Genomic DNA, 72,089 nt, shown 5'->3' on the forward strand with positions numbered 1-72,089 from the left:
ACTGTGGTATTGGAGAAAACTCTTGAGAGTCTTGAGAGTCCCTTGGACTGCAAGGAGATCCAACCAGTCCATCCTAAAGGAGATCAGTCCTGGGTGTTCATTGGAAGGACTGATGCTGAGGCTGAAACTCCAATACTTTGGCCGCCTCATGCGAAGAGTTGATGCATTGGAAAAGACCCTGATGCTGGGAGGGATTGGGGACAGGAGGAGAAGGGGACGAAAGAGGATAAGATGGCTGGATAGCATCACTGACTCGATGGACGTGAGTTTGGGTGAACTCCGGGAGTTGGTGATGGACAGGGAGGCCTGGCGTGCTGGGATTCATGGGGTGGCAAAGAGTCGGACATGACTGAGCGACTGAACTGAACTGATATACTAAATCACATGGGAAGCATTGTCAAATAAGAAGTAATACAAAGCCTTCTTTATGTTGTGTTTTGTAGGTATATGTATTAAATGTTTCAGGAATTATGTGAAATTCCTAGAAATCAGTATATCCTAATATAATGTTATCAGCCATAATTCCATTTATTACCTTAAAATGTTATCACAATAACCAAATTTTCTTGTCAATCCCAGTATAATGAATAACAATAACCATTTTTTAATGTCTTTTGTCATTTAGAGACAGTTATGATTTTACAAAAGTGTTTCTACAAAAATGCTTTACCTTCAAGAAGATTCTCAGCAAAGACTCTAGGAAACAGGTTTCTGATAAATTTAAGATTATAAAACTGAAAGAGGTAAAAACTTCCAAAACTAATGTGGAAAACAGCTAGATTCAAGGGGAACAAGTATTAATTACATGGGACTGAATGAACAGAAGAGAATGATTATAATTTTTATGACTTTTTAAGGAACTAAGATTGACTTTAAGGAGCCGATAAAGTCCCTTGGAAGAACAGCCTGGCACCTAACTTTCAGGGTTCCATGCAGCCTTACCAGGTGAAAAAGGAAGTTACTTCCTGGCATGTACAGGAATCTCACAGTACTTGGGGGACCTTGAGAAGGAGTTCACCCAAATCTATAGATACTGCAGGTGAGTGTGATGGCACATAGTTGGTTTGGCTTGGCTTCCTTTCCTTGAGAGGCATTTAAAAGTTCAATCTGAAATACCTTATGGAAAGTTCCTGAAAAGCCAATTTAAAAGAGTCTGTATGATCAATCACTATTCTTGCTGCACTTATGTAAATAACCAGGCCACATTTAAGGAAACAGAACTCATTTTACAAACAAATTAGTCTTACTTTGGTTATCTCTGATAGAAATTTGGGCAACTGTAGAAAGAAAAATTCTGTCTCATTAGAAACTATAATACACCTTTGTGCATATAAAAATCTAGTGCTGTTAATTGTCTCTGAGTTTCCACCTCCAAACCAGACTAGATCCTGAACTATTCTACTTTCCTCCAATATTTGACTACAACTCTCCATACTAACATTTCCAATTTTTCTCCCATGCTCCTGTGTTGGAATCATTGAGAACTAAAATAGCCCTTTTTCTGAAGCCATGCAAGCTGAAAGTTGGAAACTTTATATAAACTTCAAAGAAATCAAATACAATAGCCCATGTATGGACAATTTTGTGCCTATTGCTGTGTGGACCAATCAGAAAGATCACCAGAGACACTTAAATTACAAACCATGAAAATCTATCAAATTGTCATGGCCTGCCCTCACTTCATCTACAAATGCTTCAGCCAGACATCTAAAAATCTTCTTAATTGGCTGCCATCAGAACTTATAAACTGTGATTATGGTTTGCTCCAATCATTAATCATTTTCTTCTGTTTCCATAGAAATGCCTCTTATTAAATGCTGGCATACTTCCACCACATAGGTCTACCTTTGAGAGCCCACCTGCATCCTGACTCCTGAAATGAGATACAGCCTTTAACTGAACTAACCTAGTCTGATCCTGGGAGGGATTGGGGGCAGGAAGAAAAGGGGACGACAGAGGATGAGATGGCTGGATGGCATCACCGACTCGATGGATATGAGTTTGAGTGAACTCTGGGAGTTGCTGATGGACAGGGAGGCCTGGCGTGCTGCGGTTCATGGGGTTGCAAAGAGTCGGACACGACTGAGCGACTGAACTGAACTAACTGAACCTAGTCTTAGGACTAAGAGACTGGTTCGAGATGTATGAAGCAATCCGCCAACACAAAACAGGTTCAAACCTACTTAGTTCCCAGATGGCCCACGATGATAAATTTTTCCACAGTATTACCTAAATCTTTGAACAGACTCCTAGGTTGCTGTTATTGCTGTTCAGTCGCTCAGTCGTGCCCAACTCTTTTGGACCCCATGGATTGTAGCATGCCAGGCTTCCTGTCCTTCACTATCTCCCAGAGTTTGCTCAAACTCATGTCCATGGAGTCAATGATCCCATTCAACCATCTCATTCTCTGTCGACCCCTTCTCCTCCTGCCTTCAATCTTTCCCAGCATCAGGGTCTTTTCACATGAGTCGGCTTTTCGCATTAGGTGGCCAAAGTATTGGAGCTTCAGCTTCAGCATCAATCCTTCCAGTGACTATTTAGGGTTGCTTTCCTTTAGGATTGACTCATTTGATCTCCTTGCTGTCCAAAGGGCTCTCAAGAATCTTCTCCAGCACCACAGTTCAAAAGCATCATTTCTTTGGCGCTCACCCTTTTCTATTGTCCAGTTCTCATATCCATATATGACTACTGGAAAAACCATAGCTTTGACTAGATGGATCTTTGTCTGCAAATTAATGTCTCTGCTTTTTAATATGCTGTCTAGGTTTGTCATAGCTTTTCTTCCAAGGAGCAAGCATCTTGTAATTTCATGGCTGCAGTCACCACCTGCAGCAATTTTGAAGCCCAAGAAAATAAAGTCTGTCACTGTTTCCATTGTTTCCCCATCTATTTACCATGAAGTGGGACCAGATGCCATGATCTTAGTTTTCTGAATGTTGAGTTTTAAGCCAGCTTTTTCACTCTCCTCTTGTACCTTCATCAAGAGGCTCTTTAGTTTCTCTTCACTTTCTGCCATTAGGGTAGTGTCATCTTCATATCTGAGGTTATTGATATTTCTCTCAGCAATTTTGATTTCAGTTCCTGAGTCATCCAGCCCAGCATTTTGCATGATGTACTCTGCATATAAGTTAAAAAGCAGGGTGACAATATACAGTCTTGACGTACTCCTTTCCCAGTTTCAACTAGTCCATTGTTCCACGTCCACTTCTAACTGTTGCTTCTTGATCTGCATACAGATTTCTCAGGAGGCAGGTAAGATGATCTGGTATTCCCATCTCTTTGAGAATTTTCCACAGTTTGTTGTGATCTACACAGTCAAAGGGTTTAGTGTAGTCAATGAAGCAGAAGAAGATGTTTATTTGGAATTCACTTGCTTTTTCTATGGTCCAGTTGATGTTGTCAATTTGATCTCTGGTTCCTCTGCCTTTTCTAAATCCAGCTTGTACATCTGGAAGTTTCAGTTCACATACTGCAGTCTAGATTGGAGGATTTTGAGCATTACCTTGCTAGCATGTGAGATGAGTGAAATTGTGCGGTAGTTTGAACATTCTTTAGCATTGCCCTTCTTTTAGATTAGAATGAAAACTGACCTTTTCCAGTTCTAGGTACCTGAGATGACTGACTTAAGTTTCAGGGCTGGACCTTTTCAAGTTTGTGACAATGGGTACAAACTAGATTTCAAACTAAAAGTGAAAATCTCTCAGTTGTGTCTGACTCTTTGCAACCCCATAGACTATACAGTTCATGGGAATTCTCCAGATCAGAATACTGGAGTGGGTAGCCGTTCCTTTCTCCAGGGGATCTTCCCAACCAAGAGATTGAACCCAGGTCTCTCACATTGCAGGCCAATTCTTCACCAGCTAAGCCACCAGGGAAGCCCAAGGATTCTAGAGTGGGTAGCCTATCCCTTCTCCAGCGGATCTTCCCGACCCAGGAATCGAACCAGAATCTCCTGCATTGCCAGCGGATTCTTTACCAGCTGAACTACCATGGAATTCCAGATTTCAAACTATTGCTGGTATAATTATTATAGAATTTGCAAGTATACTCTTATGTAGATGTGTACTTTCAGGCTTACAACATGCCCTACTCCTGACTTTCAGCATATCAGCTACCCAGGTATTTCATGTCCTCATCATTGACTCTGATGCCTCAGCACCACAGGGTGGATTGTAGTGTAAATCCTGATTTTTTTTTTGGTAATTTAAACACCTGATAAATTTTGATTGCCAAGACATCCATTTCAAAGAGGCATCCACTTCAAAGACAGCTATCTCAAATAAATACACTGCTAGCCACAGGACAGATGAAGATCCTCCCTGTACTTAAGAGATCTCACCTTCTTTGTCTTAGAGATCTCTATTGCTTTCGTTAACAGACCATTTAGGCTACTGTTTCTTTTTTTTTCTTTCTCTCTTCCCATGCTTTAAATTTCTACTCTTTATGTTTTAAATTCACAAAAAGAGTGAGCCTGAGAAACCCTAGGCCCCCGTCTTTGACGCCAATAAAAGCAGAACCAAGGCCCAGGCACTCTCCCTCTGCCCATAACCACACTGTGTGGCCCCAGGTACACGTGTAATTTCCAGGTCTTGTAAGTAATAAACCTCTATTTTTTTTTTTTCAATGCTCCCTGATGGTTATAGCTGAAGGGCATCTTGCAATCATAGTAAGAACCACAAGCGCTGATCCAAACACAACATTGGTTATTGATAGGCTGAGACCAGTATAAAACAAGGCTCATACTTAAAAGGATTCTTATTTCTAAGAAGCTTTGCCTTCACATTCTAAATACAGAAAAACAACCTGAAGTGATGATCTTCCATTTCCTAACTCTCATCCTTAATGCGAAATAAAACATCCTTTTTGCAAGATAGAGATCCCTGCTAATCATGCTGTGTTTTGCTCTGATTAACCTTTGAAATAAGCATTTCTTTTCTTTTCCTTTTTTCGTTTTTCTTATCTTTTGGTTGGTTGTTTGAAGTCAAGCCCTTCCTTAAAGGTCAGTGAGCATCAAACCTAATCTGACTTCTAATTACTTTTGTAAACATTTCAGAATGAATAAATGTCAATGTAATTAACCACCTAGCATATTATCTTCTACTCCCTTTACTAATAGGGCAAATAGCCAGCAAAGCAGCTCTCCAGGTTCCTCTTAACACTTGTATTTGTGATGTGGGAATTATTTAATTGGATTCTATTCAAATCAGAGTTTCCCAAGCTTGATTGTCTAGCCACTCCCAGAATCACACTTGAGTATTATAATTAAAATACAGATCTTGAAACCCTGGTCCTAGCAGTCTTTTCTTTTTTGCAGTGAAGCCTAGAATCTGCATTTGTTTTTCTTTTTATAACTTTTCCAAGTAATTCTGATGTAAAGCTCACTGATTTTGATCATTTTTCCCTTTGCATACAGTCATCACAGTGAGTTATCTCTACGCTCCTCCCTTAGTGAAAGGGAAAGAGTAAAGGGACAAAGTAGGTAATTAAATAATTAATTTCAGTAGGGGATTTTAAGTAGAGAAAAAAGCACAGGTTAATAATTACTCACAAAAGTAGGTTTACTTAACCACAAAACCAAGCAAGCTTGCTTAGCAACAAGACCATGCAACAGAAGCATGAGACATGCTCCCAAACAAGAAAACAACAGCGGAATGAAACAAACAGCCTGCCCGGTGAACTCAGTAAGTTAGTGATTCCTAAGACACACTCCTCTGCACATACTAACAAGAAAAATATAAAGAAAAGGCAACATTAACCTGAAACCTGAGATGATTACCATTTTTAGCATATGTTACTGCCTTTTTGCCTATTTCCGCTGTGCCATGACAGTCCAGCTTGACGATGTAGGGACAAAAAAACTTCCCTGCCCAACATGGAGCAGGAACTGATGATGGAAGATATCTGATTAAGAATGAGGAAGAAGATGGTCTTTTTCCCCTCCCCACTTTTCTCTTGATTATAAAATGGCAGCCCACTAAGTTCTCGGGGCAAGGCACCCTCTCCCATATGCCTGTAAGCCTCCCAAACGTCCTATTCTAATAAATCACTTCTTACATATTGCTTTGCCTCTCAGTGAATTCTTTCTGCACTGAGACATAAAGAACCAGAGCTCCTCAGAGTTCCCCTGAAAAACACCTCATGGTTTCACTAGTCCAACACCCCTTATCAGCATTAACATTTCTTCCTTTCGCAATATTGCTTCTTGCATCAAACTGATGCACACAGTCATCTCTCAGTATACACAGGGACTGGTTTCAGAATCACTACTAAAATTCACAGATGCTTAAGTCCTTATGTAAAATGGCATATTATTTACATATAACCTACATGTGAATGTGTGTGTGTCCAATTATTTGCTACCTTATGGACTATAAGCTACCAGGCTCCTCTGTCCATGGGATTTCCCAAGCAAGAATACTGGAGTGGTTGCCATTTCCTCCTCCAAAGGATCTTCCAGATCCAGGGATTGAACCTGCATCTCTTGCATCTCCTGAATTAGCAGGCAGATTCTTTACCACTTAGCCAGCTGGGAAGCCCTTAACTTACACACATCCTCCCATATACTTTTAAATCATCTTCAAATTACTTATATCTAATACAATGCAAATGCTATGGAAATCATTACCAGTGCTTCTTGGAACGTTCTGAAATCTTTTTCTCAAATATTTACAATCTGGAGTTGGTTAAGTATGATGTGGAATCCAAGGTTATGGACAAAGGTCTAGATGACTGTTTTTAAGTCCCTTCCAGCTTTGACTTCCTAGAAGTTTATGATTCACTGACAGAAACAGCAGAGTGAAAATTCAAGCTTTGAGTAAATTTGTCCTCAGCCTGGTTGGCAGTTCCATCCGGCTGTGTCAATGCTCTTCCATGTTCCATTGGTCAACAGTCACTGGGCTAGCACTTGCACTCCTACGACTGGAGGCTTCTGCAGACCTGGGGCCAATGTGGAAGGCTGGAGGGAGAAGCTGAAGCAAGGATGCAGGCGAGCTTGCAGGACCCAGACTAGAGGCTGTGGACCACAGGGCAGGCCAGTCAGCTTTTCAGACACTTCACTATCTCTCTGGGAGTAAGGAAGTAGGTGCAGAGAGAGAAGGAAACCCTCAGTGCAGTGACTCTACCTCTGCTGTTTCTCACATTGTTCCCAAAGCCTGTGCCAATCCTCAAAGTCCTGCTCAGAAGCCCCTTCCTCTCCTCCTTCCTTAGGCTTCCAACTCCCTTCATTTGCTACAGTTTCCATCTAAGCTACAGCCTCTCCCACAGGGCACTTAGAAAAGCGAAGGGGTGGGCGTTTTTGGTCGTTACAGTGGGAACGTACTTGAACTTGGCTGGAGGGAGCAGGGAGGGAGGAGAAATGCCAAAAATCACACAGTGGGCAAGACAGTTCTTCACGGCAAAAAGACCGTCCCACCCAAAATGCCATTAGCACACACACTGTGAAATGAGAATCACTTACAGTCTGAACCACATAATTTAGCCCTTAATTATGGCTCTTTGTCAGGAGAATTTATTGCAGCATTGTTCAGGTAGCAAAAGCCTGGAAACAACCTAAAAGACCATTGATAAGGGGCTATTAAATAAAATGTGGTACATTCATACAAAGGAATTCCATTAGAGAGAATGAGGGAGATCAATATGTACTGATACAGCACAGTATCTGAGATCTATTATGAATTTTAAAAAGCAAACTGCATAACAGCATTATAGTAGGTCTCATTTGATAAAAGGGAAGCTGCTGCATGTACCTATATGTTTGTGTACAGAAAAAAAAAAAAAATCTCTCCAGAAAGTATGAAGAAACTGATTACAGGGAAAGACAACCACAGTGAGAAAGGCATGAGTGGAAGGCGCACTTACTTTTCACTATACATCCTTCAGCAAATTTTCACTGTGTGAGGGAGTTATTTCTGTTCATCAATGCCATCTAGTTTAGTACCATTGTGCACATACATTTTCTTTGCCTCTGCAACTACATTTTAAATTCCTTAGAGACAGAGATAATCCCCAGAGCACCTAGCATAGGTTGTTGTTCTTATTGTTTAGTCACTCAGTCATGTCCAACTCTTGCAATCCCAAAGACTGTATCCTGCCAGGCTCCTCTGCCCATGAGATTCCCCAGGCAAGAATACTGGAGTGGGTTACCATTTCCTTCTCCAGGGGATCTTCCTGACCCAGGGATCAAACCCACGTCTTCTGCATTAGCAGGCAGATTCTTAACCACTGAGCCATCAGGGAAGCCCATGCAGATACTTAATATATTCTTCTTGGTTTATAGACTAATGGATTTCTGAAAGAACTCAAGGAAGGAAATAATTCCCTTAACAACCAAAACAGCTAATCAGAAGAAAGAACCCACTGGGAGCCTTCTCCAACCTAGGCTTTCAGGCCTGACCCTGGTGCAAATGGTTTTCAAGGATGGTGGACAGAGTGAGGCTGGGGGTTTTACCACCACAGGTCACCTCTTTTACGTGAGCTACTCCACAACTTAGAAACTCAGAGTCTCAGGAATGACAACTGAAATGTCCCACCTAAGCTGTGCCAAGCAAGATGCTGAGTACTTCAGTACAGTAACTCATTTGCCTCTTAACAATCCCCCTAGGTAAATGCTCTCACCTTCAGTTTTAGCTCAGGAAACTGAGACTCAAAGGTTGTGACTTGCCCAAGACCATACAGAATTTTAAAGTGGGTCTTCTAATGTTCAGCACTCTTTCCTACACAAAGCTGTCAAATAGAAACCATCTGGCCTTTCTTTAAAATGACAGGCTGGCAGAGGTACATGTGGCTGGGTCAGGACCTCCACTCACAAACTTGGGGCCTGGAGCTAAATACGTGGCCTCCCTGAACTCCCTTCCCTACCAAAAAAAAAAGCTTACCTGAAAAGACAACTGGGGATAGAATGAAATGATATACTATATATAAGGCATAATGATTCATGTCAGACTCATGGTAGCTCAAGAAATGTTATTTTCCTTTATCTCTTCCTCCTTCCACACTACTAGAGTTACCCTTTCAAAATCTAATTTAACAGAATGACATGCTCTATTCTAATGTGTTTATTTTGAAAGTGTCCAATACTATTTCTTGCACTGCAAAATTTAAGATATCAATGGACCCTCTTCGTTCTTTAAAAGGTTATTGCAATTCAAACAGATTCTGTTCAGCTCTCATAAGGATTTTGACAGGGACATTCATCTGCACCAGTGGTTGGCCTAACAAGACAGGTCTGACTTGCCCCCTCCAGGGTGGAAAACAAATAGACAATTAACTGCTTTTGATCATGATACTGATAATGATGACAACAGTAATGAAAAAAAGTTTCTTCCTAGACCTTAACCATTTTAATTTTTCTAAGTGGGAAGTACAATTTTGGCATGAAATGTTCATGTTATTACTCGTGTCATTACCTCTGTTTACTAAATTTAAATGAACAGAATGTTTCTAGTTGTACTAAAGCTCCAGACATTACTAGAACAAATGCGTGTCTCTTTTTATCACATCCACAACAGATGAATTTCATCACAAAATCCTAAAATGGGAATGATTCTAATAAGGACATGTAGTTCAGCCATTCTTCAGCTTTCAAGAAAAACTAAACAGAAATTATTTCAGGCCCACGGATTTTTAAAAACAACAACAACAAAATTGAGTACTTTGCCCATAGAAGGTCCTTTAGAAGTAGAAAAGTCAAAATCTACTCCCTCAATCATTCAGTTCAAAAATTCTCAGTTCAGGCTTCTCAAATGCCCAGGGCCATGTCCTGTCTCTCAGATATCCTGATTTAATTGGTTGTAGGTAGGACACTGAGAATCTGTATTTTTTAGCCTCAAGTGATTGTAACAGGCAGCCAGAGTCAAGAATCACTGATCTATCCCTAATAGTTTTAATATCTTTATTGAGATAAAATCCACACACCATAAAATGCACGCATTTAACATGAATGCTTTAAAGTGAATGCCGCAATGGTATTCAGTGTATTCACAGTTGAAAAACAATCACCACAATCTAATTTTAGAATATGTTCACAAACTGGGAAAAAAAAAAAAAAGAGAATATGTTCACCACTCACAAAAGACAACCGTATCCATCAGCAGTCACTCCCAATTCCCCACGCCCAGCCATAGGCAACCATTGTCCTATTTTCTGTCTCTATAAGTTTGACTATTCTAAGTACATCATATAAGTGGAATCATCCAATATTTGTCCTTCTGTATCTGGTTTATTTCCCTTAGAATAATATTTTCAAGCTTCATTCAGTTACATACAGCATGTGTCAGTATTTCATTCTTTTTATGACAGAATAATATCCCATTATGTGGCTACACCAGATTTTGTTTACCCATTCATTAGCTGATAGACACTTGGATTATTTCTACTTCTTAGCTATTATGAGTATCCCTAATATTTAAAAACACTTGTAAAATATCTATGTTTAAAGTAATATAAAGCATGTATGCAGCAGTTTGAATGCATTTCTTGGGAAGAGGACACCATTCCCATCCGGGGCTTATTTTAACCACACCAGTCTTCTTTTTCAGATAGCAGCACCAAACATTTACTAGACTTGTTGGAACTTAAATTTTTGATTATTTTCCTCAGCCTTCCATTCATGACACTTATATCAACGAACCAAACACATTCTTTTTTTAAACTAGAGTATGGCTTCACCTAGTTGGCTGATTATTTTCTCCTGACTCTAAGCAGAATTTTTCCATTCAACACTTTAGCACACATTTTAACAGTTTTAGGACTTCCAAGTTGTTCATTTCAGCAGCACCACCACCACTTCCAAGAACTCTCCAACTGCGTTGTGAATCCAAATCCATGTTGTCTCCCCCCAGCAAATTGCATATGAAGATTTCTCCATAAAAGTGAAAAGAACTGTCACATTTGAGTGCTTAGTTTTAAGCTCTGCACTTTAGGCTTCCCTGGTAACTGTCGGTAAAGAGTCTGCCTGCAATGCAGGAGACCTGGGTTCAATTCCTGGGTCAGGAAGATCCCCTGGAGAAGGAAATGGCAACCCACTTCAGTATTCTTGCCTGGAGAATTCCCTTGACAGAGGAGCCTGGTGGGCTACAGTCCATGGGGTCAAAAAGAGTTGGATACCACTGAGTGATTAACTTTCACTTCCTTTCACACTTTACATAGATGACCACCTTGTGAAATAGGCATTATTTTCATTGCTTTACAGATGAGAAAACTGGAATTTGGAGAGCTTACGCAATGTATTCAAGCACACACAGTAGGTAAATGACAAACACAAGGTGGGTGGTGGTAGTGGTCCAGTTGCTAAGTCTTGTCTGACTCTCAGGAGCCCATGAACTGTGGCCTATCAGGTTCCTCTGTCCATGAGATTTCCCAGGCAAGAATCCTGGAGTGGGTGGCCATTTCCTTCTCCAAGGGGATCTTCCCAACCCAGAGATGGAGCCCCAGTCTCCTCATTGCAGGTAGATTCTTTACCAATGGAGTTTCCAGGGAAGCCCTTGACAGACACAGGTTTCCACCAAAACCAATCTCCATCTTTTTATTATACTTCCTCTTCTGTTTATATAATCATGAATTAATAAATAATTGTGCCATAGCTGTGGTAGGAGCTAACCTAGGCCTGTAGAAAAGAGAATGAGGCAAAACAAGACTATGCCTGCCTTCATAAGATTTACCATCTAGTAGAGGATGTTGCTGTGCTTCAGTCGCTGAGTCATGTCTGACTCTTGGCGACCCCATGGACTGCAGCACGCCAGGCTTCCCAGGCTAGAGGAGAGAGATGCTAACACAGTTATATAATTATTTATTGTGAAAAGCACCAAGAAATAAGGCTGCACTGTGGGAGAAGGGGGAGAGGGAGAGTGCTGGGGAAATGACCTCCACAAGGAAGCAACAGTTGCATTTTGTGAAAAGTTTTGTCTTCCATAGCAGAACTCTGGAGCAGTAGGGGAGGAGTATTCTCTGAGGAAGAGGTTTACCTGGCTGAGGTGCACCTCGGCAAGCATGCTGGGCGGGTGGGCATCCACTCTGTCACCCTGCCTTCTCTGCCTCTCTTTTGCCCCGCTTGCCTGCCTACCCAGTGTCTCCTGCTCTCGTCCCATTTCACCTCATGCCATGTGCTTGGCTATTTCTTCAACTTACCAGACCAGGTCCAGACCATCTTCTCAATGATCCGCCGCAGCAGAAACCCGCTGAAACCAACACCCGTTCCAAAGGGAGGTTCAAATGATTGGGAAACACGTTATACTCTATTTGGCAGATTTGGTTCCAAAAGGCTTAGAGAATATTATTTCCGGTGGGGCTGGCGGGTGTTAAAAACAAGGCTGCTATAATGCAGGCACCAAATTTCTGCAATATTAGAGCTGCTCTGAAGTGAAGGTGAAAAACTGGGCGGCTTCCACTCAACGAACCTTGGTTTTGCTACCACCTGCAGGTCTTTTGCAGGAAGTGCACTTAGACAAACCAAGGCCTCTTTACAGACCCTGAGGCAAGAGCGAAGCGTGGTTCAGTTTCAGTTCATACGGGTACCTATATATAGGATAGCGTCAGTCCCGGTCTGAGCCGGCTGTTCCCTCTGGGAGGTGATTGGGCAGCTGGAACTGGGGTCCGCTTACTTTGAGAAGCCAGAGTCCTTGTTTTAGAGAGAGGGAAGATGCACTGATTGAGTGACAGAAGAGAACTGCTGGATCGGATCGGGTGTTTTTACTCATCTTGGAGACCTACCTAAATGCTCTCTTCTGAAGTAAACACATCCACTCTACCCTGGGATCAAATCCACTCCTGCCTTAAGCTGACCCTGGCTTGGAACGTCTCCAACGCATCTCCAGTACTCCATTCCAACCACACTGTGAATCGTATCATTGTCCCACCCACTTCTTCCTAGCCCGCCCCCGCCAGCCTTTGCACAAGATGTTCCCAAGGCCTGAAATGACTTATAATGCCTGCTCATCCTCAGGACTTGCTTGGTGGTCCAGTAGCCAAGACTCCTTGCTCCCAATGCAGGGGGCCTGGGTTCAATGCTTAGTCAGGGAACTAGATTCCAACATGCCTCAACTAAGATCCTGCATGCACAACTACGCAGTGAAGATCCTGCAGAGGGTACCTAAGACCCAGTGCAGCCAAATAAGTACATTTTAGATAAAAATGCTTGCCCATCCTCTTCTCCTGACTCACTCTTAGTCTATATGGACTTCAGTTTAAAGGTTATATGCCCTGGATAGCCTCCAACCCCTCCTGCCCATTCTATGTACAATAGAAACCAAGACCCATATAAACATGGCAAGTTGATTTTTAACAAAAAGCAAAGGCAATTTAATGAAGAGAGGACAGTTTCTTCAACAAATGATGCTGAAACAACTGGATATCCACATGGCCAAAAAAAGGGGGCTTCCCTGGTAGGTCAGATGGTAAAGAATCTGCCTGCAATGCAGGAGACCCGAGTTCAATTCCTGGGTCAGAAAGATAACCTGGATAAGGGATAGCTACCCATTCCAGTATTCATGGGCTTCCCTGGTGGCACAGATGGTAAAGAATCCACCTGCAGTGCAGGAGACCTGGGTTCGATCCCTGGATTGGGAAGATCCCCTGGAGGAGGGCATGACCACCCACTCCAATACTCTTGCCTGAGAAATTCCATGGACTGAAAAAAAAAAAAAGGAGAGAGAGAGAGAGTTTCAACCCATACCATGAACTATAGACAAGAAGTAACTCAAAATGGATAACAGACCTAAATATAAAACCTAAAACTATAAAACTTATAGAAGAAAATATAGGGGGAAAAAAACTTCATAATCTTAAGTTAGACAGTGAGTTGTTAGATATGACAGTTGATAAAAGTGCAATCAATAAAAGAAAAATTGATAAATTAGAGTTTATCAAAATTTTACATGTTTACTCTGAGATGGACACAGAAAAAGAAAAGATAAGCCATAAACTGGGGAGAAAATAAGTATGAATTATGTATCAAACAAAGGACTTGTATGCAGAATATGTAAACAACCATCAAAACTCAACAACAAGTAAGAAGTCCAGAATTTTTTAATGGTGAAGATTTCAAAAGATATCTCACCAAGCAAAAACATATGTGGCAAATAAGCTGATGAAAAGATGTTCACATGATTAATCATTAGCGGAATGCAAGTTAAAACCACAATATGACACCACTACACAACTATTAAAACAGCTAAATTAAAAAAAAAAAAGCTAACAATGCCATATGCTGACAAGGATGCAGAGTAATGGAACTCTCACACATCGCTAGTAGGGATGCAAACTGATACAGTCATGAAGCTTTCACCTTAGTTTCATCCCTAACTAGTTTCTTATGAAGCTAAATATATACCTAACATGAAACCCAGCAATCCTATTTCTAGCTAATTACTGAAAGGAAATAGAAGCCTATGTTCACACAAAAAAAACAATATGCAAATGTTTATAACAGCTTTATGCATAACAGCCAAAAACTGGAAACAACAGAATACCCCTCAGCATAGGAGTGGATAAGCAAACTGTGGCATACCCATTCACTGAAATATTACTTAGCAATAAAAAGGAACAATCAATACATGCAACAACACAGATAATTCTCAAACGCATTGTGCTGAGTGAAAGAAGCCAGGATGAAAAGGTTACATTCTGTATGATTTCCATTCTGGAAAAGACAAACTATAGGACCAGAGAACACGTCAGTGGTTGCTAGTGGCTGCGGATGAGACAACTCTCATCTCCAGTCCCTGGAAACCACTGATCTGTTGAGGGAATTTTTTTAGAGGTATTATGGAACTGTTGGGTACCATGATTGTGGAGGCGGTTATAAGACTCCATGAATTTTCCAAAACTCATAAAACTGTATACCAAAAGGATTTAATTGTATGTGAATCTTAAAATAAGTTTAAAAGTAGAAAAAAAATTTTAATTACACTCAAGACAGCAGACACTGGCCACGTGGCACCTTGGAAGGATTTGCAAAAAGGCAGTGCAAATTTCCATGGTTTATTCACATTTCCAAGCACTCCTTGAGCAGAGACTAGAGGCTGGACTTTAGCTCCACTCGCCTCCATTTTCTCCCCTGCAGCTCACACAGTGCACACACTGCTCAGACTTTCCTAGTCACCTGCACCTTTCTCAGTCACTTCAGTTGTGTCCAACTCTTTGCAACCCCATGGAGTGTAGCCTGCCAGGCTCCTCTGTCTATGGTATTCTCCACGCAAGAACACTGGAGTAGGTTGCCATGCCCTCCTTCCGGGGATTTTCCCCACCCAGGGATCAAACCCACGTCTCCTGTGTCTCCTGCATTGCAGGCAGACTTTTTTTTTTTAACTGCTGAGGCACCAGGGAAGCCCTCCCAGTCACCTAGGCTTGGATTATAATGGGCTGTTTATTTATCTGCTGTGAGTTTTTTCAAAGAGCTTTTCTAACCCATCACCTTAGCCACAGCAAGCTGCTCAAAAGCTGGCAACAAATATTTGTTGAATGGATAAATGAATGATTCCCTGCCCCCTCTCCCAGAGCCCATCTCTGAACAGCCAATTCATGGAGCTTTTTCCTTTCTATGAAGTTCTAAAGGACTCATCTGTCTCTCTCATTTGTCACAGCTAACAATAGAAGCAATGACTATTGACATAGCCATGGATAGGCAGGTTTCTTCTCAGATAAATTGTAAGCTCTTTTATAGAGGGGAAAATATTCACAAACCTGTATTCCCCTGCAGAGCCTTCACTAGAGCCACACACATAAAAAGACTTTAATAAATTCAACTCGAAGAAGCACAAATTTTTCTTAAAAATATATGGAGAGGAAAAATCAGGCTAAGATACGGATAAAGACATTTAGTTAAAAACATTTAGACAACCAACTCATTTTTATAACTGAAAAGGTTTTAATTTTCTTTCTTTAGCTAACGTGGGTATGCAGTTTTCAGTAAAGAATCTAAATGAACCCAAGGATTCATGTGAAGTAGAAAAACGCAGTGCTGATAAAAGTGGATATTCAAAATGTTTTCTTCTGTGTTTCCATAAATATGGCTTCTGTATTTCTATATATTCTTATATCTCTGGAGAGAAACATGAACTATGAAAGGAGGCTGTTGCATGGAGGCACGGTTCAGCTCCCTCTGTGTTCCTAAGGTCATTCATCTCATAAATGGGGATCAACTATAACACCAAGCTTGTATCTTTCAGAGGGAGGAACACATGCAAAGTATTTCAGGATCCTCAGGGAAAGGGGGAAATAGCTATTGACAGCATTTTTAGGATGGATGTTGGTAATACATGTAGAGCCTTCTAATTGTTCGAGACAGGTGAGCCGAACGTGACTGCAGCCTCCATCACCACACCAATCACCAGAACTGGGCCATCCACTGCAACCCTGTGCTGCAATCAAGGTGTCACAGGCTTTATGGTTGCTATTAAATACATGTAGTTGAATAAAGTACAGTTAGCAACAGCCATATGGCCAAGCAAAGGACTAGAAGCAGGGGGCTGACTTCAGGATTTCATTCCAAAACTGCAGGGCCTGCTTCCCACCCACATAACTCTCCCCCACAGACACAGCCAGGGAGCAGAAATGCTGTCATTCCTTTAGGTCTGGGAGACTTAGGGCTTTGTGAAGCTCCCTTCAAATTTCCCTTGTAGTCTGAATCTCGTCAGCTCTGGAGAGAGATGCACAGGAGCCTGCGATTTTGGAGTCTTAGCTAAGGCTACGCACCCGTCCCCACACCTCTACCTCTGCCTCCAAGAATGATCACTCTGATGCTCAGCCCTCTGATGTTCCCATGTACACTGACGAAGGAGGAGTCTGCCCAAGAGAGTGGGTGAGAGCAAAGGGCCAAATGTAGTAATACAGACCAGACCTCTGTCACTTACTTTCTGTGTGATCATGGGGAAGTTACTTAACCGCTCTGAGTCTCAGTTTCTTCATCTGCAAAAGAGAAATAATAATACTTACCTCACCATGTTGTGTGAGAACTAAATGAAACAGTGTACAAAAACAGCTCACTACAGGGCCATATACACAGTAAACATATAACCCATAAACAACAATGTTTTTAACATTCTTAATCTTCCTAAAGGCAACCTGGGGAAAGGAGAGAGAATACGACCTCAATTCTGCTATCTGTGTTCTCCAAAGGAAAACTTGAGCCTTCACCCTGGTGACTCCCTGTAAGAAATTCACAGTAGAGACATCTGCACCAAGCCTGACTCCAAGGTCTCCCAGCTCATGTGTCATGTATGACCTTCCTCTGACGTCAGCTGGAAACCAAAGCTGCCCTCACTCAAAGACACAATAGGCCAGCAATTGCCAATTCTGTCCCTAGAGCCGATCTGCATGTGCTTACTGCTTTGAACAGGCCACTAGGTTGACTGCTTTCCAAGAAAGTTACTATTAAACAAAAAGTCTGAATGCATGCAGTGGTGTCACAGGTACGTGTATGCGTGCGTGCTAAGTCACTTCTGTCGTGTCCAACTCTTTGCTGACCCCATGGACCACAGCCCGCCAGGCTCCTTTGTCCACGGATTCTCCAGGCTAGAATACTGGACTTGGTGTCCTTGCCCTCCTCCAAGGGATCTTCCCAACCCAGGAATCAAACCTATGTCTCCTTTATCTCCTGCATTGAGAGGTGGGTTCTTTACCACTAGTGCCACCTGGGAACCCTGATGGTGTCATATGCTGCTCCTGCTGCTGCTGCTAAGTCCTTTAGTCGTGTCTAACTCTGTGCAACCCCATAGACAGCAGCCCACCAGGCTCCCCCATCCCTGGGATTCTCCAGGCAAGAACACTGGAGTGGGTTGCCATTTCCTTCTCCAATGCGTGAAAGTGAAAAGTGAAAGTGAAGTTGCTCAGTCCTGTCCGATTCTTCGAGACCCCATGGACTGCAGCCTACCAGGCTGCTCCATCCATGGAATTTTCCAGGCAAGAGTACTGGAGTGGGGTGCCATTGCCTTCTCCATGGTGTCATATACCCACTGTTAAACCGAGTCCCAGGTCACAGGTGAAGCTGGCCCCTAATAGCAGTAGTCAGGGGCCACTGTGCTTGCTTCCCACACACACCTTGATTCTCTTCAGAACTCTTTGACCCTCTCCAGGACAGCTGGAGAGCCTTAGAAACCCTTCAGACAGCCTAAGGCTCATGGCCTTAGCAACACTCCCCAGAGACACAGATTCTCTGACCCACCTCAGGGCTCCTACCAGAGAGTTTTGCAGGTGTTTTTCAACCTAGTCCTTGAGGCAATATTAAAAATTCAAGCTCTGCACTTCATAGTAAGACTATTTACAATAGCCAGGACATGGAAGCAACCTAAATGTCCACTGACAGAGGAATGGATAAAGAAGATATGGTACATTTATACAATGGAATATTACTCAGCCATAAAAAGAATGAAATAATGTCATTTGCAATGACGTGGATGGACCTGGAGATTGTCACACTGAGTGAAGTAAGTCAGACAGAGAAATACAAATATCATATGATATTGCTTATGTGTGGAATCTTAAAAATGGTACGAATGAACTTATTTATGAAATAGAAATAAAGTCACAGATGTTGAAAACAAACTTACGGTTACCCAGGGAGAAAGGGATAAATTGGGAGATTGGGATTGATGCATATACACTACCATATATTAAATAGACAACTAATAAAGACCTATTGCATAATACAGGGAACTCGGCTCAATACTTTGTAATGGCCTATATGGGAAAGGAATCTAAAACAGAGTGGAAAAAAAAAATAATAAGAAAAAAAAAATAAAACAGAGTGGATATATATATACATATAACTGAATCACTTTCTGGTACAGCCGAAAATAACACGACATTGTAAATCAACTATACTCCAATAAAAATTAATTTAAAAAATAATTCAAGCTCTAATCTGACTGATACAGGTCAAGTAGTTCACTATTTAAATAACAGAATAACAGAACCTAGCTGGGAGAGTTGAATGAGACTTCTAAAACCCTTGAATTTGATGGCATATGGCAGGTAAGTGCCGAAAACAGAAAGGTTGGCTCATGAGGTGGAATGAATGCCATGACCCTGTTACGAAGGGTAAGAGCTATTCAGGCACGGGGCACAAGGGGAAAGACGGTTTCCCAAGGAGCAAGGTTGCTGCCCTGGGAGCTCTTTATTCCCTAACAACAAATCCTAGCTCCAGGGTAGTTATAAATGCAGCAGCTCCTTCCTCGCTAAGATATCAATATTCCAAACACTGGACTCTTGCCAGTGTTGCAAAGGCCTTTTAAGAACTAAGAGGCAAGGAAGAGCTTTCTCAGCAGCTTCCAGTCAATTCTGAAGAAATGTCTCTCATTTTTTTTCTACCAGAAAGCAATTTTCAAAGGACCTGAAGCCAGGAGGGGAACTCAAAGGTGGAGGTTTATTGCCATCTAGAGGACAAAGCATCACAGTGCAAGACGAGTGTGACCCAGGAGATGTTCTGAAGGGAGTTTTTCTCTCTAGGACACCACAGCCTCCTATGGGACAGGAAGACAGGGACTGACAGCCTGTGAGCCATCCAAGGAGGAAAGAGGTATTATGTAGACAACTTTCACTTTAAAAAGCAAAATACCATCCCAATCTTTGCATCCACTGTTTCGAAATGCTTGGTTATTTTTTTTTTCTTTTTCCAAGTTTTTTTCCCCTCTTAGTTTCTTGGAGATTTTTCTCTACCACAGATTCTCACAGATCCTTCTCTAAGGGAGGCTCAGCCACAGTCTCCCTGGTGCTGAAGGGCTGTGCTAAACCCAGGGTTATATAGAGGCTTACCATCACAGATGCTTTCCCATGGTGGGTATGATGTGGAGGGAGGCAGGGTTTGATATGTGAGCCATTTGAAAGTGACAGAATGCACTCTGTGCTTCTTCCTCTTCGATCCACACTTTCATCCACTGTGTCCTGACACCCACCCCCATTATTTCCCTGAAACTGATCCTACCAGTATCCCCACCCCATGTTCTTGTTCAACCTTCCCTTAACGGGCCTATACACTTGCGTGCGACTTCCTCCCCTAACTTTCTGACTGCTGCTTCTTACCTTCCTTTCAGGGCTCATCTTTCTCTGCCTGTGTCTTATGTGTTAATGCATCCTCTGACTTCTGTCCCTGTTTTTTTTTATGTTTGTTTTGTCCCACTTCTAAACAGAGGTCCTCAAACTTTCTTGGACATAGCATCAACAGGAGAATTTTCAAAACTACATACGGCCAGACCCCTACAGACTCTCCTTTAGGGACAACAGTGTTTTTTAAGTTCCTCGTGTGATTCTGATGTGCACCAAAAGTTGAGAAATACTGCATTGCTCCCAGAAAATGTCACTCATCATCATTGGTTGCCGACTCTAGAATCATACACATTGTGAAGTTCCAAATCTTCCCATAACCAGTGTCCCACTGGCTCTTACCCATTCCTGAAAATGCATATTTGAAGCCTCCAGCAAAAGTGTCACCAAGTACTTTTGGAGTTCCCCAGGGTGACTCACATGTTCACAGACACACCCAGCCCATAGTTTCTATCTTAATTTCTATCTTAATTTCCACTGTCACCTCCTGATCCTCTACCCTCTTGGCTGGGTGTTACTCCATCCATTAGGCACCCTGCTGTTTCTGCTGGGCACCACAGTCTCTTCCCTCAGTCAAGGCTGGTGGGAGGCAACCAAGCTGACAATGTTCTGCGGAACAGTAGGCATAGCAGGTCATCTTGGGCGGGTGCGGGGGAGGGGGGGATGTTCCCCCAGAAGCAGAGCCTGAGGCAAGGATTTGGGTGCAGGTGATTTATCTGGGAGGTGTTCCTGGAATCGAGAGTGAAAGAATGCAAGGGTGAGATGGAAGGAAGAAAAGATAGTTCAAGGATAAGCTATTCAGGTCACCAATGTGAGAAACAGGGTCTGGTTCAATCATAGAGGATGTCTCCAAAGCCGTCCTCCTGAAGGAGGGATGGCTGTTCCCAGTGCCCCTTGAGTGAGAGAAAACAATGACTCCCCTGCATTTCTAGGCAATTGCATGCAGGCCAAGAGGACTCCGGCAGAATCGGAGAAGGCCCCCCCAGAGCAGATGTCAGAAAATGACGAAGTACATCTGAGTTCCCCAGGAGGGTTCACCACAGCTACAACGGAAAGTAGGGGTAGGCAGGAGGGAGGGGATGTGGGGCCAAGGCCTCTGCCATACTCTCCTCCTTTTATGCCACGCTCTGTAGGAAGGGCCTCAAAGACCCAGTATGGTTTTCAGACAGTCAGTCTTTACAGTTTTTCTTTATAGCCTCCAATACACATTAACCCCTGGTTAGAGGTTGAATTCAGGGCATCACCCCACCCCTCCTTGTGAGCCAAAGCCTGAGCATCTGAGCCACAGGGCCCTGCTCACGCATCTGCTGCACTCAAGAGTCTATACAAGCTCCTAGAAGGCAAGAGCAGATAAAAAGCCTTATTCTCCTCTACAGAGATCCTCCAGCCCCAGCAAGCTTCCCCATATGTCCACATATGTCTGAACACCTGTGTGCTACTGGCTTTCTATGTATGTCCACACCAGATCTTCCCTGAGCACCTTAAATCCAAATGCCTACCAGCTGCCTCTCCCAGGCAACTCAAACTCAACACAAACAAACCTCAGTTCACCATCTGCCTTCCATCCCCACCGTGAATCCTCCTTCCATTTCTTAATTTCCATTGTCATGAATGACACCTCTAATGCCTGGTAGCCCACAATAGAAATCTGAAAATCAGTCCAGACTTGACCTCTTCTTTTTCCATCTATATCCAATTAATAACAAATCCCTTTCCATGAACAGTGAAATTTGCCTGAAGTGAATTTGCCCAAAATGTGTTAACTTGAAACCTACTTGCCTAATGATTAACTTCCTAATTTTTTTTTTTTTGCCAAAATTCTGAATTAGGGTTTATAAATTAAGATTTTTATAACCAATTTGTCCAAAGATATTTTGAACCTAATTTTGTATTTTTACATTAATTATACCTTAGTTTTGTAGCATAGCTTTACCACTAGTATGATTATTTTGGATACTTTTGAATGCCCTTTTTGTGTTTTGGGGCTTCCCTGGTAGCTCAGATGGTAAAGAGGCTGCCTGCAATGCAGGAGACCCAGATTAAATCCATGGGTCAGGAAGAGTCCCTGGAGAAAGGATTTTGGACATTTTTAAATGCCCTTTTTCTATTTTACATACTTTTCTACATTTCAAGTATTTTTTGAAATGTGCTATTTCTGGCAATAAATACTTGTAAAATCTGCAGTATTTCAAAAAGAATTTATCAAATTCATCCATTTATATTTTTTCTTTCATCTTTTGTGTGTTTTAAGATGTAGTTTATGTATGCATTAACCAAATAGCATATTTGACATCCACTGGCATCTGGTAGCAAAAAATCAAAAACTATGTAAAGCTGTTTGGAAAGACATGTCCACAGAAAGACCAGAACCCAAATGTTCATTGCAGCATTATTCATAATGCTGTCTGGCACCAAACTGTAAATAACCCAAATGCCCATCAGTTAATAAGTGGAATACAACTTAGCAATAAAAAAGAATGAAATACTAATATAGACAATAATATAGATGAATTTCAAAAACATGAGCAAAAGCAGTCAAAACAAAAGACTATGCATTACGATTCTATATATATAAAATTCTAGGAGACTATAATGAGAGAAAACAGATCAGTGGTTGCCTGGGGCCAGGGGTCAAAAGAGGGATCAATGGCAAAGGGTCACCATGGAGAAACTGAGGTGCCAGGAGCTTAAGTTGCTTGTCATTCCCACCAGAAAGTAAGCTGGTTCAAACTCAGGTTCTGTTTTCACAACTCATGCTGCATCATTGATCACATGTTTCCTAACATCTGTCTCATTCTGGTTCATGTCCTAAGACACATCAACTTTCTTGGATCCAGAACAGTGTTTCTAGTTTTTTGTTTTTTGTTTTTTTAATTACTATTATTGTTCCCATAAGGACCCTTTTTAGATTCTTTTTTCCTAATTGCCTCCCCCATGATATTATGTACCTGTTTATATACTGCAGCCTTTTGGAAGGCCACAGAACTTTGTAATAGCTAAAGGTTTTGCCTCCTCAAATCAATCTGTACCCCCTCAAAGGCAGGCAGTATTTTCTAAATTATACCTTCTCAGTAAATAAGGAAACCTTAGTGACCTCCTATTTGTATGGCAGAGGTGGTAACAGCCAATCAGTAAAGAACAGTGCTAAAAAGGGCCAATCACATACTACCATAGCTTCATAGAGACTTAAAAGCCTTTAGCTCCTCAAGCCCTGATGTAGCTATTCTGCCTGTAACTATGGGTCTGTTTTGGTACCTGACACTGACTGAAGGATGCTTCCCAAATCTCCAGAGATAGGCAACCTGAGTTCATAACAGGTGTGTAGCTGATTCAGTTAAGTGCAATCAAATAGACAAATCTCCTTGGCAACAGAGCACCTGGCTTTATATTACCACCTGAAATATATGTGCATGACACAGTCACGCTTTCAATGCATGCCCATGTTAGTTGAAATCCAATCAGTTTCTATCTTTCAGCTTTAGAAATTTAGCTAAGATTATATACTGACACATGGATCTAATGTGAATGAAAATAGAATTCTAAAAATAGGTGATATAATCTGCCCTATTTCAAGCTACTCAATCAACAAATATTTATTCAGAGCTATATAACACAAAGAAATATCAGCTACTAACTCTGCCCTTAAGAGAATGTCCATCTAGCTGTGGAAATAAGACGTATGTACAATTAATGTGGGCTTTCCAGGTGGCACAGTGATGAAGAATCCTCCTGCCAATGCAGAAGACATGGGTTTCATCTCTGGGTTGGGAAGATCCCCTGAAGAAGGAAATGGCAATCCACTCCAGTATTATTGCCTGGGAAATCCCATGGACAGAGGAACCTAGAGGGCTACAGTCACTGGGTCTCAAGAGTCAGACACAACTTAGCGACTAAGCAACAATAACAGTTAATGGGGCTGTTTTCTGTTGAACATGAAATTAGTGGGCTAACCTCAGAGAAGATGAGGGTAACAATAATGGCTACTACTTGCTGAGTACATTTAGGCAAAAAAGAGCACTGATTATTTCACACACATTATCCCACTGAATCTTCATCACATCATTAACAGGTTGGTACTATCTCCTACTTATTAATGAACTCATCTCCATTCCCCCAAAACAGTTTCTTTCTTATTATTCTGAGAATCCTCTGAAGGCAGCTCAAGTGTGTTCTCTTAACTAGTTCTATTAACTATTCCATGGGGTTTGATATTTTCCTCCTTTTCTATTCCAGCTTTAGGGCACTATCTCTTGCAATGCAAATAGCCACTGTGCCTTCATCTGTTGCTGTATAACAAACCACCCAAATTTTCATGGCTTAAAACATCAAGAATATATTACTTCCATTGAATCCATGGGTTGATCAAGTTGTTTTTTGCTTCACTGGTGTCATTTGGGACTCTGGGATGGCCTGATCCAAAATGACTTCATCATGGCTGGGAAGTGGTGCTGGTTGTCAGCCAGGAGCCTCACCCTTCTTGTCATGTGGCTGCTTGGGCTTTCTCACAGCATGGGGAGTGAATTCCCAGATGGAGTATTCCAAGCAGCACAATTAGATGTTGAAGATATCTGGAAGCCCACCCTCTGAAGTTACAAAGCCACGTTAGCAAGTGAAGAGGAACTAAAGAGCCTCTTGATAAATGTGAAAGAGGAGAGTGAACAAGCTGGCTTAAAACTCAACATTCAAAATCTAACATCATGGCATCTGGTCCCATTACTTCATGGCAAATAGATAGGGAAAAGGGGGGAAACAGACAAACAGTTTATTTTCTTGGGCTCCAAAATCACTGCAGATGGTGACTGCAGCAATGAAATTAAAAGACACTTGCTCCTTGGAAGAAAAGTTATGACAACTCTAGACAGCATAATAAAAAGAAGGGACATTATTTTGCCAACAAAAATCAATATACTCAGAGCTATGGTTTTTCCAGTAGTCACGTATGGATGTGAGAGTTGGACCATAAAGAAGGCTGACCACTAAAGAATAGATGCTTTTGAAATGTGGTGCTGGAGAAGACTCTTGAGAGTCCCTTGGACTGCAAGGAAATCAAATCAGTCAATCCTAAAGGAAATCAACCCTGAATATTCATTGGAAGGACTGATGCGGAAGGTGAAGCTCCAATACTTTGGCCACCTGATGCAAAATGCCAACTCATTGGAGAAGACCCTGATGATGGGAAAGATTCAGAGCAGGAGGAGAAAGGGGTGACAGAGGATAAGACGGTTGGATGGCATAACCAACTCAATGGACAGGAGTTTGAGCAAACTCCAGGAGATAGTGAAGGACAAGAAAGCCTGTTGTGCTGCAGTCCATGGGGTCACAAAGAGTAAGACACAATTTAGCAACTGAACAGTAACACATTGGTCAAGGCAAGTCACAGGACCAATGCAGACCAATGTAGATTCAAGGGAAAGAGAAGTAAATTTCACCTCTTAATGAGATGGGTGGCATAAGTTCGAGGTTATATTTAATGCCCTGTTGCCACCAAAACCACCACTACCAAAGCTTAACAAAAGACACCACTACTGCTGCAGTTGCGTAGTGTCATTTGGTCCAAAGCACACAATGCCGTGTGTCAACAGTGCCAATGTCTGCATGCTAATACCAACAATGTTATTACTCATTACTAGAAAATTACCAGTCCAGTACTCTTGCCTGGAAAATCCCATGGACAGAGGAGCCTGGTAGGCTGCAGTCCATGGGGTCGCAAAGAGTCGGACACAACTGAGCGACTTCACTTTCACTTTTCACTTTCATGCATTGGAGAAGGAAATGGCAACCCACTCCAGTATTCTTGCCTAGAGAATCCCAAGGATGGGGGAGCCTGGTGGGCTGCTGTCTATGGGGTCACACAGAGTCGGACACAACTGAAGCGACTTAGCAGCAGCAGCAGCAGCAGCACAAAATTACCATAAAGTTACAGGAGCCATTCCTCATTACTGTCAATATTACAAAAATCAGTGGTACCCAAAACCTGTTTCCTCATTATCCAAACAAGATTTTAATGAAACTGCTTTGGGAATTTTACACTGGGTTGCCCAAAAGTTTTGTTCAGGTATTTCTGTAACATCTTGCATCCAAACAAACGTTTTGGCCAATCCAATGTGTAGACCCCAGCGATAGTGATCTCAGGCCTCAGGTCTGTAGGCAGTGAACCAGGATCGGAGGGTGTTACATAGCACAGCATCAGGCCTGGGGCTACCATCTCATTTCCTAGAAATGACTGATTGTAACATATACTGTATCTAAACCCAAGTTCAGACCCTTGCTTCATACAGAGGTAGAGGGAGGTCAGTGACTTGAAACTATACTGAAATGTCAATAACAATTCAAAATCCTTTACCAGAGAAATGAACACCAGATATTTTTCATTGTCATTAACAAATGGAACCAGAAAGGAAAGTCCATTAGGAGGGCTGCCTGAGAAGGGTGAGCTCATGCCATATGCCAGGCCTTGATGTTGCCAAATATTTGGAACATGCCACCTAATGTAATCCTAAACTACAAGTTATATGATGATGCTCCCATTTCACAGGTGAGCTCTTTTTTTTTTAGCTGCACCGAGTCTTAGTTGCAGCATGTAAGACCTTCATTGCCGCATGCAGGATCTTTTAGTTGCAACATGTGGGATCTAGTTCCCCGACCAGGGATGAAAGCCAGGCCCCCTGCTTTGGGAGCATGGAGTCTTAACCACTGGACCTCAAGGGGAGTCCCAGCTGAGCTCAACGAGACTTAACAGCTTAAGCCAGCCGCCTGAAGCTGCACATGCATTGAACGCTGAGCCAGGATTCCCTTCCAGGTCTCCCTGACTCCCAAGCAAAGTCTCTTTCCTGTAGCGCTACACTGTCTCCCTAGGATGCCTTGAACATTTTGCATCCCTATCATCTGGCTCCACAACCTTCACCTCATCCACACAGACTTGATATTTGCTGGTAAGAGAAGAAGAATTTCCCCATTACACTGAAGACAGCCTGGATAACAGTCCATTACAATCACATCCTCTACAGACGCAGCCAGTACCAACAGTGAACCTCCCTGGCTTTTAAAAGGCTTTTTTTCATTGAGAGAAATTGAATCTTGCTGCTTTTTCTTTTTAGCTGGAAACTTTAGGAAAGCTAAAAAGACATCATGTTAACTGACAAAATTCCGACTCCCTATGGTGGTAAACATACACAGTATTCTTTAGCTGGAACGTCATTGTCAATTTATCTATCCATTTGTCAGCCAAAATTATGAACCCACCAAGTAAAATTGCTTTCTCAAAAAGTCAGATTTCCCCCTTGCTCACAGAAATGATCAAAGAGAGAAAAGAACAACACTAATGTCTGATTCCCATGACCGAACTTGGTTCATGGCTTACCCTGAACTCATGCTTCAAGTTGTTTCCAGCATCTAATTGGTTCTAACAGGCACAGAGAATAAAGGATTTTCTGGGGGAAAATTATGTGCTCTCTAAATGACTATAATTTGGCAAAAAAAAAAAAAAAAAAAAGGGCTTCCCTGGTGGCTCAGACAGTAAAGGGTCTGGCTGCAATGCAGGAGACCAGAGTTCGATTCCTGGGTCAGGAAGATCCCTAGAGAAGGAAATGGCAACCCACTCCAGTATTCTTGCCTGGAGAATCCCATGGACAAAGGAGCCTGGTGGGCTACACCCCATGGGGTCGCAGAGTCAGACACAATGGAGTGACTAACACACAATCCTTGAAATAAGAATCCTTGAAATATTTCAGTGAGAACTACAAGAAGATATGTGGGGCTTCTCTGGTGGCTCAGTGGTAAAGACTCTGTTTGCCAATGCAGAAGACTCAGTTCCATCCCTGACCTGGGCAGATCCCATGTGCTGCAGAGCAACTAAGCCTGAGAGCTACAACTACTGAGCCCACGCTCTAGAGCCTGTACTCCGCAGCAAGAGAAGCCACCACCACAACAGAAACCTGTGCACCACAGCAAGAGAACAGCCCTGCTTGCCACAACTAGAGAAAAGCCTACTCAACAACTAAGACCCAGCACAGCCAAACATAAATAATTAAAAAAAAAAAAAGATATGTATGAGAGAAATGCCATGAATCACATTTTACAGGCAGTAAACAAGATCCAGAGAGAAACTGAGTGATTTATGTAATATCATAAAGAGAACCTGAAATTTAAACTCAAACGTGTCACCCTCCAACTTTGTGATTACTTCTTTGAAAATTATGCTTCTCACAAACCAGCATCCTACCAGGATCCTAAATTCAGTGTTGCCAGGATGTCTGAATAGAATGAACCATTTATATCCATTCAGAAGTTTAAATGCAAGTGTTCTGCTGTCAGAATATTAACCCTAACATGATTCATCTACTCTCTATCAAGTGTAGTACCAATTTCTGTCTTGTTTCCAGCTTTAATCCATCACGACTGTCACCTAAAGCATTTTTTTTTTTAAGCACAGGTACTTCAAGTTGAAGAGTTTCACTAACGAATATAACCCTTTATCTAATATTTTAGCTAAGCTTGCAGACATAGACCAGAAAAACCATTTAATTCTCAGGAGAGATGGAATCTAATCTTAATTCCATTAAGATAAGGACAAATGAGCTAGCTATTTTGCCCTGTCAATGAGCTATTTTGCTTGAAAATTCTACAGGAGTAAGCTGTCATGCCAGAAGGCCACAGTAGATGGATGAACTTCCTGAGCACTTTTTTCGGTGATCCAGACTCTGCTAAAATTTCACCTTATCAGCAAACAGCATGTAAAAGAAAACCTGTGCAACCACGTGGCATGCAATTGTTTTCTCCTTTCCAGCAGCACACTAAACACAGAGGCAAGAATCTACACTTTTTTCAGGCACCATGGAGGTATCACACAGACAATGACTAGGTCTCCCTCGTGTCCAGATGCCATTCAGGCACCACATGGTCAGTCGCCAAGCAGCTATCAGGGTGAGAGACCCCACTCCCTTGTCTCCACTTAGCACATGAGATCAATGTCCTGCCCAAATTCAATGCTTGAAACAGATCTAGTAGGGAGCAATGGGAATGTAGCCACTGTAAGGAAAGAACAATATTGACAGTCCCAAATGGTGAATTGTTACAAATCCAAATCTCTAATTTTCAATGTAGGGGGAAGATGAGACAGAGAGAGGGAAAATAACTTGAAAATATAGGAAGATGTAATGAATACTCTCCTAACATCTGATTTAGCAGCTCTAGTTTCTCTGTCATTCTCTCAACAGAGCAATCAAAATGTGATTTGAAAAAGATGTTTCCTTTTATGCATGAGCACTCACTACGTGCCTGATGTTACATAAACACTTTATAAATACAATTTCTTTGTCATCTTCATAGTCCAGTAGATTCTAGGGTTATGCCCCATTTTACTGGTGGGAAAAACAGAAGTTCAGGGAAGTTAACTGACTTATCCAAAGTCACACAGGTGGTAAGCTGCAAGCTAAATTACACAATAAAAGAAACAGTTTTTTTTTACCATCCAAGATAATGGTTCCTGACCCTAGTCACTTTCAAAATAACTGGGTAGTCTTTAGCCTAAGATACCAGTGCCTGGGTCTCCCTCTACAAATTTTTATTTAATTAATCTAGGTGGGGTCCAGGAAATGTTGTTTTAGTTTGTTTTAGGTTTCCTTAGGGGATTTTAACATGTAGCCATGGGAGAAGGGGATAACAGAGCATAAGATAGTTGGATGGCATCACCAACTCGATGGACATGAGTTTGAGCAAGCTCCAGGAGTTGGTGATAGACGGGGAAGCCTGGCGTGCTGCAGTCCACAGGGTCGCAAAGAGTCGGACACAACTGAGCGACTGAACTGAACCGAGGGTTAAGAACCACTGGAATATGTCTAATAGAATGTGTTAGTGGTTCTCAAACTTTAGCATGCATCAAACTCAAGAATCATCCAGAGTTTCTGATTCTGTAGGTCTGGGGGCGACCTAAGAATCTGCACTTCTAACAAGTCTTCAAGTGCTGCTGCTGCTGTGTTGACACTTTGAAAATTGCTATCATATAGAAAGATTAAATATGGCTGAAACTGGCTAGATGTTCACCACACCTGTTTTCTCTTCTTGGATACACAGGTAAACTACATTTCCCAGCCTCCTTAGCATCTAGATGGGATCACATGACTAATTCTCACCAATGGCATATGAGTGGAAATGATTTATCACTTTGGGTCTGAGGCACTTGAGAGAAAGTGAACCTTTTTCATGCTGTCTCTCTCTTTTCTTGTTTGTTAGCCGAGATGCAGAGGAGCCAGTTTCTGAGACCCTATAAGATAGAAACACTGAGTCTCTAAATGACTGCATGGAACACACAAATCCCATTCCTAAGGACCCACATAGACTATCATATAATTAAACAATAAACCTTATTGTTTCTTATAAACCACTAAGATTTATAAGGTTTTTTTTTTTCAGCAGTTAGCCCTGACCAGATGAAAACACTGCACTAGTAAAACTATGACTTTGCCTGCAAGCCATGAGACTGACTGCTCTGAGCCTCAGTTTAATCATATATGGATGAGAAATTGACTAAAATAAGCTCAAAGATCTCTTTCATCCCCAACACTTTATGACTCTATGAAAATAGTAATAATTCCTAAGCGGAAACACTATTAAACACAAAAAGAAATAAGAATTTCTGCTTTATTCAGCATTGTTTAAGGTACCACAGGGATACAGAAGAGCATAGGAGACTTCCCTGGTGGCACACTGGGTAAGAATCCACCTGCCAATACAGGAGACACGGGTTCGATTTTTGGTCTGAGAAGATTTCACATGCCGTGGAGCAAGTAAGCTTATGTGCCACAACTACTGAAGCCCACGTGCCTAGAGAAGCCCACAACAACCGAAGCCACAGCAATAAGAAGCCCAGACACCACAACCAGAGAAAGCCCAAGCAAAGCAATGAAGACCCAGCACAGTCAAAAATAAATAAATAAAAATTATTTTCAAAACAATTTTTAAAAGAGCATAGGGCTATTCCTTACACACCTAAACATCAAGCTAAAAAAATAAAATTAAAGCCTGTAATGCCACAGAAAGCAATACAGAAAAATGATAAGCCTACCTTCTGCCTGAAGTCAAAATATGATAAAAGCAAAGATTCTAATAAATTCTTGGTATGTGCTAATGACAACCCAATCTCTCTGGAGATAAAACAAGTAATGGAAACAGAGTCCTGGACTTAAATCAAACCAACAAATATAGACTAGACAATGAGAGCTATTCCAGACTTACTTCTGAACAACAAGAACTGGTTCTTGGTCTGAAGAGGGGTGTAGTTTTGAAAGAAAGCAATCAACATCAAAATAAAGGAAGAAAATCATGAGCGTAGTATCCTTAATCATGGGGAAAAGTTTTCATTAGCTAGCCACAATAAGATTTTCTAGACTTTTAAATGAATATAAATGTTATTAATCACAGCTGCCAATGCAAACCAAAAAGCAACAACAGATACAAAAAAAAAGATAAAGCAACCCAAACACAACACTAAAGATGGTCATCAAACCACAAAAGAACAAAAGAGAAAGGGAAGAAAAAAGATCTACAAAAACAAACCCAAAACAATTAAGAAAATAGTAATAGGAACATACATACCGTAATCACATTAATCACAGCTTCCTTTGCATCTAGACAGCTCCCACATGTTTTTTAAGGGATAAGCACATAGATAGAATATGATAGGTGATATGACATGATATACAAAAAAAAGAATCTATCATTGTGCTCATGTAAGTAATAAATGCCATTTTAACAAATTTTCATATCAAATCCTTCCCCTTGCCATGTTAGCATCTAATTTGTCATTAAAACCATACTGAATGGCTGAATATACAAATAAATTGCTTATGGGAATAACTGACAGAGAAAAACGGAAATTTACTTTTAAGACGGCAAGTTATAGCTAACGTTTTTTTCCTCTCAAAACTGATACCAAAACAGTGTAGATCCTATGGTAGAATTAATCAGAATTGCAAAGAACAGTGATCACAGATAATTTACTAAAATGCCTCACAGCTTAGGCTGACAGCTCAGTATGAGAAAAGCAATTGATTTTAGGCTAATGTACATACATAAACAGATTAAAAATGATAAAATATATTTCTACAGAGACAACAATAATTACATATTCTTGGCAAATATGTGTTGACTAGCTACCACTGTGCTAGGGAAGCAGGGTCAGTAAAACTGAGTTCTGGCCTTCAGGTTGTTCAGAATCTCCCAGGATAGACAGAGTTGGTATAATGAACTACCATTAAGGCCATCATCACTGCTTGTCGAGGTGACTGCAATAAGCACATGCTGCCTACTTTGCTCCCTTCCAATTCACTCTACCCTGCAACAAGAATAATGTTGCTAGGACAGGAAACTCTACCCAGTGCTCTGTGGTGACCTAAAGGGGAAGGAAATCCAAAAAAGAGGGGATTATATGTGTATATATAACTGACTCACTTTGCTGTACAGCAGAAACTAACACAATATAAAGCAGCTATACTCCAATAAAAATTAATTTAAAAAAATAAAAATTTTTTAAAAAGAATTATCTTTCTAGAGATGTCTGTTCTTTCTTGGTGCAGAGACTGCTTAGTCCTGGGCCTTGCAGGTTGATTTTTCTCTCCTTCTAGACTCAAGGCCTCTGTCACAACCATGCTCTGCCAACTCATGAAGGCAAGAAGCATGCTAGCGTGATCCCCCTCTTCATCATATTTATTGGAGCAGGAGGTACTGGAGCAGCACTGTATGCCTTGTGCCTGGCAAGACATTGCTCAATCCAGATGTCAGTTGGGACAGAAAGAATAACCGAGAATCCTGGAACAAACTAGGTCCCAATGATCAATACAAGTTCTACTCAGTGAATGCAGCTGACAGTAAACTGAAGAAAGAGGGTCCAGACGTCTAAATGAGATGTTTTGCTATAAAACTGCTTAGAACAAAGGTCTTCCAGAAGCCACTGCACAATTTCCCATGTAACCAGGAAATCTCTCCCCTAGAAATACATAAAATCATGTTGGGATTTGCACAGACTAATAAATAATCTGAGACTCTAAAACAAAGAGAATTTTTTTCTAAAATCTGTCACTCATCAGTTAAAAACTGTCTATCGCTTCCCACTGACTCCTGAGAGCAACATCCAAAAGGCTTTACCTAGCAGATAAAACCCTTCATCATCTGGCCCTCTTAACCCACTCCATCCCCATTTCTACTCTTTGGCATAAAACCTATTAATCTCTTGTTAGGTCAGGCTCTCTGGGAAGCAGATCCAAGATGGGAATAGATGTGCAAGAGACTTATTGGGGAAAATGCCTGTGAAGGATAACAGTGGAGGAGCAGGAGTAGGCAGGGAGAGATTTCGGATTTCAATGCAGGTCTGACACCTATTAGCTTCCCAGATGGCACAGTGGTAAAGAATCTGCCTGCCAATGCAGGAGACACAGGTTTGATCCCTGGGTCAGGAAGATCCTCTAGAGAAGGAAATGGCAACACATTCTAGTATTCTTGCCTGGGAAATCCCATGAACAGAGGAGCCTATCAGGCTACAATCCATGGGGTTGCAAAAGTGGAATATGACTCAGCACGCGCACACACACACTGACACCTATGAAAGGACAGGAAAGAGGGTGACTAGGTGGGAAGTTTTAGACTGCAGGCAACTCTAAGAAAGTCTCAGCAATGCTGCCAGGGGGTTCTCAAGGCCAAGTTGGCCAGTAGAGGAGCCCCACATCACACAGGGATAATTGTTTGTTTTGTTTGTCCTCCTATCAGATAAGAGAAAGAGGGAGGGAGGAAAGAGGAGAGGAGGGGAGGGGAGGGAAGGGAAAGAGAAGGAGGGGAATGGCAGGGGAAAAGAAGGGAGGGCAGGGAGGGGAAGGTAAGGGAGACAAGGGGAAAGGAGAGAGAGCAGGGAGGCATGGGGCAAGAGGAAAGAGGAAAAAGAGAGAGAGAGAGAGACTGCATCTTTCTTGTTCACCATGGCACACCCAATGACTCTCTCAGTATGACATACAATTAAAACTTAGTAAATATATACTAAATGAATGCTGGACTTAGCTTGATGGAGGCACAGAGGAAGGAGCCATTCATTGTGTCTTGGGGGAAAATGGGAGTAAGTATTCACCAAGATGCTTAAAATATTAAAACTGAGTTATGACTACTGGAAGGCTCTAAATCACACAATGTGACTTCCAATCTGGTCTTCTCTGACTTCTATCAACAATGGCAGATACAAAAATAGAACAAATAGAAGGAGGACAGGTCCACTTCCTTTTCTGAGTTCATTTCAGTTCAGTCACTCAGTCATGTCCAACTCTTTGTGGCCCCAAGGACTGTGGTACACCAGGCTTCCCTGTCCATCACCAACTCCTGGAGTTTGTTCAAACTCATATCCATTGACTCAGTGATCCCATTCAACCATCTCATCCTCTGTTGTCTCCTTCTCCTCCTGTCTTCAAACTTATCCAGAATCTGGGTCTTTTCCATTGAGTCAGTTCTTCCCTTCAGGTGGCCAGAGTATTAAAGTTTCAGCTTCAGCATCAGTCCTTCCGATGAATATTCAGGACTGATTTCTTTTAGGATTGACTGGTTGGATCTCCTTGCAGTCCAAGGGACTCTCAAGAGTCTTCTCCAGCACCACAGTTCAAAAGCATCAATTCTTTGGCACTCAGCTTTCTTTATAGTCCAACTCTCACATCCATACATGACTACTGGAAAAAACCACGGCTTTGACTAGATGGACCTTTGTCAGCAAAGTAATGCCTCTGGTTTTCAATACACTGTCTAGGTTTGTCATAGCTTTTCTTCCAAGGAGCAAGCATCTTTTAATTTCATGGCTGCAGTCACCATCTGCAGTGATTTGGGGGCCCAAGAAAATAAAGTCTGTCACTGTTTCCATTGTTTCCCCATCTATTTGTCATGAAGTGATGGGACCGGATGCCATGATCTTAGTTTTCTGAATGTTGAGTTTTAAGCCAGCTTTTTCACTCTCCTCTTTCACTTTCATCAAGAGGCTCTTTAGTTCTTCTATTTCTGCCATAAGGGTGGTGTCATCTGCGTATCTGAGGTTATCGATATTTCTCCCAGGAATCTTGATTCCAGCTTGTGCTTCATCCAGTCTGGCATTTCACATGATTTACTCTGCATATAAGTTAAAAAGCAGGGTGACAATATACAGCCTTGACATATACCTTTCCCAATTTGGAACCAGTCCATTGTTCCATATCGAGTTCTAACTGTTGCTTCTTGACCAGCATACAGATTTCTTAGGAGGCAGGTAAGGTGGTCTGATATTCCCATCTCTTAATTTTCCATAGTTTGTTTTGATCCACACAGTCAAAGGCTTTGGCATATTCAATAAAGCAGAAGTAGATGTTTTTCTGGAACTCTCTTGCTTTTTCTATGATCCAACAGATGTTGGCAATTTGATCTCTGGTTCCTCTGCCTTTTCCAAATCCAGCTTGAACATCTGGAAGTTCTTGGGTTACATACTGTTAAAGCTTGGCTTGGAGAATTTTCAGCATTAATTTGCTAGCATGTGATATGAGTGCAATTGTGCGATAGTTTGAACATTCTTTGGCATTGCCTTTTCTGAAGAAGTAGAAATTTCTTCATATTGGAGCATAATAGCTTTACAATGTTGTGTTGGTTTCTGCTGTACAGTGAAGTGAAGCAGGTATGTGTGTACATGTATCCCCTCTCTCTTGGTCCTTGTTCCCACCCACTCCCTGCCTCATCCCACCTACCCCCTGCCTCATCTCCCTCCTCTAGGTCATCACAGAGCACCAAGCTAAGCTCCCTGTGCTATATGGCAGGTTCCCACTAGCTATCTATTTTACACATGGTCCTGTATATACGTCAGTCCTAATCTCCCAGTTCATCCCACCCCTCTTCCCCCACTGAGCCCACACGTCTGTTCTCTAGGACTGCATCTCAATTCCTGCCCTGAAACTAGGTTCATCTGTACCATTTTTCTAGATTCTGATCAAGTGGAAAATTTTAAAGCCTTCAATTCTGAGAAGCAAATCACAATTTTAGAAGTAATGCATTTGAATTTCCAAGAACTCAGAGACAATAAGGGGAAGAAGCACGGAGAAAACTAACAAAGAGAATGTGAAGTGCATCTAGGAGAACTTTTTGTACTTTCTTTTCATACACATTCAGTAAATGAATGATTCTGGCCAGGGGAGTTATTATTGCTTCCCATTTACCCTATTGAGAGTTCCTTCTCCATTAAAATAATCAGCAGCAATAAAATTATAAAAGCCAGTGTCTAATCTTTTCAAAGTTAGATTTATGGATTGTATCATGATCATTAGAGACACTACTTATCTGATCAAAACAGGAAACAAATACACTTCCCAGGGACTTGTGACACCAATAAGGTATGGTCTACAGCATTATAGTTAAGAAGTCATTACAAATGCCAAGTTGCTTCCTGATTTATCAATGTATACATCACAGCAGCAATTCCCTCTGATTCCAGCCTTGCCTAGACTCCTAAAATCAATTGCTTTAGTCCCCAATCCCACTCCACATCTGCTTTATTGTGAGGAAAATAAATGCATTCATAGCAACCCTTGAGTCAAAGAGTTCTAGAAATAAATACCGAGATGAAGATCACATAACTCCACCTCTCTGCTATCGTCCCTAATTACCCCTCTCCCATTCCAAGCCTCCCCAGACTACAACTGCCTGCTTGCCTACAAGTCAGACATGTCACAGGAGATGGCCCCAGAAACCCAGGTCAAAGCAGCCTCAGGCATAAGTGAAACGGACTGTCATATGCACCATGGAGGACCCAGAGAAGAGCCTTCAAAAATTCTTTCCCGCTTGCATTTGTACTAAGGCTGAAATTTCCTTACTTCAATTTTTCTTCTAAAGGAGGAAGGCATTATCAGAAATCAAGACCTTGGATAGCAGTAGAACTCACCTGTAGTCACTCCCCCTTACCTCCAGATAAACTTCCCTAATGTATATATCCCATGGGCAGAGGAGCCTAGCAAGCTACACTCCGTGGGGTCACAAAGAGTTGGACACAACTGGGTGACTGAACAACAAACAGTAGATACTTCCTCCTGAGATATGATGGTCACTCACCTTCAGAAAAGAAACAGAGTTTACCTGAACCACAAAGTTGGGGGAAGGAGGCCATTTCTAGATCAGTCTCTCTTGGACAGCAGAGCTTCCTGCCTGGGCGGTAGGTGTTACTATCTCCTTTATACAGATTGAAGAAACAGAGCCAACCACAAACCAGTGTAGAAATGCCCCCAACTGTTAAATACCTCACTCAGACTACCTCTGAGGGGTTGCATTTCACATCCAGCTAGCAAGTCAAGTTATTCCACCTGGGAAGCTCACACCCCTCTTCTCATGTAGCCAGCTCCTTCCCCTCCTTCAGACCTTAGCTTAACTGCTGCATTCTCAGAGCAGCCTTTCCTGGCCACTCAATCTAAAGTTGGTCATCTCTATTTTCTCTCACATTATTATTTTTCTTCATCACATTTATTACTCCTTTGTTTGCTTCCATCATCTGGTTTTTGCAGTAGACTATAAGCTCCACGAGGGCAGAGATCATCCCTCTACTCAGCACATAGCAGAATAGCCTTGTACATAATACACGCTCAATAAACATTGTCTAAATGAATAATGGGTGGAGTTGCATTTCTAATCCAAATGGCATAATTGTTACCACTATGTATGCTCCTTCGCAGTAAAGACGAGGAAAAAATCCGTTTGAAATCTGAAGCCTCTCATTCAGTAAGACTTCTTCCATTGGAGCTGAACCGATTGTACAAAATTCTCCCATAGCCCTCAAGAGGAAACTGCTCATTGCCATTATCCTCCCCAATCCCTGAGATCAGGCTTGGCAACCTCCTTGCGGCTTTCTCCAAGTTGTTCTTATTTGTATTTCAAAACCTCCACTGCCGCCCTTGAAGCTCAAACCATCTGATTCTAGCACCTGATAAGTTTTTGGTATCTATATTTGTTCACATTATCCTGAAAGTATACACGAGTTTTCTGGAGCAGAGTTATTATATCACTTATAGCAATAACCACATCAGTTCTCCTCTGTCTCAATTCTTCTCATTGGGGCTATGTATTGAGAACCAGATATCAGCATACCTGTACTAGGATCAATATGATAGGCAAGGAACCCAAAACATGAATCTGCGAGTTTACCTAGGATAAGAGCAGCTGTCCCCTTCCCCTCATGAGAGAGAAAAAATGTTTCTCCCTAATATAGACTGAGTGAGAGAAGAGAATGAGTCCTGAGTTCTGGTCCTTTGAAAGATAAATAAATGTCTACAGGAAGAAGTCATGCATGTGTGCTAAGTCACTGCAGTCATGTCCAACTCTTTGTGACCCTATGGACTACAGCCCAACAGGCTCCTCTGTCCATGGAATTCTCCAGGCAAGAATATTGGAGTGGGTTGCCATTCCCTTCTCCAGGGAATCTTCCTGACCCAGGGATCAAACCCACATCTCTTGCATCTCCTACATCAGCAGGCAGGTTCTTTACCACTAATGCCACCTGAGAAGATCCAGGAAGAAGTTAAGCATCTACGAATTAACAATCTCTGGAATATCTCCATGATACTAGGTTTCATTCCTCTTCTGAAATGTAAATATTTACCTTGGGAGGTAAATTTCTCAGGCTGGTCTCTTACTATCTAGCGAAGTGAAATGTTAGTCATTCAGTCGTATCCAACTCTTTGTAACCCCTGGAACTGTAGCCTATCAGGCTTCTCTGTCTGTGGTATTCTGCAGGCAAGAATACTGGAGTGGGTAGCTATTCTCTTCTCCAGGGGATCTTTCTGACCCAGGGATTGAACCCAGGTCTCCTACATTGCAGGCAGATTCTTTACCATCTAAGCCACAAGATACAAGACTTGTCCTGTGACCCAGATCGCAGGTTTCTTTGCTCAGAACATCCTAACCCTTTTCTGTAGCCCCACACCACCTTCTGGTTTTCCTCAAGTTGCCATTTCCCAATTTCCTATTCATGCAACTTTATGTATTAGCTCTTGAACTTCTTCTAAGTTCTGCCATCATCCTGGAGAATTCCAACAACCTCTGTGGCCAAATGTTAGGGAATGAGGAAATCTGATATTCCAATAAAGTTGAGGTAACCAGCATGAAAAGCAGTCAAGATCAAGGCTAGAAAACAGTAGCCACTCTACATACTCCAAGCATGGAGGGTTTAACACAAGGAGTCAGAGGTGAAAGAGCTGAGGAAGTGCAACTTAGGAAATTCACTGCTAAAAAGCCATGCTTATAGCACAGACTCAGAGAAGGCAATGGCGACCCACTCCAGTACTCTTGCCTGGAAAATCCCACGGATGGAGGAGCCTGGTAGGCTGCAGTCCATGCATGGGGTTGCTAAGAGTCGGACACGACTGAGTGACTTCACTTTCACTTTTCACTTTCATGCATTGGAGAAGGAAATGGCAACCCACTTTAGTGTTCTTGCCTGCAGAATCCCAGGGATGGGGGAGCCTGGTGGGTTGCTGTCTATGGGTCACACAGAATCGGACACAACTGAAGTGATTAGCAGCAGCAGCATAGCACAGACTTGAACGTCTTACAAGAGGCTCCCCAAAAGGCTGCTTCAAATGTCATGTCTTTATTTCCCCCTAAGCACCTCCTTAGAGAGTAAATAATGGCCCCACCTCTTCTTTCTGATCTGTCCTCATTGGTGAACTCTAACCCAGCTTCAGGGTTAGAAGAGAGAAGAGGATTCAGGGAAATCCAGCTTTCTGCCCTTTCTGCCAAAAAAAAAAAAAAAAAAAAAGACATCATACAACTGATTCCAAGTTGAAAATAGATAATCCAGGACAAAAAAAGAAAAAAAAGGAAATCAACCCTGAATATTCATTGGAAGGACTGATGCTGAAGCTCCAATACTCTGGTCACCTGGTGCGAAGAGCTGACTCATTAGAAAAGACCCTGATGCTAGGAAAGACTGAGGGCAGGAGGAGAAGGGGGCGACAGAGAATGTAATGTATAGATGGCATCATTGACTCAATGGACATGGATTTGAGCAAACTCCAGGAGATAGTGAAGGACCAGGAAGCCTGGCTTGCTGCAGTCCATGGGGTTGCAAAGAGTCGGACATGACTGAGCAACTGAACTGATACTGATACCTCCTATAGCTTTTGTTTTTTGTCTTCTCAAGTGGCCTCTGAGAGCCATTTGCTGAAAAGAATTGCTTTCATTATATACTTCGTCAACCCAACCAGGAAATCCTCAGATTTCTTTTTAGCAAAGATAAACATTGAGAGATGATGATACCCCTAAAATCTCTTAAATATTAAATTAAAATGATGAATATAAATCTGCAAATGGAATGTAGCAGCTTCTTGAATACATGCAGAGTAGTTCCACTGCTACATTTTTAAGCAGCTCATTCTGAACCATTTTCATTAGGGAACAATGTCTTCTAAAATCATGAAATTCAAACCATGAACATCAAATGTCCTTTGATGTCTCAGGTTTCCAAGATTGAAAGAGTCTGTGTTTTTCTGCTACATTAAGTAAAAATGGAAAAGTAAAACTGTTGAATGAATGGTGGCATGAAATTTCTTTTAACTCAGCATGAACCCACAGAAACCAAGAAATATGAAAAGTTCACTGATATAAAAAAGGGATTGAACTCATTAATGAAAAACTAAAAAAGTCTATCCAACTTGAAGTTAACCTTCTCGCTCTTGCAAGATGGAATTACACCTATATGGTCTGCTCTAAAAACTTGGTATTAACTACATGGGATGTTTTTAAAAATCAAAATATTCTGTAGAAACATGGGTGGTAACTTACTGTTGTGTGTTTACTGAATAATTTGCTGAGTAAAAAGCCAGGTAAGAATTAAGAATGGTCACCAGTCCAGGTTCGATGCATGATACTGGATGCTTAGGGCTGGTGCACTGGGACGACCCAGAGGGATGGTACAGGAAGGGAGGAGGAATGGTTCAGGATGGGGAAAACATGTATACCTGTGGCGGATTCATGTTGATATATGGCAAAACCAATACAATATTGTAAAGTTAAAAAGTAAAATAAAATATATTTAAAAAATAAAATAAAATTCTCTTGGAAAAAAAAAAAAGAATTAAGAATGTGCCTTGAAGGCAGGGGATAGAGAGTAGAAGTATAGTTGTAACATAGAACACAAAAATAGACCAATAATCAACTACCAGATGAGCTGATGTCATTGGAAACTGAAAGTAAAGAGTCTGATCTGCAGAGAGTCCTCTGCATGTGCATAGTTTCTCATGCATATATACATACATAGGGTGGTAGTGGTTTAGTCGCTAAGTCATGTCCCAACTCTTCCAACCCCATGGACTGTAATCTGCCAGGTTCCTCTGTCCATGGGATTCTCCAGGCAAGAATACTAGAGTGAGTTGCCATTTCCTTCTTGAGGGAATCTTCTCAACCCAGGAATCGAACCTGGGTCTCCTGCATTGCAGAAAGTTTCTTTACCAACTGAGCTACAAGGGAAGCCCATATATATTTATATAGTTGGTCACAAAAAAAAAAAAAGTGGGGGGGGACTTCAGAAGGAATTACTCCTGTATGAATTTTATCTTCTCACTGTCCCAATTTTATTTTCTCACTGCCACTCCTGTCTCAGAACAATAATCAGAACTCTTTCCTGGGCTTCTCTGCCTCTGTCTGGTTCTCCTCATTTTCTGAATAGAATTCTTACTGACAGAAACACACAGTAGACATATCTTATACTAGGTCCTATGCTGCTACTGCTGCTAAGTCACTTCAGTCGTGTCCGACTCTGTGTGACCCCATAGACGGCAGCCCACCAGGCTCCCCCGTCCCTGGGATTCTCCAGGCAAGAACACTGGAGTGGGTTGCCATTTCCTTCTCCAATGCATGAAAGTGAAAAGTGAAAGTGAAGCCACTCAGTCGTGTCTGACTCTTGGAGACCTCATGGACTGCAGCCCACCAGGCTCCTCCATCCATGGGATTTTCCAGGCAAGAGTACTAGAGTGGGGTGCCATTGCCTTCTCCGAGGTCCTATGCTAGCTTTGGGAATTCCAAGGTGGCTCACTGGTCAAGAATCCACCTGCCAACACAGGAGACTCTGGTTTGATCCCTGGGCTGGGAAGATCCCTAAAGAAGGAAATGGCAACCCACTCTAGTATTCCTACCTGGAGAATCCTATGGACAGAGGAGCCTGGCAGACTATAGACTATGGAGTTGTAAAGAGTCAGACATGACTTAGCAATTAAACAATAACAATGCTAGCTTTGAGGGGTACAAGTCAAACAAAATGCAGTCTTATTTCACAGAGCAAAAGAAAATAGAGAATCCAAATTATTGCCTATTCAGAATACTGCCCTTCTTCTGGGAACAGTAACCTCCCACCAAGGTACAAGGAAACTACCTTGGGCAAAAAAAAAATCACGCTATGTGCTGACACTGAGGAACTTGGGTTTGAAATCATCATTCAGCAAAATGAGACTATCAGTGACCTTCTACATATCTTAACATGGTATAATACTCCCCATTTCAGTTCAGTTCAGTCACTCAGTCATGTCTGACTCTTTGCGACCCCATGAATCGCAGCACGCCAGGCCTCCCTGTCCATCACCAACTCCCGGAGTTCACTCAGACTCATGTCCATCGAGTCAGTGATGCCATCCAGCCATCTCATCCTCTGTCGTCCCCTTCTCCTCCTGTCCCCAATCCCTCCCAGCATCAGAGTCTTTTCCAATGAGTCAACTCTTCGCATGAGGTGGCCAAAGTACTAGAGTTTCAGCTTCAGCATCATTCCTTCCAAAGAAATCCCAGGGCTGATCTCCGTCAGAATGGACTGGTAGTTAATTGCATTTATTGAATGTCACAATCATTTTTCAGTATCATGTTCTTCTCTCAAGAGGTTTACAAATTTATTTTCCTTGTACAAAATATGCTTATCAAGAATACTTTTTAAATTAGTTTATGTTTTATATACAAAGAGGGAGAGAAGATGTTTTGAAAAATACAGAACCCAGTTAACAGTTAACACTCTGGAGGGTAAAATTAGAAGATACTCTCACTTTTCATTTTGTACACTTTAGTTTTAACGTCTTGTTTTAACTAGTACTTGGGTATTTTTTTTTTTAATAATCTCAAAGAAAAACAGAGAGTTCTAACCTGAAAGAAAAAGATTAACTGGTCCTATATTCAAGCTTAAACACCTTTATGATTTTATGACTCAGACTGGAAACTTTCTCCTTCCCATGTCTAAAGATGGCTTAAGAAATGGAGGATCTCTCTCCATTAGAAATTACATTCATCTTTGACACGGCTGTTCTCAGATGTTAAAAAAAATAAAATAAAAGGAAAGAAAAAGGCATTTCCTAATTCCCTAGCTGATGTGGTGGTACCAGGATGCCATTAGTATTTCAGCTTCCAATTTTTCTCTCTACTATCCTTAGCACATGTATTCTAAGCTCAAGATTCACCGCATTTACCACTTTTATTTTTGGCCACACTGCCAGGATCTTAGTTCCCCAGTCAGTGACTGAACTCAGGCCCTGGCATTGCAAGAGCAGAGTCCTAACCACTGGACCATTAGGGAATTCCATACAACTCTATTTCAGACAGGAAGGGGAAGGGCAAAAGAAGCTTGCAGACTGCATTAGCCCCCTTTTGAAGGTACTTTCCATGAAGCCCCCACTCAGTAACTTCCCCTATACCCATTGGCCAGAATTAGTCACATGTCCACCCCTAACTGCAGAGGATGCTGGGTAATGCAGTTTTCCATTGATGTACTGCCACTCTGATCAAAGAGAAGGTTCTGTTTATTAAGGATATAAGGGAGACTAGTATTGAGTAGGCCACTAACAGTCTGAACCTTTAGATGGAAACTTTCTGAGTAAACTGTTTATCTTATCTTATAACTAAATTGGCATTTCTCAGATTTCCTATTCCTGCTCTGGGTTTTACAGCCTTATTGCCATTATGATCCTTCCAGGCTGGAAATATATCAGAAGGTCTCAGTACCCCAAGCCCTAGCTCCAACTGTTTCTCTCACCTTGCCAGCTCCCTCCTCCTGCTCACAAGCAGGAGAGTTGCCCTCTGGCTCAGGTGCACCTTGGCTCAGCTTCCTGGCTCTTACCCAGGGATGTACAGCAAAAACTCCTACTCCTGCTTTGCTACCTGGTTTTCCTCCTCCTTATTCTCCCAACTCCCAGGTATGTCTTTTTAAAATTGTCTCCATTGAGAGTAATTACAAATTTATATGAATGCTGACTGAGGCTTATATAAAATGTGAACTGAAAGCCTTACAGTTTTAGGACAAGTTTTTGGAAATAAATCCACATATGCAAATTTTCACAAGAGGAATATTACTGTAAATGCAAGACAAAGATTCAAACAGATGGAGACAAAATACAGAAAGAAATAGGCAGAGAAAGAAAAAGAAACAGAATCTGTCCCTCTCTTTAAGTATTCCTGAAAAATCCTTATCTGCCTCATACAATCTAGATAATTTGGGGAGAAAAAGTAGACACAAGATGCTCTTGAGGATATTTTTCTTCCTGTTAGAACTTTGGTGTCTTAAGGAGAACAACCATGCTACTTGTATATTTCATCAAGGACCTTGAATTCTGGTGGAAATTTGATAAGTCCTAAGTGATGATCCTTTACAATATATATAGTATACTATGTTGAAAACAGTGACGTGTGAGTTGAACAACATACTCAGTATCATAAACAAAGCTAACCCTTTCTTCTGGGCTGGTGACAGAATACAGCATAGGAATTTATAGGAGGAAAAAACTGGAACTGAATAGAGTCAGAAATAGACACACATAAATATAGTCAACTCATCTTTGACAAAGGAGCAAAGATAGTCTTTTCAACAAATGGTGCTGAATATCCACATACCAAAAAGAAAAAATCTAGATAAAGACTTTACATGCTTCATAAAAATTAACTCAAAATGGATCACAGACCTACATGTAAAATGCAGAACTATAAAACTCCTAGAAGATAACATAGGAGAAAGCCCAGAAAGACTTGGGTATGTCAATGACATTTTAGATACAATACCAAAGGCATGGTCTATGAAATAAATAATTGATAAGCTGAACTTCATTAAAATTGAAATTAAAACTTCTGCTTTGTGAAAGACACAGTCAAGAAAATAAGAAGACAAGCCACAGACTGGGAGAAAATATTTGCAAAAGACAAATCTGATAAAGGACTATTATCCAAAATACACAAAGGTTTTTTAAAGACAATAATAATAATTTTTACAAATGGACCAAAGACCTTCACAAACGCCTCACCAAAGAAGATACACAGATGACAAATAAGCATATGTAAAGATGCTCCACATTATATATCATCAGGGAAATGCAAATTAGAACAACTATAAGAAACCACTATATGCTATGCTATGCTATGCTAAGTCACTTCAGTCATGTCCGACTGTGTGTGACCCCATAGACGGCAGCCCACCAGGCTCCCCGTCCCTGGGATTCTCCAGGCAAGAACACTGGAGTGGGTTGCCATTTCCTTCTCCAATGCATGAAAGTGAAAAGTGAAAGTGAAGTCGCTCAGTCGTGTCCAACTCTTAGCAACCCCATGGATTGCAGCCTAATAGGCTCCTCCGTCCATGGGATTTTCCAAGCAAGAGTACTGGAGTGGGGTGCCATTGCCTTCTCGAACCACTATATACCTATTTAAAATGGCCAAAAGTCATAACACTGACAACACCAAAGCTGATGAGGGTGTGAAGCAACAGGAATTCCCCTTCATTGCTCGTGAGAATACAAAATGGTATAGACAGTTCATCAGGTAGTTTGGCTGTTTCTTACAAAACTAGATATACTCTTACCATATAATCCAGCAATTTCACTCCTTGGTATTTACCTCCAAAAAGCTGAGGACTTATGTCCACAGAAAAACCTGCACAGAGATGTTTATAGGATTTTTGTTCATAAGTGCTAAACTTGGAAGCAACCAAATTGTCTTCAGTAGGGTAATTGATACATAAACGGTGCTAAGCTCAGGAAAGGCACTACTATTCAACACTAAGAGGAGCTACCCCACGTCCAAGGAGCAGTGGCTGCACGGGCGCAGGGCATGGAGAGGAGCTACTCCACATTCAAGGTCAGGAGGGGCGGCCGTGAGAGATACCCCTCGTCCAAGGTAAGGAGCAGCAGCTGCACTTTGCTGGAGAAGCCGTGAAGAGATACCCAACATCCAAGGTAAGAGAAACTCAAGTAAGACGGTAGGTGTTGCAAGAGGGCATCAGAGGGCAGACACACTGAAACCATAATCACAGAAAACTAGTCAATCTGATCACACGGACCATAGCCTTGTCTAACTCAATGAAACTAAGCCATGCCATGTGGGGCCACCCAAGACGGGCAGGTCATGGTGGAGAGGTCTGACAGAATGTGATCCACTGGAGAAGGGAATGGCAAACCACTTTAGTATTCTTGCCTTGAGAACCCCATGAACAGTATGAAAAGGCAAAATGATAGGATACTGAAAGAGAAACTCCCCAGGTCGGTAAGTGACCAATATGCTACTGGAGATCAGTGGAGAAATAACTCCAGAAAGAATGAAGGGATGGAGCCAAAGCAAAAACAATACCCAGTTGTGGATGTAACTGGTGATAGAAGCAATGTCCAATGCTGTAAAGAGCAATATTGCTTAGGAACCTGGAATGTTAAGTTCATGAATCAAGGCAAATTGAAAGTGGTCAAACAAGAGATGGCAAGAGTAAATGTCAACATTCTAGGAATCAGCAAACTAAAATGGACTGGAATGGGTGAATTTAACTCAGATGACCATTATATCTACTACTATGGGCAGGAATCTCTTAGAAGAAATGGAGTAGCCATCATGGTCAACAAAAGAGTCCCAATGCAGTACTTGGATGCAATCTCAAAAATGACAATGATCTCTGTTCGTTTCCAAGGCAAACAATTCAATATCACAGTAATCCAAGTCTATGCCCCAACCAGTAACGCTGAAGAAGCTGAAGTTGAACAGTTCTATGAAGACCTACAAGACCTTTTAGAACTAACACCCCAAAAAAGATGTCCTTTTCATTATAGGGGACTGGAATGCAAAAGTAGGAAGTCAAGAAACACCTGGAATAACAGGCAAATTTGGCCTTGGAATACGAAATGAAGCAGTGTAAAAGCTAACAGAGTTTTGCCAAGAGAATGCACTGGTCATAGCGAACACCCTCTTCCAACAACACAAGAGAAGACTCTACACATGGACATCACCAGATGGTCAATACCAAAATCAGATTGATTATATTCTTTGCAGCCAAAGATGGAGAAGCTTTATACAGTCAGCAAAAACAAGACCAGGAGCTGACTGTGGCTTAGACCATGAACTCCTTATTGCCAAATTCAGACTGAAATGGAAGAAAGTAGGGAAAACCACTAGACCATTCAGGTATGACCTAAATCAAATCCCTTATGATTATACAGTGGAAGTGAGAAATACATTTAAGGGACTAGATCTGATAGACAGAGTGCCTGATGAACTATGGACAGAGGTTCGTTACATTGTATAGGAGACAGGGATCAAGACCATCCCCATGGGAAAGAAATGCAAAAGAGCAAAATGGCTGTCTGGGGAGGCCTTACAAATAGCTGTGAAAAGAAGAGAAGCAAAAAGTAAAGGAGAAAAGGAAATACATAAGCATCTGAATGCAGAGTTCCAAAGAATAGCAAGGAGAGATAAGAAAGCCTTCCTCAGTGATCAATGCAAAGAAATAGAGGAAAACAACAGAATGGGAAAGACTAGAGATCTCTTCAAGAAAATTAGAGATACCAAGGGAACATTTCATGCAAAGATGGGCTTGATAAAGGACAGAAATGGTATGGACCGAACAGAAGCAGAAGATATTAAGAATTGGCAAGAATACACAGAAGAATTGTACAAATAGATCTTCATGACCAAGATAATCAAGATGGTATGATCACTCACCTAGAGCCAGACATCCTGGAATGTGAAGTCAAGTGGGCCTTAGAAAGCATCACTACGAGCAAAGTTAGTGGAGGTGATGGAATCCCAGTTGAGCTATTTCAAATCCTAAAAGATGATGCTGTGAAAGTGCAGCACTCAATATGCCAGAAAATTTGGAAAACTCAGCAGTGGCCACAGGACTGGAAAAGGTCAGTTTTGATTCCAATCTCAAAGAAAGACAATGCCAAAGAATGCTCAAATTACCGCACAACTGCACTCATCTCACACTCTAGTAAAGTAATGCTCAAAATTCTACAAGCCAGGCTTCAGCAATACATGAACCATGAACTTCCAGATGTTGAAGCTGGTTTTAGAAAAGGCAAAGGAACCAGAGATCAAATTGCCAACATCTGCTGGATCATGGAAAAAGCAAGAGAGTTCCAGAAAAACATCTATTCCTGCTTTATTGACTATGCCAAAGCCTTTGACTGTGTGGATCACAATCAACTGTGGAAAATTCTGAAAGAGATGGGAATACCAGACCACCTGATCTGGCCTCTTGAGAAATCTGTATGCAGGTCAGGAAGCAACAGTTAGAACTGGACATGGGAAAACAGACTGGTTCCAAATAGGAAAAGGAGTACATCAAGGCTGTATATTGTCACCCTGCTTATTTAACTTATATGCAGAGTACATAATGAGAAACGCTGGACTGGAAGAAGCACAAGCTGGAATCAAGATTGCCAGGAGAAATATCAGTAACCTCAGATATGCAGATGACACCACCCTTATGGCAGAAAGTGAAGAGGAACTAAAAAGCCTCTTGATGAAAGTGAAAGAGGAGAGTGAAAAAGTTGGCTTAAAGCTCAACATTCAGAAAATGAAGATCATGGCATCCAGTCCCATCACTTCATGGGAAATAGATGGGGAAACAGTGGAAACAGTGTCAGACTTTATTTTTGGGGGCTCCAAAATCACTGTAGATGGTGACTGCAGCCATGAAATTAAAAGACACTTACTCCTTGGAAGGAAAGTTATGACCAACCTAGATAGCATATTCAAAAGCAGAGATATTACTTTGCCAACAAAGAAAAGATCCGTCTAGTCAAGGCTATGGTTTTTCCTGTGGTCATGTATGGATGTGACAGTTGGACTGTGAAAAGAAAGCTGAGCACCGAAGAATTGATGCATTTTTGAACTGTGGTATTGAGAAGACTCTTCAGAGTCCCTTGGACTGCAAGGAGATCCAACCAGTCCATTCTGAAGGAGATCAGCCCTGGGATTTCTTTGGAAGGAATGATGCTAAAGCTGAAACTCCAGTACTTTTGGCCACCTCATGCGAAGAGTTGACTCATTGGAAAAGACTCTGATGCTGGGAGGGATTAGGGGCAGGAGGAGAAGGGGATGACAGAGGATGAGATGGCTGGATGGCATCACTGACTCAATGAACGTGAGTCTGAGTGAATTCCGGGAGTTGGTGATGGACAGAGAGGCCTGGCGTGCTGGGATTCATGGGGTCTCAAAGAGTCGGACACGACTGAGCAACTGATCTGATCTGATCTGATCTGATCTTCCTGATATCACAGTGGCCTCTGAGATGACTTACTGTATTAAACAGCAATTCATCTGTAACAAAGATGCAATTAGGAGTGCATATTTTTTTTTCTAAGTCCAGAGTAAGAAAGCCCAAGGCTACAAAGTTAGCGGAATAAAAGAAATAACAAAAATCAGAGTAGAAATAAATGCAGGCCAGAAAAACAACAGAAAAGATGAAAGAGATTTTTTGAAAAACTTAACAAAATTGACAAACCTTTAGAAAGAAACTAACACGAATAGAGAGAAGATTAAAAAAAAAAAAATCAGAAAGGAAAGAGGAAACATTACAATTGATAACAGAAATACAAAGGATCAGGATCATAAGACACTACTATGAACAATTATACACCAAAAATTGGATAAACTAGAAGAGATAGATAGACTTCCCTGAAATATACAACCTACCAAGAATGAATAAATCATAATCAATAGAAAATCTAAACATACTATTAATGAGTACAAAATGGAATACAAAATGAAGCAGCACAAAGGCTAACAGAGCTTTGCCAAGAGAACACACTGGTCATAACAAACACCCTATTCCAAAAACACAAGAGACGACTCTACACAAGGACAGTACCAGATGGTCAATACTGAAGTCAGACCGATTTCATTCTCTGCAGCCGAAGGAGAAGCTCTATACAGTCAGAAAAAATAAGACCTGGAGCTGACTGTGACTCAAATCATCAGCTCCTTATTGCAAAATTCAGGCTTAAACAGAAGAAAGTAGGAAAAACTAATAGATCATACAGCTATTATACAGTGGAGGTTACCAACAGATTGAAGGAATTAGATCTGGTAGAGAGAAGAACTATGGACAGAGGTTCATAACACTGTACAGGAGGTGGTGACCAAAACCATCCCCATGAAAAGGAAATGCATGAAGGCAAAGTGGTTGTCTGAGGAGGCTTTACAAATAGCTGAGAAAAGAAGACAACCAGAAGGCAAAGGAGAAGGGGAAAGAGTTACCTAACTGAATGCAGAGTTCCAGGGAATAGCAAGGAGAGAGGAGAAAGCATTCTTAAGTGAAAAATGCAAAGAAATAGAGGAAAGCAATAGAATGGGATACTTTGGCCACCTGATGTGAAGACCCTGATGCTGGGAAAGATTGAAGGCGGGAGGAGAAGGGGACAACAGAGATTGAGATGGTTGGATGGCATCACTGACTCAATGGACAAGAGTTTGAGTAAACTCTAGGAGTTGGTGATGGACAGAGAGGCCCTAGCATGCTGCAGTCCATGGGGTCGCAAAGAGTCAGACATGACTGAGCAACTGAACTGAGCTGAATAGAATGAGAAAGACTAGAGATCTTGTCAAGAAAATCGGAGATACCAAGGAAGCATTTCATGCAAAGATGGACACAATAAAGGACAGAAATGGTAAGGACCTAACAGAAGCAGAAAAGATTAAGAAAAGATAGCAAGAATACACAGAACTGTATAAAAAAGGTCTTAATGACCCAGATAACCACAATGGTGTGATCACTCACATAGAGCCACACATCCTGGAGTGTGAAGTCAAGTGGGCCTTAGGAAGCATTACTAAGAGCAAAACTAGTGGAGGTGATGGAATTTCAGCTGAGCTATTTCAAATCCTAAAAGATGATGCTGGGAAAGTGCTGCACTCAATATGCCAACAAATTTGGAAAACTCACCAGTGACCACAGGACTATAAGAATGTTCAAACTACCATATAATAGCTATCATTTCCCATGCTAGCAAGATTATGCTCAAAATCCTTTATGGTAGGCTTCAACAGTACATATACCAAGAACTTTCAGATGTACAAGATGGATTTAGAAAAGGCAGATAAACCAGAGATCAAATTACCAATGACCCCTGGATCAAGGGGATTCAAAAACACATCTGCTTCATTAACTACACTAAAGCCATTGACTGTGTGGATCACAACAAACTGTGGAAAATTCTTAAAGCGATGGGAATACCAGACCACCTTACCTATCTCCTGAGAAACCTGTATGCAAGTCAAGAAGCAACAATTAGAACTGGACATGGAACAATTGATTGGTTCAAAATTGGGAAATGATTATTTCAAGGCTGTATATTGTCACTCTGCTTATTTAACTTATATGCAGAGTACATCATGCTAAATGCCAGGCTGGATGACTCACTCAGGCTGGAATCAAGATTGCTGGGAGAAATATCAACAACCTCAGGTATCAACAGCCTCAGATGATAGCACTCTACTGGCACAAAATGAAGAGGGACTAAAGAGCCTCTGGATGATAGTGAAAGAGAAGAGTGAAAAACCTGGCTTAAAATTCAACATTCCAAAAACTAAGATCATGGCATCCAGCCCCATCAGATCAGATCAGATCCGTCACTCAGTCGTATCTGACTCTTTGCGACCCCATGAATCACTTCATGGCAAATAGGTAGGGAAAAAGTGGAAAGTAACAGGTTTTATTTTCTTTGCTTCAAAATCACTGCAGATGGTGACTGCAGCCACAAAATGAAAAGATGCTTGCTCTTTGGAAGAAAAACTATGACAAACTTAGACAGTGTATTAAAATGTGGAGACATCACTTTGCCAACAAAGGTCTATATTGTCAAAGCTATGGTTTTCCCAGTAGTCATGTATGAATGTAAGAGTTGGGCCAAAAGAAGCCTGAGTTCCAAAGAATTGATGTTTTCCAGTTGTGGTGCTAGAAAAGACTCTTGAGAGTCCCTTGGACAGCAAGGAGATCAAACGAGTCAATCCTAAGGGAAATCAACCGTGAATATTCATTGGAAGAACTAATGCTGAGCCTCCAATACTTTGGCCACCTGATGCAAAGAACCGACTCATCGGCAAAGACCCTGATGGCAGAAAAGATTGAGGGCAAGAGGAGAAAGGGGCGATAGAGGATGAGATGGTTGGCTGGCATTACTGACTCAGTGGACATGAGTTTGAGCAAACTCCGGAAGGTAGTGAAGGACAGGGAAGCCTGGCGTCCTGCAGGTCATGGGTTCACAAAGAGTTGAACACGACTTAGGACTGAACAACAATAACTAGCAAGTAAGATTGAGGAGGCTTTCCTGGTAGCTGAGTGGTAAAGAATCCGCCTGCTAATGCAAGAGACACAGGTTCAATCCCTGATCTGGAAGATCCCACATGCTGTGGAACAACTAAACTCATGGGCCACCACTATTGAGCCTGTGCTCTAGAGCCCAGGAGCCACCACTACTGAAGTCTGAGCACTCGAAAGCCCAAGTTCCTCAACAAGAGAAGCCACCACAGTGTGAAGCCACACACTGCAACTAGAGGGTAGCCACTGCTTACTGCAACTAGAGAAAGGCCACACAGCAATGAAGACCCAGCACAGTCAAAAAATAAATAAAATTATTTTTTTTTAAGTTTAAAAGAAAAGTAAGATTGAGTCAGTAATCAAAAATTTCCCAACAGGGAGACTTCCCTGGTGGTCCAGTGGCTAAGACCCCATAACCCAATGCAGTGGGCTTGGGTTCAATCTTTGGTTGGGGAACTAGATCCCACATGTCGAAACTAAGAAGACCACGTGCTGCAACTAAGAAGCCCACATGCCACAACTAAGACCCGGGGCAACCAAAATAAATAACTAAAAAAAAAAAATTTTAATATCTTGCAACAAAGAAAAGCCCAGAATCAGATGATCTCCCCAATGAATTCTACTCAACATTAAAGAATGAATATCAATCCTTTTCAAACTCTTTCAAAGGACTGAAGTAGAGGAAACACTTGCAAATACATTTTATGAAGCCAGCATTCCCCTGATACCAAAGCCAGATAAGGATACCAAAAGAAAAGAGAACCAAATGGTGGTCACCAGGGCCTGGAGTGTGGGGGAAATGGGGAGACGTTGATCAAAGGGTACAATGTTCCAGATGTAAGATGAGTAAGTTCTGAGGATCTAAGGTACAGCATGGTGATTATAAATAACAGTATTGTACTATACACTTGAAAGTTACTAACAGAGTAGATCTTAAATGTCCTCACCAAAAAAAGAAATGGTAATTACGTAAAGTGACAGAAGGATTAACTAACACTATTGTGGTAATCATTTTGCAATATATGCGTAGTAGCAAGTCAATGTATTGCATACATTGAACTTTCACAATGTTATATGTCAAGTATATCTCAATAAAGCTGGAAAAAATAAAACCATTTTCCATGATGACAACAACAAAACAGATGCTGAGAGCTAGTATGGCAGTTCCCTAGTGGGTAATAGACATTATAGACAATAATAAAAATAACATAATAAATAACAATAATTTAGCCCACGACACATGTGCCAGGGACTGTTTTCAACACTTTACCTACAAATTTTATCTTAGTTAATTCTCTACCACCCCTCTGAGGTAGTTGTTGTTATTATTATTGTTATTTCCACTTTACAGATGTGAAAACTGAGGGGTAGAAAGGTTTAAAAACTTACCGGCAAAGAGGTAATGTTACTAAAAGGTGAGGGGTCCAGCTGCTTGCTGCTCAAAAGCAAATAAACAGGCCAGGTTGGTGGAAAGGAAATTTGCTTTATTTCTAATGTCCGTTACTGGGACAGGGGGGTGTATGGCCAAAGGCCAGCTCCCCCTGACTGTCAATCAGTGCGCCAAGAGCTTTTAAAGGCTGAGGGCAGGGCTTATGTGCAGAAACAGTACAGACAGCTCTGACAGTCATCTTCAAATTGGCCACTGGTGGTCTGACTAGCATCTTACTCTTCAGTTCCAGGGTCAGCTTGTTTCCACTTCTTTGAAGCCAATACTCCAAACTGTGGCAGCTTATGTTGTGGCTACAGTCTGGTCATCATGTAGTTAACTTTTTCCACCTGGTGTCTCAGTATATATTAAGATAAGACAGATCACAGGATATGGCTCAGAATATTATCTATGGCCCCTGCTGCTGCTAAGTTGCTTCAGTCATGTCCGACTCTGTGCGACCCCATAGACGGCAGGCCACCAGGCTCCCCCGTCCCCAGAATTCTCCAGACAAGAATACTGGAGTGGGTTGCCATTTCCTTCTTCAATGCATGAAACTGAAAAGTGAAAGTGAAGTTGCTCAGTCGTGTCCAACTCCTAGCGACCCCATGGACTGCAGCCTACCAGGCTCCTCCATCCATGGGACTTTCCAGACAAGAGTACTGGAGTGGCCCCTGAGAAGGAACTAAAGGCCCTTGACTGTGCATAATGACTACATTATTATTATTTAGTGTCCTTTGACTGTATTCCTCTGTGTCTGCCTGTTCATTTCTCTGATAAAACATTCTTTAACTAAAGACAGACTGAAGACATGGGAGCTGGGGAGCAAGGATCATAGCGTCCTGCTCCATTTCAGTAATAGAGTCAGGATTCAAACCCAGACACACTCTTTTTTTAAGATTTTCTTACTGTAGACCATTTTTAAAGTCTTTATTCAACTTGTTACAATATTGCTTCTATTTTTTTATGTTTTGGTTTTTGGGCACAAAGCATGTGGAATCTTAGCTCCCCGACCAGGGATTGAACTCTCATCCCCTGCACTGGAAGGCAGTCTTAACCACCAGACCACCAGGGAAGGCCAAAACCCAGACCAAGCTCTTAACCCATATATACTTCTTCTACAGCAAATTATTCGCCTTGAGATACTTATGAAAGACTCCTCTTCTCTTTCTACCATCAGTCACAGTCAATATTTTTTTATGTTTAAACAGTCCCCTAATATTGTCAAGAGCAGCCCATTCAAGCTGACTTGAATATCTTTTCACATACACACCCACTAGTCATTGAGTTTTCCCTTACTTTTTGCCCAACAAGATATCTCAATTGATCTTATGTTTTCCCTGCTCCCCAACTGCTCTCAAATTCTTCAGAGAGCCCTAAAGAATCAATATTTTTAAATTCCCACCCAAAAATATATATATATTTTAAAATGTCCCCAAGCAACCCATGGGCTTCCCTGGTGGTGCTAGTGGTAAAGACTCTGCTTGCCAATGCAGGAGACTCGGGTTCGAACTCTGGGTCAGGAAGATCCCCTTGATAAGGGCATAGCAACCAGCTCCAGTATTCTTGCCTGGGAAATCCCATGAACAGAGGAGCCTGGTGGGCCACAGTCCACAGAGTGGCAAAGAGTCAGACACAACTGAGGCAACTTTGCACACACACATGCACACCTGTGAACAACTCATACCAACTTATATTTTTAACAGGCTAGAGTAAAATAATTTGCCAGTTCATTAATTAGAGTCCTGGTTGAATTTATTATCAAGAATAAGTGTTTAAAGTAACAGAATTTGTCTTCATTAAAGTAATGATTCCTTAAAGAGTCAAAGAAATGATGGATGAGTAAAGCCAGGACTTCAGGATTTGATCTTCACTGTGGAGAGGCAGGATGAGTTCAACACTCCATTGGCAATGAAGGCACAAAGTCTTATTAATCTGCCAAAGAGTCCTTTTCCCAGAAGGCACATAAATGAAATTTAATCTATTAAATTGCTGATTGTTCTATGTTGTCATCACTGTGAAATCACATCAAATTAATCACAGCAGCATTCCTAAATCCTAAAAGAACTTGGCTCTAACCCTACTCTATGCCCAAAATATGGGTACTATAAAAATGAAGCCAGTCCTACGAAACAGAAATTTCCCCTTTGACCCCAGAGAAAATAAAGTTTCCAGAAATTCCAAGAAATTTCTCAGAAGACGATATCTACTATGCTCCTCTAAAGACTATTTCACCTGACACCTTAGAAACAAGCTCTATTTTTTCATTTACTTAGAAAGTTACAAATATGTGAATAAACCAAATGACTTTAGAGCATACTTAGTAAGTAAATGAATTTTGGTATCACATCAAATGCAGGTTCGAACTGTAGCTCTAAGTCTTATAAAATCTGTGACCCTGAGTGTGCTATTAACTTTCTCTATGTCTCAGTCTCGTCTGTTAAGTAAGTTATTGTGGGAGTCGAAAAAGATAATTCATTCAAAATATATGGGACAAGTGCTGGAGAGTAAATGCTTAATAAGGGCTAGCTATTGCTATTATTGGGGCTTCCCAGGTGATTCAGTGGGTAAAGAATCCACCTGCCAATAAAAGAGACCCAGAAGTTGTGGGTTTGATCCCTAGGCCTGGAAGATCCCCTGGAGTAGTGCATGACAAACCACTCCAATATTCTTGCCTGGTGAATACCATGGACAGAGCAGCCTGGCGGGCTACAGTCCATAGGATCCCAAAAAGTTGACATGACTGAAGCAACTGAGCATGTATGCATGCAATGCTTTCATTGACTTTCTTTTAGCTCCAATGACTGCAATTCCCAATGCCACCTGTATTAGTCAGAATAAGTCAAGTGATTCTCATGACAAATTCAGTGACAAATTAATCCAAAATCTCATTGCCTTAAAAAAATTTTGCATTCAAGCAAAGATCACAGTAATAGGTCCTGGTAACACTCTGGGACAGCTGACCCCATGAGGTGACTCAACAATTCAAGTGCTAAATTTAGGTTCTCTGCCATCCAGCAGCCAAGCACCCACCTGTACCTCAATCCTCTACCTCCAGACTAGCCTCTCTGCCTTATACCGGTAGCAGATGGGAAAGCCTAAGCTTAAGGAAGAAATCAGGCCTCACTGGAGACATTGAAGCAAAAGTTAACTGCTTATCTACAACAGATAGGAAACTCATGCATCAGAATTAGTGACTGATAAACATACCAAAAGAATATAGCTGCACGGGGCTTCCCTGATGATCCAGTAGTAGAGAATCTACCCGTCAATGTAGGGGACGTGGGTTCAATCCCTGCTCTGGAAAGATCCCACATGCTGTGGCAACTAAGCCCATGTGCCACAACTACTGAAGCTCGTGTGTCCTAGAGCCTGTGCTCCGCAACAAGAGAAGTCACTGCAATAAGTCTGAGCACCACGACTAGAGAGTAGCCCCTGCTCTCCACAACTAAAAAAAGCCCTCGAACAGCATCGAAGACCCAGCACAGCCAATAATCAATAAATAAATCTTTAAAAGTCAAATATATATAGCTGTATGAATACCAGAATCTGATCAGATAAAACAGTTCAAAGAATTTCTCAGAACCTACTCTCAAAGAAACAAGGTTATTGGACTATGTTAAAAGACTTCACAGGAAGAGAAGTAAAACTTGATGAGATCACCTGTTCAGAACATTGCTTATAGAAGTATTTTTAAGTAATGCAAAGAATATCCATTAAATTTCAGGAATATCTTATTCAGCAGAATGAAGCCCTGGCAGCCAAAGCAACTCTTGATCAACCACCATAGAAAAGTCCCGATGAATGGATGTTCAGTGAAGGATTACCAACAGCTGTTGCATTGGAAATGCAGCTTCATCTGACAGAATCTCCCAAGAGCAGTAGCTACCAGTTTAAACTATTTTCATGCATGTGTGTGTGCTTAGTCACTCCATCATGTCCATCTCTTTGCAACCCTTTAGACTATAGCCCACCAGGCTCCTCTGTCCATGGGATTTTTCAGGCAAAAATACAAAAAAAAAAAAAACTTTGTATTTGTATGGAGTAGGTTGCCATTTCCTTCTTCAGGGGATCTTCCTGATTTTCTCCAGGGGATCAAACCTGCATCACCTGTGTCTCCTGCATTGCAGGTGGATTCTTTACTAGCTGAACCATTGGGGAGTTCCCTATATGGCAACTAGAAAGTACTGAGAAACAAAGTTACAATTTACCAGTAATAATCAAAATAGAAGGTCCTGCTGTTTAGTTAAAATAATAAGGTGCAACATTTGTCATGGTCTTAAGATTCAGCAGGTTGGTCACTTGATTAGAAAAATAAACCATTATTCATTCAATTGTGACTACTAATTTTAAAGCAAAATATTTTTTCAATCACGTATAAGAAAAAAATTTTATTACTAAAGGTGAAATAAACAGAAATATCTCTGAGTAGTTTATACCACATAGTACCATAGTATTCTGACCAGTCTGTAAACACCATGAAATGTTTTTCAATAGGAATTATCCTCCAAATATTCCTGTTCATTTACATCTGCTTCAATCTGATGGTAAATGCATATTACTTGCTTTAAAAGAAAAATAATTCGGCCTGTTTTCACATTGTAGTTCTCTCACCATGTGGCCTCCTTCACAACAGCTAAGACAAGAGAAAAGAATGGAAGGATTGTGTTTGCTTTTCATCACCACACATCGCTCCCATTCATATTTACTTGGCCAGAGCTGTCACACAGCTCTGCTTAGGTGCAAATTTAGCAAACTGCAAAGTTTTACCCTGTATTCCCAGGAAGGAAAGGAGAACTTGATATAGATTTGCTATAATACAAACAGTATTTGAGCATAAATACAAAACTACTAACTTGTATTTTCTAAGTACTGAGGTTATTAATACAAACAACCTAAATATATGGGATATTTAATCAGTATATTGTATAGGTTGGTCTCATACAGAAAATGAAGACAAATAAAAAAATTTAATTGCAATAGTAATAAAATTAACAGTTTTCAAGCTTATGGAAGACACTTTAAAAAAAGGGAATTAAAAAAAAAGAAGAAAACTTCCAACAGGCTATATTGTTTTCGTGAGAAAGAGCTCATTACTCTTTTACAAATGGTGCAGTATTTCAAAAAAAATACCCTAGATCTTAATTATACTGTGATTAAAATCCTTATGTACTTTCAATTTTCAGATTAACTCTAACATATTTCCACCATCAGGGAGAAATATGTATCCTGATGCAATAAGAAGTTTAAAGAAGTAGATAATGAATGATAATTTTAGAATCACAGAACTAAAAGGAACTTCAAGAGATGTGGCTATCATCAAACCTTTACTGATCCATTTCTGCATGTTGACAATACATACATATCACCCTGTAATGGGTGATAGTTCAGGAAATACAAAAATGAATAAGTCACAGTGTCCCTGCCCAAGAAGCTTACAATGTATAGGGGAAACAGATATTAAAATATGCTGTGAGATCGTAGAAGAATAAATACTTCTTGAGGAACGTACATCAGAGAAAGATAAATGGAAGAAGCTACAAATATGGACTTTGAAAAGAGAAATGATGGGGCAAAGGATGGGCCTTCTAGGGTAATGAAACACGAATAAACAAAGGAAAGCAGGGACTTCCCTGTTGGTCCAGTGGTTAAGACTTTGCCTTCCAATGAAGGGGGTGGGTGCAGATTAGACCCCTGGTCGGGAATCTAAGATCCCGCATGCCTCGTGGCCAAAAAAACAAAACATAAAACAGAAGTAATATCATAACAAATTCAATTACGACTTTGAAAATTATCCACATAAAAAAAAAAAATCTTAAAAAAAAAAAGGAAAGCAGATCCATTCTGAAAACCACATCCATTCTATCCTCTAAGCAAGCAGTCAAGGAGTCAATGTGTTTCTCTGATGAGTGCAAGGAAAAAGTAAGCTAGTTTTTCTCAACCAAGAGAACTAATGTTCCAGTGTTACAATTAGGAGAAGCTTTAAACCACACCCTTAACAAATTTGGATGTAAATGTACGTGTTATGATCACAGAAATAATGAAAATGACTGGTAAGTGTTGTAGCTGATAGAACAGTTGGGACTCAGTCATGGAGAGTATTCAATGTCAGAGTAAGGACTTTATTCCATAAGCAAGGAAGTTCAGTTCAGTTCAGTCACTCAGTCATGTCCGACTCTTTGCAACCCCATGAACCACAGCATGCCAGGCCTCCCTGTTCATCACCAACTCCTGGAGTCCACCCAAACTCATGTCCATTGAGTCGGTGATGCCATTCAACTATCTCATTCTCTCTCATCCCCTTCTCCTCCTGCCCTCAATCTTTCCCAGCATCAGGGTCTTTGCCAATGAGTCAGCTCTTCACATCAGATGGCCAAAGTATTGGAGTTTCAGCTTCAACATCAGTCCTTCCAATGAACACCCAGGACTGATCTCCTTTAGGATGGACTGGTTGGATCTCCTTGCAGTCCAAGGGACTCGCAAGAGTCTTCTCCAACACCACAGTTCAAAAGCATCAATTCTTCGATGTTCAGCTTTCTTTATAGTCCAACTCTCACATCCACACATGACCACTGGAAAAACCTTGGCCTTGACTAGACAGACCTTTGCTGACAAACTAATGTCTCTGCTTTTGAATATGCTATCTAAGTTGGTCATAACTTTCTTTCCAAGGAGTAAGCGTCTTTTAATTTCATGGCTGCAGTCACCATCTGCAGTGATTTTGGAGCCCAAAAATATAAAGTCATCCACTGTTTCCCCCAGCTATTTGCCATGAAGTGATGGGACCCGATGCCATGATCTTACTTTTCTGAATGTTGAGCTTTAAGCCAACTTTTTCACTCTCCTCTTTCACTTTCATCAAGAGGCTCTTTAGTTCTTCTTCACTTTCTGCCATAAGGCTGGAGTCATCTGCATATCTGAGGTTATTGATACTTCTCCCAGCAATCTTGATTCTAGCTTGTGCTTCCTCCAGCCCAGTGTTTCTCATGATGAACTCTGCATATAAGTTAAATAAGCAGGGTGACAATATACAGCCTTGATGTACTCCTTTTCCTATTTGGAACCAGTCTGTTGTTCCATGTCCAGTTCTAACTGTTGCTTCCTGACCTGCATACAGGTTTCTCAAAAGGCAGATCAGGTGGTCTGGTATTCCCATCTCTTTCAGAATTTTCCACAGTTTGTCATGATCCACACAGTCAAAGGCTTTGGCATAGTCAATAAAGCAGAAATAGATGTTTTTCTGGAACTCTCTTGCTTTTTCCATGATCCAGCGGATGTTGGCAATTTGATCTCTGGTTCCTCTGCCTTTTCTAAAACCAGCTTAGACACCTGGAAGCTCACAGTTCATGTATTGCTAAAGCCTGGTTTGGAGAATTTTGAGCATTATTTTACTAGCATGTGAGAGGAGTGCAATTGTGTGGTAGTTTGAGCATTCTTTGGCATTGTCTTTCTTTGGGATTGGAATGAAAACTGACCTTTTCCAGTCCTGTGGCCACTGCTGAGTTTTCCAAATTTTCTGGCATATTGAGTGCAGCACTTTCACAGCATCATCTTTCAGGATTTGAAATAGCTCAACTGGAATTCCATCACCTCCACCTGCTTTGTTTGTAGTGATGCTTTCTAAGGCCTGCTTGACTTCACATTCCAGGATGTCTGGCTCTAGGTGAGTGTGGGTGATCACAGCATTGTGACTATTTGGGTTTTGAAGATCTTTTTGAAACAGTTCTTCTGTGTATTCTTGCCACCTCTTCTTAATATCTTCTGCTTCTGTTAAGTTCTTGAGATTGGCAGGAAGTGACTAGATTTCTGTTACATGAAGGAAAGTAAGGTTGCAGAAAGAACAATCAAGAGGAAAAATTTAAAGGCAGGTCATTGGGAATTCCCAGACAGTTCAGTGGTAGGACCCTTGGTTCCACAGCAGGAAGCATGAGTTTGGGGAACTAAGATCTTGCATGGTGCATAGTGTGGCCAAAAACATTAAAAATAATAATAATAAAAGCAAGTCATTTTGTTAGTTGGTTATAGATGGGGACATGAAGATGTGCAGTAGAGACAAAGCAATGACGGGAATATTGGTTGGCGAAAAGAAAAGATGAATTGTATTAAATTCTTGGAAACCGATTAGTTGCAAATATAAGGATATGAGATAACTCCATTCTACTAATAGTTAATGGATTCTATCATTATAAGGAACACAGCAAGAGGAACTGTGTAAGAGAGAAACTGATCAATCTATTAGTACATGTGGAATTTTGAACCCTAGCAGTGTTGAGTCCTAGATCTACCATATACTAATTGCTGGATGTTGAACAAGTTACTTATTAAGCTAATGAGAGAGTTTGGTACAATACCTGGATCACAGCAAGAGATCAACAGTGTTAGCTATTTTTAACTATGATTATTATTATCACCCTTATCATCACTATCATCCATGTGGAGATGCCTGAAAAACCATTGGGAATCAATGTTCAGGCTTCCCTGGTGTCTCAGCAGTAAAGAAGTCACCTGCAGTGCAGGAGACATGGGTTCAATACCTGGGTGAGGAAGATCTCCTTGAAGAGGAAATGGCAACACACCCCAGTATTCTTGCCAGGAAAATCCCATGGACAGAGGAGCCTGGTGGCCTACAGTCCATGGGGTCGCAAAGAGTAGGACACGACTGAGCAGCAGCAGCAATCAGTGCTCATGAGAAAGATGAGGATGTGAAATGGGGATTTATACTCACATAGAGATTAGGACTGAGTATAACAAGAGAGGAGAACCTGGCCAGAAGATGGGTGTAGTTTGAGGAGAGGGCTGAGATCAGAGCTTTCACTTAAGGGATGAGTGGAGCAATCGTTGATGAGGTTCTCTGGGAGACCGGAGCCTTTTATCCCTCAGCCCATGATCACTACATGACTGTACCAGACACATCCAGGTACAAGGTGGCAACATCACTGGATGCAGATCTACTCTACAAGGTTAAATGTCCCAGTGGTTAAGCCCAATGTCGTTTATCTCACATTACAAGTGTTTAAGACTCAGGATTGTTCTTCATGAATCACAGCATCACAGGAAACCTCTCAATCATCTCATCTAATCATTTTTGTTTTTTTCAGGAGAAGAAACTGAGCCCTCAAGTGATTTGCACAGGTCAAATTTCAGTTAATGACAAAGTCTAGATTTAGGTTGTCAAACATAATGCCACAAAGCCTATGGGGAGTGTATCATTGACCTAATTGTTTAAGAATATGGTAATGCCTTAAAGGGCTCTCTTCATCTTCTCCAGGAACACTTGCATTACTCAGGGTTTCTCAATCTCAGCCCCATTATTAACATTTTTGGCTGAACAACTCTTTGCTGTGGGGATCTGTCATCCTATTGCACAATGTTTAGAGCATCCTTTCTACTCACTAGATGCAAGTAGCATTCCCTTTAACTCAGTTGTGACAACCAAAAAACATCTACAAACATTACCACATGTCCTTTGGAGGATAAAATTGCCCCAGGTTAAGAATCACTGTTCTAGCTGACATATGCTCATTTGTTTTTCCATTAAGAAGTGATAAATTCACTCAAAGTCCAAAATTTTTTTTAATTTATTTTATTTTATTTTTTAACTTTACAATATTGTATTGGTTTTGCCATGTATCAACATGAATCCGCCACAGGTGTACAAGTGTTCCCCATCCTGAACCCTCCTCCCTCCTCCCTCCCCGTACCATCCCTCTGGGTCGTCCCAGTGCACCAGCCCCAAGCATCCAGTATCATGCATTGAACCTGGACTGGCGACTCGTTTCATATATGATATTATACATGTTTCAATGCCATTCTCCCAAATCATCCCACCCTCTCCCTCTCCCACAGAGTCCAAAAGACTGTTCTGTACATCAGTGTCTCTTTTGCTGTCTCATATACAGGGTTACATGTTTAGAGTAATAAAATTGGACCTTGTTTCCTTTGGGCTAGTGATCTTTGAAAGAATTTATCTGTCTCCCTCAGGAAAGGTAGAATTAGTGTTTTAGTGTTTGAAATCATAATAGCCATTGAGTCAAATACTCACTACAATGACCCAAATAAGGTCTCAGTAAAATACTCCAAATCATTATCAAAAATAATCATATTATTAAAGATGAAATATTGTCTTAGGAAAAAAGAGAATAAAGTAAAAATTCATCTGTTAGCAATCTACCAAATAAATGTTTAAATATCTAAATTTCTAATTCCTCTACACCTGCTTTTTCCCAAATACATTTTACAAAATTCTAGTTCCAAGAGATATCAATAGGCATTTTGCAGGAAAAGGATTTTCGGAGAAGGCGATGGCACCCCACTCCAGTACTCCTGCCTGGAAAATCCCAGGGACGGAGAAGTCTGGTAGGCTGCAGTCCATGGGGTCGCTTAAGAGTCGGGCACGACTGAGCGACTTCACTTTCACTTTTCACTTTCATGCACTGGAGAAGGAAATGGCAACCCACTCCAGTGTTCTTGCCTGGAGAATCCCAGGGACGGGGGAGCCTGGTGGGCTGCCGTCTATGGGGTCGCACAGAGTCAGACACGACTGAAGTGACCTAGCAGCAGCAGCAGCAGGAAAAGGATTTTATATTTAAACAAGCTTAGGAAATGCTGGGTTAGACAAAAGGTTAACACTTTCCTTTCCCATGTAACTCAGAGATTTACATAAATCTCCATAAAACACTTACAAGGTAAGTTGTTTCTCCATTTATTTAGCTACACAATGTTTCTGTTTGCATTTTCTCAAGGGAGTAGTACAGTATTTCTTAGAACACACTGGGAAACACGGCACTGGCCCCATTGCCTCACTAGCTTCTCTGGTCTCACTGACTGAGCTTCAGAGCTGCAAAGACCACATAATGCAGAACTTCAAGGTGATATAATGCCAACCAGGCTTGCAGATAAGCTACTGACAATTTAGAGCCATTGTACCATAGAATTTCTTTCTCTCATGCATACACTCAATTTAATTTCTAAACCAGAAATTGCTGTTAGACCTGAACCTGTTAGTTGGGTTTTTGTTTGTTTGTTTTCTTATGGTAAACCATGGGAATTGATCTTGCCATATTAAACAAGAAAAAGGGGCTTATTAAAAATATTAATGCTAACTAATGCTAATATTAATGTAATTAATATTAATGCTAACTGGGGTAGTCAGCATTATGAAAGAAGCACTGAACACCACAGCCACCAGAAAGACAGGAATCGGGAAAACTCCCAGGGACCTGAGGAACAGTAATTCAGTGACAGAAGCCTTGGCTCCAGCCATCAGATGGCCCAATCCCAATCCACTTTCTAGCTGATATCACCTCTAATGAGCCAAACTTCCAGAAGAAGACTTTGATTGGCTTAGCTTGGGTCATGTGCCTACTACCAAAGCCCCACCCCCTAGTATCATGGGTGAGGTTTCAGGATCTATATCCCACCAGGACAACAGAATGCAGGAGGAGCAACCCCCCATAACATGAATGCTGGACAGAGAAATGAGATGTCCTTTACATTCACTGGGCAGAAAAAGTAGGCGTACACTTTATTTTGTTCCACTATTCCTGTACCTTCTAGTCACTTCTTCACATTTCTTGCACACAGCACTGAAGCATTCTGAAAGGCCAGTCTTTCTTCTTCAATCACCTTCAGCAGACATGAGAACTTGTCTTTCAGAAAATCCCGAAAAGTCCTTTTGGGTTGAGTCCTTCTACCACAAAACCTGGTACTGTTAATGAATGACTCCCAAGGAAGAATCATTTAGTCTAATGATCAACTAAGCTCAATCATTCTTAACGGCCACCTAAAACAAGGACAGAAAATTTCAAGCAGGTGAGAAGGAAGGAGAATTTAGCAACAAATGTAACAAACTGATTCTTCCCAACCCAAAATGACCCCAGTAAAGGCACTGAGCATATGCCCTTTTCTCATACTGAGACCACTGGCCATTGCTGTTGTTCCATCGCTCAAAGTGTCTGAGACCCAACCCCATGGACTGTGGCAGACCAGGCTTCCCTGTCCTTCACTACTTCTAAAATTCTCTTGATAATCATCCACTTCTGTGAGAACAGAAGGGACTCTGTTTTATGATAATGCTTTTTGATCTCAAATTAAGACTATGCTCCTGCCTCTGGGGAAATTCCTTCTATCTGAGAAAATTTTTCTTCGGGCCACAGTTTTTTAAGTACTTACCATCACTACACTTTATCTTGCTAAATAGAAAATGCAACACAAATGTTAGATTGTTAGTCAATTTTTATTTTTATTGTTTAAAAAATATTTTCTTGGGCAAGTTCTCATTTGGATTTAATTATTTGCATCTTGCCTTTGCTGTAGCAAGAGTCTCAATTAATTTTATGGGAAAGAAGAAAAGTATGATTTCCAATCAAGATTCAAAACTGCATTCATATTTATGAAATATGGCCTTTTAGTCACCTGTTATCTAGGGTGAAAGGAAGTTTTACACGATCTTTATTTCTACCTTTTTATTATGTGGAAGATAGAAATTCAAATAAGAAATCACAATGCTTGAGAAAGAACAACAAGATGAGAAAAATGGCATTTAACATATCTCATAGTTACTCCTTCCAAAGAAGACATTTTATTTAATACTCAAACTCCACAGAAAACGTCAAGTAGAACAGAACAATCACTCAGTGTTTGAAAGAAACACACCCCGAATGTTTCTCCTTTACCCCCACAATACTACCAAACACAACACTTCTGACCCCACAGGTGTGGGTTTTCCACACATCAAGCAATTCCATAACATCAGCTGGGTACCCTACAATTCAATTCTGACCTTAATCAGGGTTAGCACAGACCCGCATGTCAAGGACTCAGTCTCATAAGATTGTCCTCCACATCAAATACCGATCACAAGTACTAAGTCCCAAGGCCACCCACAACTTCTATCTGGCTTGGCTTCAAATCAGAAGCTCCCATGACCTCCCTGCTTGGATCTGATCATTTGCTGGAATCACTCACAAAAATCAAGGTAACACTTACATTTACCAATTTACTATGTAATAAAGGATGTCATAAAAAATAAACAGCTGGGTAAGAGGTACATGGTGGCTCAGTAATAAAGAACCTGCCTGCCAACACCAGAGATAAGAGAGACACAGATTCAATTGCTGGGTTGGGAAAATTCCCTGGAGGAAGAAATGGCAACCCAATCCAGTATTCTTGCTGAGGAAATCCCATGGACAGAGGAGCCTTGCAGACTACAGTCTGTGGGTCACAAAGAGTTGGACACGACTGAGCACACACATACTCGAGAGGTATATAGGCTGAGGACTGAAAGGGTACTGAGCACAGGAGCTTCTTCCTTTGTGAAGTTGAGGTGCCCCACATTCCCAGTTCATGAATGTGTTCCACAACCTGAAAGCTAGCCAAACCCCATTCTATTGGGATATTTTTTTTGGTCATGCCACACAGCATTCAGGATCTTAGTTCCCCCATCAGGCATCAAACCCATGCCTCCTACAGTGGAAGCCCAGAGTCTTACCACCAGGGAAGTCCACCACTGGGATTTTTATAGAGGATTCATCACATTAGGCATGATCAATTATTAGCTCCACTTCCAGCCACACTCCCCTTTCTTGCAAATTGAGGTTGGGTCAAAGATTCAGAGCTTCTAATCATGGCTTCATCTTTCTGGTAACCAGTCCCCATACAGGAGCCAGCAAGAGTGAGTTCATTAGAACAAAAGACACTACTATCACCTAGGAAATTTCAAGGGATTTTGGAGCTCCGTGTCAGTAACTAAGGTCAAAGACTAAATGTTAGAATAAAAGAGTCTCCTAGCACCTCTATTTGCAAGGGTTTTAGGAGGTCTGTCAGTCCTAAAGGAAATCAATCCTGAAGCTGAGGCTGAAGTTCCCATACTTTGGCCACCTGATGCGAAGAGCCAACTCACTGGGAAAGACCCTGATGCTGGGAAGGATTGAGGGCAAGAGGAGAAGTGGGTGAGAGAAGATGAGATGTTTGGATGGCATCACCAACTCAATGAACATGAGTGCCAGCAAGCTCCAGGAGATGGTAAAGGACAGGGAAGCCTGGCATGCTGCAGTCCAAGGGGCCACAAAGAGTCAGATACTACTGAGCGACTGAACAACTAGGAGGTCTGTGTCAGAAATTTGGAAATACATATATTTCTTATGATTGCATACATGTGCAATTATAAACCATTTTAAAGGATGCTGTTATTTTGGTTTTCCCTTACTTCTCCCCCCTGAAAAGAAGGAGCTACACTTTTCAAAAGGGGGTTCTGTGGAGAGAACATTCACCTTCTCTGTGTCCAGTCCTGGGAAAGGAGAGAGATTCTAACTACTAATCCATCCACCCCCATTTACTCAAAATGTTGGGAGAGGGAGAAGAGAATATAACATAGAAATGAAAACTCTACCCACCCCCAAGCATCACCAACAATGCCTCAGGCACATATGAATCTACTGAGTAGTACATATCTGATGACAAGATTTGTAGGAGGCATTTATCTTTGAAATAGATTTGAAGAGATTTGTTTTTTAATCTACTTTAAAATTCCTACTGGGTAAATCTTAAGTGGCAAAATTTCAGAGTAGAAAGAGAGGTCATTTACATTCAAAGAGAAAGATTTGGTTTATTAGAACTAAAAAATTATAGCTCTACTGGGTACGAATTTTAATTTGGCCTTCTGTCTAGGGCATTGTTATTCTATACAATTACGGAATGAACCTGAATAAAGGAAGTCATCATCCATGGAGGGTTTTCCTGTAGGTTGAAAGTCCGTTATGAAAAATCTTCCTTTTCACCCTGTGACTGTCTTAACAGCAAAACAAGTTAAAGAGAAAGGTTTTTTTGGTACTTAGGAAGCATCATGTGAGTTTGGCAATGGTGAAATCCACAGTAATTGGGTAAAATAGTTGGATCTGCCAGTAGAGGGAGTGCAAGTCAAATTAGCAATAGAAATCTTCAGAAATAGGAGGTTATGGGAGGATTCTAGGAAGTTGCTTGCTAATTAGGGCTATAACAAAACACAGAGTTAAGGCAGATTTTTCATGATAAGGCTTCTGCTGGTGCAAATGCCTGGGCCCAAATGCCTGGAATAAAACATTAGTAGCCTATGGGAGTGGCTTAGAAGCCAATGGGAGTGGCAATTGACTGTGGGGCACAACAGATTTCATGTGTAACATAATTTATTTAACCCTATATTTGCATCTCCTCCCCACTTCTTGTTTAGTTTTGTGTACATATGGTTGTTTGTTTTGCTAGCACACATTATGCCAGGATGTCTGTCCAAAATAAGGATTTTAGTTGACAAGTAGGCTACCCATTTTTCCCATAGGAAATACATAAATAAATATATAAATCCTAGAAGTCTTTGTCCTATAACCTCTCCCTCACTTCACCGTACTATCATAGCTGATTAACCCTTGTAGATCTTGATAAAGATCTTCCGTTACCCAAATTGTCTAAGTCTCACTTTAAGTAATATTCTTGCAATATTTACTCTAATTCACCAAGAATAGTTTCCTGGAGATACACTCCAACTTCAGCTTCATTTAAAACAAACAAACAAAAAACTTTGCCCTCTCTCTCCACAAGATTATAGATCCATCTATTTGTAAGAGAGCTCTTCAAATTCTATAAAAGCTTTCTGCCAGTAAACAAGTCCTGGTATCTTAAAATAGTATTGTACATGAGGGAAGATGAGAATTATGCCAAATGCTACTTTTGAAAACACTGTCTTTTTCAAGCTGAGAAAACTCTTAAGAAAAAAAATTGAGCCTTTTTGAAGTGTTGCAGTATTTCTTCATCTTTTGTCAAGCCATAGAACCCTTTCAGAAGCTATGACTTGGAGCCTCCAACAGTCCGAGGTTCAAACCTTAGTTTTGAATTTACTGTTCAGGTGACTTTAGGGAAATTATTCTAACTGGCTTAGTCTGTTTCTTTATAAAATGGAATAACAGTAATTACTCCTCAAAGTTGTTTGAAAGAGATAATATATATGTTATGTCTCTGGCAAACAGACAACACTCTATAAATGATTGCTATTCTTAATAAAGTGGAAAATGTTAGTCACTCAGTCATGTCCTGCTCTTTGAGACCCCATGGACTGTAGCTGGCCAGGCTCCTCTGTCCATGGGACTGTCCACACAAGAATACTGGGGTGAGTAGCCATTCCCTTCTCCAGAGGATCTTCCTAACCCAGGGACTGAACCCAGGTCTCCTGCTTTACAGGCAGATTCTTTACCACCTGAGCCACCAGGAAAGCCCTTCTTAATAAAATGATGGCTAAATGTTAGGATCTTCATAGATAAAGATCCCCAATTCCTCTAAGACAAGGAGTCTAGGCTAACATTTTTCCATCGTAAAACAGATAATAGGTCTTCTCTATGAAGAGTCAGGCTGCCAGAAAAGTCAGAATTAGAAGTTGGACCACTTTTTCCTGAGTATATAGAGGACTGGCTTGAATAATGTCACCCTATTAGAGACCTGAACAACTGTTTTCTAAAGGCAACAAGCAATTAGGCTGAGGCAAGTGTGTTATATTGGTGCTGAGGCTGGATAAATGAGAAAGACTAAGATGAACGAAGAGAAGAACCAATCCCAACAGAGAGAAAGAAGTAATACAAGGAAAGGACTTTTTTTAATGCTTATGGGTATACACAGAGAAATGAGAAAGGACACACACAGGCTTCTGTGAAGAAAGAGCAACCAGAAACAAATCCAAAAGAGGAATGCAGCTTACTCAATTCCATTAAGAATGTACCTGATCTTTTGTTTTCCAATTTCTCCATCTCTTCTTTTCTTTTTTATGTTCTTTCTCAAGGTTTTATCAAGCAAAGTAGAAACACTTTTGTATACATATACATAAATAGTATGTATAATATATATATTTCAGAAAACTTATGAATTTTTGCCTAACCAAAAAATTTATGACATTTTGATTCTACTTCTTTAACTTAGTATGAATAGAATGCTAGATTTCTAATTTTAAAAAATAAATATGCAATAAGCAAAAAAGGTTTACTGTACAGCACAGGGAACTATAGTCAATATCTTGTAATAACCTATGTATATGAATAACTGAATCACCAAAAAATTAATTCTACTTTTTGAAATTTAGTAATGTTTATCTTTTTGCCAGTTTTTCTAAATGTCCTATGGAAATCTAATAACATATGAGATACAAAATTTTAAATATATTCGTGTAGGATATAAGATTAACATAAATCTATTATATTTAAATTATTAATGACATCAGCATCTTCTATTCTTATTTTTTCTGCACTTCATAAAATATTCTCAGAGAAATGTTAAAATGTCTCATTATAATTATATATTTTTTCCTTTTCCCTTATATTTCTTCTGATTTTTGCTTTGTGTATCTTTGTTTCTTTATTGCTAGGTGTCTAAAGGTTTATGATGTCTATCTTTTTTGTGAATAGTACCTTTTATCATTAAAAATATTCATCTTTGTTTCATTTGTCAGGGGAGTTTGTAATTTCCTCGGTTGTTTCTTGTCGCAACAAAAATTTGAAGTGACAGACAGACCAGCATTATAGCCCTCGGACAGACCAGCGTTACAGCTCTCAGATAGACCAGTGTTACAGCTTCATGTTACAGCTCAGTTTTATTTAGAAAGTAAAGGAAAACACATCCTCAAGGAATGAGGGAATGCCGACCCAAAAGATGCGAAGAGAAAAGAGGCCCCCGGTCCAATTTTAGCTCCTCTTTTTATGTTTTTCTCCTCCCCCTGGGCCTGCCCTAGTAAACTGGACTAACTAGGAGTGCTGTTGGTTTTACCTGGGTCCTCACTCCAGTCCTCAGACCTTCCTTTGTTCTATTTTCACGGGCTTTTCCCTTCTGTGTCTTTTAGCCACCGCCATTCTGGACTCCTTTTTCCTATTCTAACTACCTAACATTTAAAAATTTTAAAAATGAATGAATGAGTAAAAGAAGAATGTAACTGATCTGTGACTTCCCTCGTGGTCCAGTTGCTAAGACTCTGTGCTCCCAATGGAGGGGCCTAGGTTCAATCCTTGGTCAGGGAACTAGATCTCGCATGCCAGAACTAAGAGTTCGCATGCCACACTAAAGATCCTG

This window comes from Bos mutus, chromosome 28, assembly GCF_027580195.1.
Source record: "Bos mutus isolate GX-2022 chromosome 28, NWIPB_WYAK_1.1, whole genome shotgun sequence".
Classification (NCBI taxonomy): Eukaryota; Metazoa; Chordata; class Mammalia; order Artiodactyla; family Bovidae; genus Bos; species Bos mutus.